The sequence below is a fragment of the Rhinatrema bivittatum genome, chromosome 6 (assembly GCF_901001135.1).
Source record: "Rhinatrema bivittatum chromosome 6, aRhiBiv1.1, whole genome shotgun sequence".
In the NCBI taxonomy this organism is placed as follows: domain Eukaryota; kingdom Metazoa; phylum Chordata; class Amphibia; order Gymnophiona; family Rhinatrematidae; genus Rhinatrema; species Rhinatrema bivittatum.
Window position 1 is genome coordinate 17769695 of NC_042620.1, and position 72089 is coordinate 17841783.

The window sequence follows — 72089 nt, forward strand, 5'->3', positions numbered from 1 at the left end:
CCGCACTCGAATGCGCATTTTCTGCCACTGCAGGAAGGAGTTTTATGTGCACGCGGGGGCTGATGCAATAAAGTTTGCATTAAAAAAAAAAAAAGTGTCTCCAAACCGGGCACCCGTTTTCCCAACAAGCGCACATCCCTCCTCTCCTGGGTGACCCGATGCAATGTGTAAATGAGCCTGCCGCTCTAAAACGGACGCGTCCCTGGCACGCCCATGGCATCGGCTGCCCAGGAGACATGGCTGTGAGTGGGTCAGGAAAATGGACGCTCAATTCACGAGTGGCCCGGAGCATGTATATGGGTATATACATGCTCCGGGTCACTGTGCGCCTCAAAATTTATTTATTTTTTTACGCTAAGACTTTTTTTTTTTTGCACAGCGCATGCAAGTTGAGCCCTTGACGTGTGGGAAGACTTTACAGCTGCTCCAGGGCAGGCGTAAAATTTTAGTGGTTAAAAAGTGCACCTCGGGTGCACAGGAAGTTTTTTGCCTTGTGGGGTAATAGCTAATAACCTCATCTACTTGGCATTTACATGTGATGAGTTCTATTAGTTAGGCCTTTGCTTGGACGCACTGATCCCCCTATTCATCAGGGGTTATGGACACGCGTCCAACCACTCATGAAGCTGTGTGCTAGGCTGGGAGCACTTTATTGCATTGGCCCCCAAAAGGTGCATGTCAAAAAACTGTGGGGCAGATTTTCAAAGGGGTACGTGCGTAACCCCCGAAAAGCTGCCCCTTCCACCCCGTGCGCGTGTCGAGCCTATGTTGCATAGGCTCGGCGGCGCGCGCCAAGCCCCGGGACGCGCGTAAGTCCCGAGGCTTTCCTGGGGGGGGGCGTGCCGGGGCCGGCACATCATCGGGGGCGTTCCTGGGGCGGGGCCACAGGCTGGTTCCGGCCCAGGGGCGTTCCGGGGGCGTGGACGTGGCCTCTGGACCAGCCCCCGGACCGGAACATAGTGCGCCGGCGCGCGCAAGTTGTAACTTTTGAAATAAAGGTGGGGTGGGGGAATTAGTTAGGGCCAGGGGGTAGGTTAGTTAGGGGAAGGAAAGGGAAGGTGGGGGGCACCGGAAAGAAAGTTCCCTCCAAGGCCGCTTCGATTTCGGAGCGGCTTCGGAGGGAACGGAGGCAGGCTGCGCGGCTCGGCGCGCGCAGGCTGCCGATTTTGCGCAGCCTTGTGTGTGCCGCCCCTGGATTTTAAAAGATACGCGCGGCTACGCGCGTATCTTTAAAAAATCCGGCGTACTTTTGTTTGCACCGGTTGCGCCAACAAAAGTATGCGCGCGCGTTCTTTTTAAAAATCTGTCCCTGTGAGTCCAGCTTAGCATCCTGGCATGGAAATCCCATGCAAATGAGGGCATTAAGCAGTTCCCTCCCCCCCTCCCCCGATGCAGAGAGGTGCGCTGGCCCTAACCTGTGTTTTCTTAGTGCCAGAAACTGGGAGATGGAGTTAAGTTTCCAGCACTGCTGTCACCTTGCAGAAGTTCAGTCCACGGCTGAAAGTAACCAAACTTCCGGAGATGCTTCAGAGGATTGTTTTTTGTTTTTTTTTAAGCCTGCAAAGTTTCTAGTGCTGCCGTCACCGACACAGGCCAGCTGTTTCCGTGCTGCTGGACAGAGTTGCATGCATGGACTCTCCAGAAAAGAGACAAAATGACCATCAGCATCCAGGAGCGCACGGCCACTGACACGCGTCCGGGCTGCTTCCCTCCCTCTCCCTGGCGGTCCTCCCGCAGCCGTCAGCCACAGCAACCTGCCGAGGTGGAGTGTGAGCCAGCTCTCCATCAGTCCTGGGAGAAGGAGGACATGGACAAAGTGTTCGGGGGGGGGGGGGGGGGGGGTGTACGGCTTCTCCGATTCAGCACTACAGCCCCCCTCCCTTCCCCCAGCAGCTGGAATCAGGGTGCACGATGCAGCAAGGCTGCGACAAGCAGCTCCGCACCCCCTGTCCCCTCGGAGTTGGAATGTGCATTTAGCCTGTGCTGATCGCACATTTTAATTCCAAATACTCACTTTTTTAACTCCCGTTGCATTAGCACAGCATTGGCTTACTGCAGCGGGAACGTACAAAATGATCAGGCCCATGCAATATCGTCGCATAAAAAAAAGATGTGCGTCCGAACTTGGCGCACGTCTTTTGAATGCGCTCACATCCACCTCTCTCGGACGCTTGATGCCAGAGGCAAATGAGCCGCCGCGTTAAAAGGGACGCGCGATGGGTAATTTGTGCGTCCCTAGCGCTCTGCATCGGGCGCCCAGGAGAAGTGGCTGTGCACCCACGAGGGCCTGGCCAGAGCTCCCTCCCGCCCCGCAGGGCTGTACCCTGTCGGTCCTGGACCCATCGGCAGTAAGTGAAGACACTTAATATTTATTTATTCACTCCTTCAGTCAGCCCAGAACTTGGCGATGCTGTGGCTCCACCTTTTAGTATTGCGACGATACTAATAGGAAGACTCACAGAAAGCAGGATTTCTTGGGTTGTTGTTTTTTTGAGCACTTGAACGCGGCATGCTTTAACGCCTGCTCTCGGGCAGGCATTAAATTTGCTGCATTAAAATGAGCGCCTCAGCAGCGTGGCAATTTTTTGGCCTTGTAGGGTAATAGCTAATGGCCTCATCTACGTGGAATTTGCATGTGACGAGAGCTATTGGCTCTCGCAGTCAATTGGACGCGCGTTTTGGACGTCATAATCCCAATATTGCATCAGGCGTAAGTCAAGTGAGTCTAGAACGCGCATCCAACCGCGACTTAAGCGGCGCGTTGACCTTAGCGACCGATATTGCATCGACCTGGATGTGGCTTGTGCGTTAAAAAAACGGGCGCTGAAATTCAGTTTGCAGTTCCCTAACGCTCAGCTTTCTGCATCGGCCTTGACCCTGTGGTGAATCGGGCCTGTTTCCTGACAGTGGAACAGCACTAGTCCCAAAAGCTAGCATGGCAAGCCCAATAAAGATATCAGCTGCTTTGTTAAGCTACATTAAACAGAGATTTTAATAGGCTGAACGTCAGGACAATATGCAAAGGCAATTTACTAGTTCACTTTAAGAGGATTCTGCTTTCTGTCTGTGTATACTCAATCTACCCAATACCCTAAGTGCTTGTTAAAAGCAAGCTAATGAAATTACAGCTAAAGTTAAGTCTTTGCAGGTTTAAAGTTTGGGGCTTTTTGCACATTTTTTTTAACAATTCACAGATGTGCTTTACAGGGACAACATGCTACGCAAGATGCCTACAAAGAGGAAATCAAATTGTTGGTATTAACGCGTACGGAAACAGGGGCGGGGAGTGAAAAAGCAGCTGCGGGCGTGCGGAAAGGCTCCTTGCCAGGGAAGACTAAACACGGAAAGTCATCCGCAAGTCAGAGCTCTGCTTTCCAACCTCAGGCCGCGCTGCGTAAGGAGAAGCAGTGCTGTAAGGCCTGGAAAGCTGACGGGAACAAGGGCCCTCCGCCGAATGGCATCGCCATGGGCAGGGAACCGAGCGGAATGTGAACGCTGGGGCCACCATCGGGCAGTTCAGAGGTTTAGGGCGCAGATAAGGGGGATTTCCCCACCCCCCCAAAGTGAGAACACAAGCAGGATCACTGCCATCGGCGCCCAGATATTCAAGACAAAGCAAAGTCACGGGTCGATTCGGTTCGCCTCTTTTCCAGTTGGCTCACCAGATTTCTTTTTTTTTTCTTTCTTCAGATTTCGTAGGAGTGACGGCAAAGCACAATTAGAAGTCCAGACCACATCCGCTGACAGGTGTTAGGGAGGGGGGGTATGGGGGGGTGGGGGGACCCCGTTGAACTGAATGCCCTTTTAGTAGGCCATACCAAGCACCATGAGACGCTAATCCAGTCTGCAACTGACACCTTAAAATGGCCTGGAGGCAGTTACCAAACATGGTCACGCATACTGCACTTAATGCCAGCGCAGATGTTAGTCTGGAATATGCCACAGCTGGACAGCAACTGTCACAGTCTGAAAACCGGTGCAAACGGCCTACCAAATTCCTATGGCCGCTTATGTAAGGAGCATGCATGCCTGGGCAGTGACGGGGTTAAACACGGAGGGAAGCCACTAGCATCTCCTCCTGCATTTTTATATGCATATATATATATTTTTGTTGTTTTGTTGTTTTACTTCCCAGTGATCCTGTGTGTCTTTGGAGAGTAACTTGGTTCACAAGACGCTCATAAATGGAATACATTAAAAACGGATACTGGGAAGACTCTTTCCTTGCCAAGGCAAACAAGTGCACGGCAGCTGTCGACCAAAGGGAATCGTTAATAGGGGAGCCTAAAAGCAACAGCAAGTCAGCCGTAAATCATGGCTTCACCCAAACCGCAGAGGGATGTTGTTCCTAATGCTGTTAGGCACAGTTTAGGGCTACTTAGTGGAGCCCGTCTTCTTCCTACCGTGAAGAGGGGCCCATCTGGCATGAAGGCTTGGCCTTCGGACAGCTTGGTAAACCAATCACGGCGCAGGCGAGTCCCACCACCTCATTTGAAGCAAACATATGATGGCAGGTAAATGTTACACGACATAAACATTTTCGATGCGTGTGTGCCGCTGTCCTCCAGGAAGGGCCCAGAGCGGCTCACGACACGGTAGAAATAATGTAAAGATGGCTGGGGGACCCCGTCCAGTCGGCCCCATGTTCTCCAGCTCCTGCAGTCCCAGAGATCCTTCTCTTCCTTCCCCAGTGGCTTAGGAACCCATGACGCCGGTACATGTGGCCATGCCCTCCCCCTCCCCCGTACAAATCCCGTGCATTGAGCAAAGAGGCCGATAATTAATCGCACGGCGCGAGGTTCACGAAGACGCCTGCTTTTCCCGGTTCGTGACCTGGCAGCACCAAAGATTTGGGAAGCCTCTTCGGAGCTCTGACCGATTCGGTGAAAGAGATATGTCATTCATCAAAAGCAAAGAAACCCGAGCCGGAGATCAGCAGAAGGAGTGATAAACTGGCACTTTTACTGCGTTAGCCACAAAACCAAGCAGGGTTATGTGACCCTCTTCCCCAAGGGTTAGCAGGCACTGGTGTTAGTCCTGTCTCAGTGGCCTTTAGGAAGGGCATGACGATTTTGGCCAGTGAGCGCACTGCTTTGGTAGAAGACGCACAAAACCGACAACTCTGTTTCCTTGAAGCAGCGGCCATGGTTTCTCTGCTGGAGGCAGGGAGGAATCAGAACAAGGCGCTTATTAAACTACTGTAAAATTCCAGTGCAAAACATGTATTTGTAATGACTTCTCTAAAGAATTAATTCACTAAGGGGCCTCTTTACTTGCTGTGCTAAAATGCTAAACAAATATGTGGGCACTTATCTGGCTGTATATATATATTTCTTAATTCTCTTTATTAAGTCATTAAAAGTAACTGTTATTATTTGTAAGGGTTTTGGGTGGATCCCTGTACCTGTGGCAGATGACCACGTCCACGGGCGGAAGTCCCGTGAGGGGCCACAGGTCAGGCTCAGCGTAGGAGACACAGACACACTAGTTTTTTTATTATACAGGATTGGTGAACCACCAAAGGTGGCAGTAGTGAGCTGGAAAATGGCCCGGTTTGGCTTATAGTCCCTCAGGCTCTGGAACAGCGATCCCACAATGACTGTGCTGTAATAGAGAGAACTGATATTGTGAGTAGTAGCAGGATATGCAGAGTTCAGGAATAGAGCCTCGTTGGTAATGTACTCACGCAGCGGTCTCTCAGTGTGGAGCACAGGAGCTGGAGTAAAGACAGGCCCTCGAGGAGCGAGTACCTGGTTCCAGGGAACAGCTCTGATAGATAGAGATGGTAACTCGCAGATGTTATAGGCAGTGGTGTCTTCCTGGCAGAAGTGGAATCCAAGAAGCGAGTCCAGGAACATGGGCCCTCAAGGAGCGAGTACCGGTTCCAGACTGCGACCTGAAAGATAAGAAAGAGAGAGAAGCCCTCGAGGAGCAGGTACCCCAAATAGAGTAGGTCCAAAGGAGGCAGAGTTGCAAGGTACGGAGAGCAAACCCCATCCGTAAGGAATTCCCTTGCTAACTCGATTAGCTAGCAAACCGAGTAGGCTTTTGTATCCGGGATGCGTGACGTCATCACAGGGGGACGCCAGAGGTTCGTGCCAAAGAAAGCATAAGAAGCAGGGCCGCGGGGCGCACGCGCCCTATGGTAGCTGAACAACATGGCGGGAGGCAGCGCCCAAGCCGGACCGGGGACGCCGGAGAGGACGGCAGGCAGACGCCGCGGCGGCCGGACGTCCATCAACCGAGGGAGGAGTCGCCAGAGAGGTAAGGAGGGGGGGAGCGGAGACGTCGGGCAGCGACAGTCGTAACAGTAACAACAGAATACGACTACAAAAACAGCAAAATCAGCCATTTTAGCTCCAGAATACTGCATTAATGACCATTTTCCATTACATCCATTCCAAATGTAACCCTCCACACACATAGACACCATCATTCACAACCACACTCTAAGTGATGTAGAATGATGTACAGCCCAGATTACTTCACAGCTCCAAGGAGAGCAAGGGAAGCTTATCCATGTTGTGTCAGAGGTGGACCCTTGGGCCGAGGTGGGGTTGACGCAACCCATAGGTAGGGACCTATGGATCCCCACCGTCAGCAGGTGGAGTGGGCTGAAGGTAGAGGCCGCTGGAGCTTCACCTATACCAGCCCTTGTTCCCCATGGGTTGAGCCTTTGGGTGCCGGGGCCGGCAGGACTTAAGTGGATCTCGAGATTGGTTTGAGAAGAAAGGTGGTTCAGCCCAGAGACAGCAGTCGATAGGTGGCATAATCCTACCCTGGACTGGGTTTGGTACAGGAACTCAGGTGCCAATGGAACGGAGAGTAACTGGAGGTGCTCAAAGAAAGGCAGAAGCCTTGTAAGTCCACGTCCAGGGAACAGGCTAGAGGAGGCATCACTGTCAGGCTTGGATCAGGGCTGGCGGCAAGCGGAGGTCATGGCAAGCAATGACGGAAAAGGTCATAATGCCTCTGTATTGCTCCATGGTTAGACCGCACCTTGAATACTGTGTACACATCTGATCGCCACATCTCAAAAAAGATATAGTTGCGATGGAGAAGGTACAGAGAAGGGCGACCAAAATGATAAGGGGAACGGAACAGCTCCCCTATGAGGAAAGACTAAAGAGGTTAGGGCTGTTCAGCTTGGAGAAGAGACGGCTGAGGGGGGATATGATAGAAGTCTTTAAGATCATGAGAGGTCTTGGACGAGTAGATGTGAATCAGTTATTTACACTTTCGAATAATAGAAGGACTAGGGGGCATTCTATGAAGTTAGCAAAAAGCACATTTAAGACTAATCGAAGAAAATTCTTTTTCCTTCAACGCACAATAAAGTTCTGGAATTTGTTGCCAGAGGATGTGGTTAGTGCAGTTAGTGTAGCTGGGTTCAAAAAAAGGTTTGGATAAGTTCTTGGAAGAGAAGTCCATTAACTGCTATTAATCAATTTTACTTAGGGAATAGCCACTGCTATTAATTGCATCAGTAGCATGGTATCTTCTTAGTGTTTGGGTAATTGCCAGGTTCTTGTGGCCTCGTTTTGGCCTCTGTTGGAAACAGGATGCTGGGCTTGATGGACCCTTGGTCTGACCCAGCATGGCAATTTCTTATGTTCTTAATGTAGAATTCTGGACACGGAGAAGTCTGTAGCGTAGTCAATCAAGGCAATGGTCAGGGCACGGAGAAGACAGGTGTAGGCAGGCATAGCAGAGGTCCAGGGTTGGGGATAGGCTGAATAGTCAGGCATAGCAGAGGTCCGGGGCTGGAGATAGTCTGAAGAGAAGTCAGGCGTAGCACGGTCGAAATCCAGAGAGTCAGTCCAACACATTGACAGGCAGGAACAAGGAAGACAGGAACCGGGAACCACGGGAGTCAGGAACACGAAGTAAAGAAGATTCTCTATCAGCAACAAGTACTCAGAGTACGAGGAAACCTGTTGCAAAGGCAACGCTGTGGAACGAGGCCTGAGCTTATATACATGGAGGAGTCTGACGTCAACATCCAGAGCTGCGGCCAGGTTCCCGCTGTGGGCCCTTTTAAAAGGATTAGCAATGCGTGCGCGCCTAGGGAGGGTCACAGCGCCGTCATTGGCGCCTTTCCGTGGCCCATGCAGCGAAGACCGACAAGCATGGGCATCTTGGCTGGCAACACTGGGGAACAAGGCCGAGCCAGAGGCACCGGAGGCAACCCGAGGTTGGAGCTGGCGGCCCACCACCGCCAGTGAAGAGGAACCAGGAGTTAGAGTCCGTGTAAGAAGGTGAGAGGGCCGCACCGCAGGTCTGCCACGGGCGGCACACATAACAAGCCGGCTATGTTTTAGCTGGCTATATTATGATCTGGATAACTTAGGGGTGTTCCAGGATCGTTTCGGGGAGAAGCTGGCTGACGTAATTTAGCTGGCTGACGTAATTTCGGCTAACTCAGATATTCAGAGTTAGCTGGATAACTTATCCAGCTGAGTCTGGTCAGGCCAAACAGCCGCCCTAAAGTTATACGGATAAAGTTTATCTGCCTGCACTATTGAATATACCTCCAAAATTAGCCGGAGGTAACTTTGGAGGTAAAACTGGTTTTACCTGTTCTTGTACACCTTAGCATACCATTGACTCTGTCCACCATCTTATCACACAGTCTTGCTACCTTGAGATCATCAGAGACAATTATCCCAAGGTCTGTCTCCTTGTTAGTGCACCTCAGGAATTTCACACACACACATACCACACATCATGTACTGCTTCCTCAGATTTTTGCATCCCAAATACATGATACTGCTTTTTTTGTCATTGAATCTTAAATTCCAATCACTTGAACACTGCACACAACACTCTTCCAAAATCTCCATTCCTGTCACCTGATTCTCTGCCTCTACAAGTTGCTCTCCCCTCTGTCTGCCCAGTGTAGTAGTCTCCATTTTTAATGTTTTTGGCTAGAGGAGGAAGAGCCTTGGTCCAGGGCCGCACCTAATACCCTAATTTCGGCTTCAAGGGCTGCTGTCTCTCCTTGCTGCCGCAACAAGTCCAGGTTGATATTTAATTCGGCCTTTCTGCGCACCTGGGTGGCAGTTGTAGCAGCAGCTTTTTGTTGTTCTTCTTCTATTCTGAGCTCTTCTTTTTTAAGGGCTGCTTCTTTTTCAAAGTACTGCATGCGTGTCATAGCTGCTTCAGACCTTGCTTTCTTTCGGAAGAGGATAGAGCTGAGTTGAGAGCGGCTCGAGTGCCTTGACCCGTATGACTTTGCGGACCTTGATGTACACTTGGAGGTGCGAGAGTGCTGAAAGCCGGTCTCGCTTGTTGGGTCACCTGGTTCTGCACTGTCAATGGCGTCGATTACCATTCTCTGGCGTATTTGGTCTAAACTCAGCTGGTGGCCTTTTTCTTCAAGGCTTTCTGCAGTGTTAGTTCGTGTTAAGAACTCGATATGCTCTTCTGTGATGAGATGATAGTTTAGGGAATGAAACTTCAGCTGCTTTATGTGGTGCTTACGATTGGTGGGGCTTTCTAATACTTTCTCTTTTTTCTGGTCGAGATTGTGCCATTCTTTCTCCACTTTATTTTTATAGTCCTGCTTTCTTGCCTCATACATCTCTGCAGCCAAGAAAGCAAATAGAAAGCTGGGGATTATTAGGAAAGGAATGGAGAATAAAACAGAGAATATCATAACGCCTCTGTATCGCTCCATGGAGGGACCTCATCTTGAGTATTGTGTGCAGTTCTGGAACCATGTGTCAAGAAAGATATAGCAGAATTAGAAAAGGTACAGAGAAGGGCAACCAAAATGATAACGGGGATGGAACGATTGCTCTATGAGTAAAGATTAAAGAGGTCTCTTCAGCTTGGAGAAGAGAAGGCTGAGGGGAGATGTGATAGAGGGATATAAAATAATGAGTGGAATGGAACGAGTAAATGTTAATCAGTTGTTTACTCTTTCAAAGAGTACAAAGACCAGGGGACACACAATGAAGTTACTGGGTAATACATTTAAAACTAATAAGAGAAAATGTTTTTTTACTCAACATATAAATTCTGAAATTCATTGCCAGAGGATGTGGCTGCATTTAAAAAAGGTTTGAGCAAGTTCCTGGAGGAATGTCTTGTACATTAACCATTATTAAGGTGGAGTTACAGAAATCCACTGCTTATTCCTGGGATAAGCAGCTTGGAATCTCTCTACCCCTTGGGATCCTCCCAGGTACTTGGGATCTGGCTTGGCCACCGTTGGAAACAGGATGCTGGGCTTGATGGACCCTTGGTCTGAGCTAATATGACAAGCCTTATGTTCTTATGGTATCCTGCAGCTGCTCAGACCTGCTACAATATGTGTGATATATATATATATATATATATATATATATATATATATATATATATATTAACAAGTTAGAAGTGAATTTTGTATGGTTAAAAGATGAGAAAGTGATTGACAGGGTTGGGCACACCTCTCGTGCAGGTGCTGAGGCATTTGATCGATGGCAGGGTAAGCTCTGCCCCACCTGGAGAAATCGATCCCCTGTAAGACTGAGAACGTGGCCTCCAAGTCCCCGGTATTCTCCGCTGCTCTGCCTGACTCCTCAGTATTCCCAGCCCCGGAGAACCCATCGCACCCGGGGGTCTTGCACAAAACCCATCCACCCTCCAGGCAGACGTCCTGAAACATTTCAGCAAATCAGGGGGTTCAGCTCCAAAAGAGAAGCTGTGGGGCTGACAGCAGCAGCCCTCAGGATAGGAGCAGAAGTAACAGGCCTGGGCTGGTGCGGTGGCAGTGCGGAGGGACCAGGCTTTCATTCCCAGTTCAAGACCTCTGCTCCCCAGATTGGTCAGGGCTCGGATGCCGAGGAGGCAGCATTCACAGTCCCGGGGGGAGGGAGGGAGTCCTTGGTCATTGCACAATGGCGACACCTAGTGGCAGGATTTAGGGCTCAGGATCGCAGGGTTCCAAAAGCAGCCCTGGCTCAGGACCATCACTGATGGCCAGACTAGGTGTTTTGAGGGGGTGTGGGGGAGGGGGTGTATAAAATATAGTGGGGGGGGGGGGAGGGAGGGAGGGGAAATCCCCAGGTAGTTGTGAATGAAGGCTTATAGTGCTAGGATTTGCAAGCCTACAGGAATCCAGAAGAAACTGGTGGATCAAAAATAAGCCTAAATTACAGGAGAGAAAATCTGGGTGAAAGACTAGGAAGGACGTGTTGTCTGGAAGGAGGATCAGGCAGTAAGAACATAAGAAATTGCCATGCTGGGTCAGGCCAAGGGTCCATCAAGCCCAGCATCCTGTTTCCAACAGAGGCCAATCCAGGCCACAAGAACCTGGCAAGTACCCAAACACTAAGAAGATCCCATGCTACTGATGCCAGTAATAGCAGTGGCTATTCCCTAAGTCACCTTGATTAATAGCAGTGTAACTCCCCTATACGCCAGGTGTCACCTTCCCAGCCTCGGGGGGGGGGGGGGGGGGGCAGGGTAATTACTATCTCGAGGTGGGGAAATAAATCCCCGGGGCCGTGAGCTGGGGAGGGGGCAGGATAACCTGCAGGGCCAGTACCAGGCTGAGAACAGTCCAGGTAAATAAACCACCCTCCAGGCTCGAGTGGTGCTCCAAATAATAGATAGTTTGCTGCAGGATCCTCTGAATGAAACATAGTGACAGCTCAGGTAGATGCAGAAATTTAAACAGAATTACGGTTCCAGAAAATCCTTCTTTCTTTTCCTTACAGCTCCTCTCCTTAGGTAACAGTTTCTTCTTACAGTAACACAGCAGCTCTGGTTAATTTCTTTCTCTTCTCTCCTCAGTCTTTGCACAACCTTGCCTGCTCCTCTCTTTAATAGTTACCCACAAGAATCAGGCTCCTCTGAGCCCCAAAACAAGCTCCCACTGGCCCAGCTTGGCTTCCTGATCCAGATAAGCTCCTGCTTTAGTTAAGCACAGGTTTTTATCTTTTAACTTCCAGGCTGTACTGCCTCCTCTGCTTCTTCTCCTCAGGCCTCTGGGGGTTTTTAGAGGACAATCCCTGCTCCACTCCCGCTGCTCCCTTCTGGGACACTGGGCGAGGGTCACAGCTCCGACCGGTCTCTTTCCCTTGCAACCCGGAGAGAGCCTCAAACTCAGTGGAGCCAATCACCAAGCCCCTTTGTGTGTCAAGAAAGGCAGATAACACCTTCTGAGACACAGATGACCCACAGCTCTGGATAAAATTCCTACGTTAGCTCCGAGATAACTTCTTGCCCTCTCAACATCCTGTGCACTTCCAGCAGATGCTACACACTGTTTAAGACCATTCAGGGCTAGAGATGTGAATCGGAACCGGAATCGGTTCGGATTCTGGTTCGGATTCACATCGTGTTTTTTTTTTTCCGTCCGGCCCGATCGCGGTTTTGTTTATCGGCTGCGCCCGAGCCGATAATCAAAAAACCCACCCCGACCCTTTAAAACAATCCCTTAGCTTCCCCCACCCTCCCGACCCCCCCAAAAACATTTTACAGGTACCTGGTGGTCCAGTGGGGGTCCCCGGAGCGATCTCCTGCACTCAGGCCATCGGCTGCACTAATAAAAATGGTGCCGATGGCCTTTGCCCTTACCATGTGACAGGGTATCCGTGCCATTGGCCGGCCCCTGTCACATGGAGGGAGCACTGGATGGCCGGCGCCATCTTTAAAAATGGCGCGGGCCATCCAGTGCTGGAGGGTGGGGGAATCTAAGGGATTAGTTTTAAAGGGTCGGGGTGGGTTTAGGGGTTATTTTTGTGTGCCGTTTTTCCCACCCTCCCCCAAAATGATAAGAGAACCCCCACGAATAATATCGTGGGGTTTTCCTATCGTTTTGGGGGAGCCCCCGATTTCTGACGATTTTGAAAATATCGACGATATTTTCAATCGTCCGAAGCCCGATTCACATCCCTATTCAGGGCTCCCATAAGGGGGACACCTCTATTTCATCATAAAACCTCTTAGCACTAATAACTCCTATGCACTCTTATGCCCCTTGACTGCTTATCTCACGGGGCATTCCTGGGTCCGGGACCGACCTGGTGGGAGCCCCTCACATTCTTGGCGCTTGGTGCCTCCATCTGGGGAAGGTGGTGTTAGTGGGTGGGATTTCCATCCCCTCACCCCAGGAAAACAAATGGGACTGTGAACAAGGCTGGCAGTATGTACAAATATATACAGGCTTCTTAGACTATACAAGCATATACATTTCTACATGACTATGTACATGGCTAATAGAACGTTAGGCAGCACATTTATCTACTCGTGGTTAGTAGTCTCAGTCTACACAACTATATACATTTCTACATGGCTATGTACATGGCTAATAGAACGTTAGGCAGCACATTTATCTACTCGTGGTTAGTAGTCTCAGTCTACACAAATATATACATTTCTACATGGCTATGTACATGGCTAATAGGATGACAAGCAGCACACTTATCTACTCGTGGTTAGTAGTCTCAGTCTACACAACTATATACATTTCTACATGACTATGTACATGACTAATAGGATGTCATACAGCACCCTTATCTACTCGTGGTTAGTAGTCTCAGTCTATACAACTATATACATTTCTACATGACTATGTACATTGCTAATAGGATGTCATACAGCTCACTTATCTACTCATGGTTAGTAGTCTCAGTCTACACAACTATATACATTTCTACATGACTATGTACATGGCTAATAGGATGTCATACAGCACCCTTATCTACTCGTGGTTAGTAGTCTCAGTCTACACAACTATATACATTTCTACATGACTATGTACATGACTAATAGGATGTCATACAGCACCCTTATCTACTCGTGGTTAGTAGTCTCAGTCTATACAACTATATACATTTCTACATGACTATGTACATTGCTAATAGGATGTCATACAGCACACTTATCTACTCATGGTTAGTAGTCTCAGTCTACACAACTATATACATTTCTACACGGTAGCAAAAATATTTAGTATGTGTCAATTTGGGGTTGTTGGTCCCTACAGTATATAACCCTATACAATAGAAGGGACCTCTTGCATTCCCGCTTACTCAAATATTATTTTTATCCTCCCTCTTTTATCCCATCTCACCCATGTGAACAGATGCAACTGGACTGGTGGATAGTGTTAGCCTGGGGGAGGTCTTCTGTATCTGAACCATTTCATTCCACTTTGCCAACGCTGGGGTCCACGCCCACCTGGGGAACCCAACTCCACCTCCCAGTCTGTCACTGGGATCTACTCCCTCCTGGGGGACACAGCTCCGCCTCCCAGTCTGCTGTTGGGGTCCACACCCTCCAGGGAAACCTGACTCTGCCTCCTGGTCTGTTGCTGTGGTCCACACCCTCCTGAGGGACTCGATTCTGTATCCCAGCCTGCCACCAGGGCCCCCTTGCTCAAGGGGGACTGCTTGATCTCCAGATCTGCCATTGGGGACCCCTCACTCAAAGGGGGAATTCACTCCACCTCCAGGCCTGATACTATTCTTCAGTTTTTCTTCCTCAGTAGAAAGGTTTTCCCTGGCTTGGGTTTACAGCTCTACCAGGTTCATGACTGTTTTAGCATTCAGTGGCTCTGGCCCTCCCCAGTCTCAGCTTTCAGTGAATTTTATTTCTACTAAGCCCATGGCCAGTCATGCACTGTTACCCAATCTGGATAAATCACCTTCTCTTAGCCTGGCTTTTACTTTATCTGTTGTTTGACTCTGTATGGGTCACTTTCTCTCAGTCAAAAGGCCAAGGCCAGACAGACAGTGAGTGAGTGAGTGAGTGAGTGAGTGAGTGAGTGAGTGAGTGAGTGAGTGAGTGAGTGAGTGAGTGAGTGAGTGAGTGAGTGAGTGAGTGAGTGAGTGTACATACTCTCCGACTTGTCTAGCCATCCTTCTGTTGTCTGGGAACTTGACACCCAAGTGTCTGAATACCCTTTGTTAGTCAGGGTGAGAATCTGTTTGCTTCCTAGGACTGTTCTCCAGTAAATTACGCTCATAAATCCCTTTTTCAGTCATAGTTCTGTAATTTTGGAGTTTGAATCCTTTTGATTTTTTAGTGATATTTCCTACAAAAATTACCATTAGAAGTCCAGGGGGCTGTGACATGCAAATCCCCTACCTGAATCTATAACTCATCTATTCAATGGTCAATTAAGCACCTTCACAGTAAGGGGTATTTTGGGTTTCCTGAGCTGGTGGCTCAAGTTACATAGCTGTACTGTTCTCTTTTTTTTTTTCTGCTGCAGTTCACTTAAATGGTAGCATGCTCAATCCTCCCTCTCTTGTGAGGGAGGGGTTTCTGCAGTTTATGGCCTTCTCCTCCAGGATTTTATAGAACTCTATCATATCCCCCATCCAATCTGAACAGCCCTAACCTCTTTAGCCTTTCCTCATAGGGGAGGCGTTCCATCCCCTTTATCATTTTGGTCGTCTTTCTCTGTATGAATGTCACTTTGTAAACTGCTGTGATCTATAAATGGATCAATAGATTATAAAATGTCTAAATAAATAAATACCTTCTCCAGTGCAACTATATATTTGTTTGAGATGCGGTGACCAGAATTGCACACGGTATTCAAGGTGCAGTCTCACCATGGAGTGATATAGAGGTATTATGTCATCCTTCATTTTATTCACCATTCTCTTCCTAATAATTCCTAACATTCTGTTTGCTTTTTTAAGCCAAAGATTTCAATGTATTATCCACTATGACACTTAGATCTCTTTCCTGGGTGATAAGATAGAACCTAACATTGTGTAACTACAGCAAGGGTTATTTTTCCCTATATGCATCACCTTGCATTTGTCCACAATACATTTCATCTTTCATTTGGACACCCAATCATCCATTCTCACAAAGTCCTCCTGCAATTTATCACACCCTACAGTCTTCAGGTACAATGGACAATTTTAATGATAAGTTACAAATTTGTACTAATAGTTCTGAAATTTCATTTTTGAATTCTTTCAGAACCCTGGGGTGTATATCATCCAGTCCAGGTGATTTGCTACTTTTCAGTTTGTCAGTCTGGCCTACTACATCTTCCAGGTTCACCGTGATTTGGTTCAGTTCATCCAAATCATCACCCTTAAAAGCCATCTCTGGAACAGGTATCTCCCCAACAACCTCATTAGTAAACATGGAAGCAAATAATTCATTTAGCCTTTCCATGATGGCCTTATCTTCCTTAAGAGCCCCTTTAACCCTTTGATCATTTAATGATCCAACTAACTCCCTCGCAGGTTTCCTGATTCAGATATATTTTAAAAAGTTTTTTTAATGAGTTTTTACCTCAATGGCCAACTTCATTTCAAATTCTCTCTTAGCCTGTCTTATCAATGTTTTACATTATTTATTTATTTATTTAAAAGTATTTATATACCGCTTTTTAAAATAAAATTTTATCAAAACGGTTTACAACAGGTTAAAATAAAGTAAAAATAAAAATAAAATATAACTAAAATAAACATAAAATACATAAATTTAGCTTGATAATGCTAATGCTTTTTCCTATGTATTTCAGATGGATCCTTCTTCCAATTTTTGAAGGCAGTTTTGTTTTGTTTTTGTAGCTAAAATAGTCTCTTTCACCTCGCCTTTTAACTATACTGGCAATTGTTTGGCCTGCCTTCCATCTTTCTTAATGCAAGGAATACATCTGGACTGTGCTTCTAAGATGGTATTTTTAAACAATGTCCATGCCTGATGTTAAATAGAGCAAGTTACGTAGAGTGGTGTTGGAACATCTGTCATTGGAAAGGTTTAAGGAGCAGGTTAGATGAAAATCTGCTTGGGATGGTTTGGCTAGAGAGGATACCACAAGGGGAAGGACTTCCTGACCATTTAGGTCCATTCCTGTTGTGCTTGCTAGAGATGTGAATCGTGTCCTCGATCGTCTTAACGATCGATTTCGGCTGGGAGGGGGAGGGAATCGTATTGTTGCCGTTTGGGTGTGTAAACTATCGTGAAAAATCGTTAAAATCGTGAGCCGGCACACTAAACCCCCCTAAAACCCACCCCGACCCTTTAAATTAAATCCCCCACCCTCCCCAACCCCCCCCCCAATGCTTTAAATTACCTGGGGATCCGGCGGTGGTCCAGAACGGCGGCGGTCCGGAATGGCCCCCTCAATAGAATCGTGTTGTCTTCAGCCGGCGCCATTTTTCAAAATGGCCGCCGCAAAATGGCGGCGGCCATAGACAAAAACGATTCGACGCAGGAGGTCGTTCCGGACCCCCGCTGGACTTTTGGCAAGTCTTGTGGGGGTCAGGAGGCCCCCCCAAGCTGGCCAAAATTTTCCTGGGAGTCCAGCGGGGTTCCGGGAGCGATTTCTTGCCGCGAATCGTTTTCGTACGGAAAATGGCGCCGGCAGGAGATCGACTGCAGGAGGTCGTTCAGTGGCGGTCCGGAACCCCCGCTGAACGACCTCCTGCAGTCGATCTCCTGCCGGCGCCATTTTCCGTACGAAAACGATTCGCGGCAAGAAATCGCTCCCGGAACCCCGCTGGACTCCCAGGAAAATTTTGGCCAGCTTGGGGGGGCCTCCTGACCCCCACAAGACTTGCCAAAAGTCCAGCGGGGGTCCGGAACGACCTCCTGCGTCGAATCGTAAAATGGCGCCGGCTGAAGACAACACGATTCTATTGAGGGGGCCGTTCCGGACCGCCGCCGTTCTGGACCACCGCCGGATCCCCAGGTAATTTAAAGCATTGGGGGGGGGGGGGGTTTGGGAGGGTGGGGGATTTAATTTAAAGGGTCGGGGGTGGGTTTTAGGGGGTTTTAGTGTGCCGGTTTTCCTGCCCTCCCCCTTCCCCCGATTTACGATTTTTTAACGATAAATCGGGGGAATTGGTATTGTATCGTGGCCCTAACGATTTTTTGACGATTTAAAATATATCGGACGATATTTTAAATCGTCAAAAAACGATTCACATCCCTAGTGCTTGCCAGCCATGGAACGCCAAGGCTGGACTCGCTCACCTCCCAATGTTGCATTCCCTCTTCGCAGCCCCGAGTCGCCACCGTTGCCACTGACCCTCAGAACCTGCGGCCAGACTCTCTTCCCACTGCCGACGCCGCACTTCTTCTTCATGGCCTGGAGCCACCGCCACCGACTTCCTGCACCTGCCAGCACCCCCTTAGGTATACACGCTCGCCTCTCTTCTTCATTTAAAGGGCCTATGGCGGGAAAACCTCTGCGGCCCTTGTCAATGACATCAGCACTCTGGGACTATTTAAAGCCAGCCCTTGCCCTTGCTCCTGGTCTCTGCAACAGGTTGAACTCCGTGTGAGTAGCTGGTTGCCTGACTCCGTGTTCCTGACTCTGTGTTCCTGTTTCTGTGTACCTGACTCCGTGCTTCTGCCCTTTGTCTCGTCTTCCCCTGGATTGATTCTTGGCCTTGACCTCGGGCTTCCTCTGGACTCTGCCTGATCGCCGCTGGTCTCGACTTTTGGTACATTTCCTGGACTTGCTTGATTGCCGCCTGCCTCAACCCTTGGCTTGTCTTATGGACTTCATTGCTAGCTGCCTGCTCTGACTATTGGAACGTCTCAACTCTTCTTTTGCCTGCAGTCCGTAGTGAGACTCTTTGTCACCTGAGACTTGTGCCTAAGTCCAGCTGGCCCCGGCACCCAAGGGCTCAACCTGCGAGGAATATGGGTTGGTATTGGTGAAGGTCATGTTGGGTCTCTGCACTGACCAATACCACCCGCCAATGATGAGGACCTGCAGGGCTCCTCCCTGCAGGTAGCATCAACCTCATCTCGGTCCAAGGGTCCACCTTCACAACAATTCCAACCTCACTTTTCCATGATTCTACCAATATTCTTGCTATTATTTAACATGTCAGCCTTCATCCTTGGGTTTCCAGCCCATTCGGAACCTGACGCCTGACCTCACCAGTAATGAAAGTGCCATGGAGCTCCATTTGAGTGAGATCATGGCCCCTTTCCAGTTCAATTCCATGCTGCCAGTCCAGCTTTATCGTCTACTCTGAATGAATCTACTGAGATCGTCATCCATCACCAGGTATTACAGATTTTTTGCTAGGCACATGATTTTCAATATATTTTGTTTCCCAGTTTCTCAATCTGCAGAGCAGCATGTGCAGGAAAAGCAGCTATTCCCCATGTCTAGTGGCAATGGTTTTGTGTTTGTTTTAATTTTACTGCACTTAGTTTCTCAGATTTCTAACAGAAGTTAATGGGGACAATGCTTTCACTTGATACTGATTTTAATTTCAGCAACAACCTTAGCTCCACTGAAGAGCCTCCCTCTCTGTTCTTCAACATCAGTTATTATTCCTCCATGGAAAAGGGGTGTCAGCTCTGCCAGCTGAAAAAAAGGTCGATGACTTTGAATAGTGCCCCAAGGGTGCATTCCCCTAAAGTAGAGCACTGTGAACTCTCCAAGGGAGAAACAACCGGGCGCATGCCAAGAGAAGAAAGGTTCCCTCCGCCTCAGTGCTCCAAGTGCCGTCTCTACACTACTGGTGAGCCAAATGCTCGGCAATGCTCCGCTCACTGGTTCCACGGAGGGGTGGCAATTATTTTCTCTCTTTGGGGGTGCATAGTGCTACATTTCAGTGCTGTGCCCGCTGGAGGACCTTTACAAATGTCACGGACCTTTTGAACCAGCATGGTTGAAAGTCCCTCTTTAAAGATGAACCATCACGGTAGCTCTGCAGGGCGTATGGGGTGAAATTTTCCAAAGATTAAACTGGCTAACTTCAGGCGTAAGCTGGCCAAACCTCTGCTTTTGAAAATGTTTCCTGCTCCAAGGGCAAGCTGATGTCTTCGAAGGCTAGTGCTGATTTTCCTCGCTAACCAGCTACGTCTAGGCGGGCAACCCTAGGCGCACAAACGGCTCACCTAAATCCAGCCCATCACATTTTGACCGGAACATTTTCAGCTGAAGATTTAGCCAGCTAGGTTCAGCTGAAAATTTGGTCAAAGATAACTGGCTGTCTTTGCCACCTAGTGGCTCATCGAAAATTTGACCCCCAAGGCGAATGGCTAATGACATCCCAGTTTCTTTTTCAGTATTGACTTTAAAAAGTAAACCAAATCATGACCTTAGAGATTACTTCTTTATTAGAGGACCAGAATTGCCATATGTCCTGCGTAAGGGCAGGGCGCTCCCTCATGCTGCACTGAAAGGGGGGGGGGGGAAGGGGGGGGAATGCATTGTTCAGTTAATTCCCCCCCCCCCCCCCCCCCCCCCCCGAAGAATTCCTCCGCTCCCGTGCACGCAACAGGACAGTAAAATGTCCGCTGCGTTTCTCTCGGAAATGTCCCGTGCCAGAACGTTGGAAAGGAAATACTTTTAAATATTTTCAAAACTGAAATGTTAATTTACAAAAGTGAGAGCGCAAGCGGATAACATTATCTTTTTCGAGCTAGGAATATGACACTCTGGTTATGAAATGGTGTTGCTTCTATTGTTTAAATCGACGTGACTGTATAGACACGGTACAAACACACAGACACTCTCACTGAAGAGTTAAAGGCAGCTGATCTCACTCTCTCTTTTTTTTTTTTTTTTACACAAAACAGCTCCACATTCAGAATTAGTTGGTCTCCGTCCCGTTCCCAAGAAAGCACGGCTGGGCTTTTCTCATTGCTTTTAGCAGCCCCACGTCTGCTCCATGTCTTAAACAGATGTTATCCCATCGACAGGCAGGTGCACCGAAGATACGTGATCCTTAGCTTGGCTGCCACCCTGACAGCTGGCATTTGAAAACAAAGCTAAAGAGGATTTTTTTTTTTTTCCTTTTTTTTCCCCCTCCCTTCGAAGGGCGATGCCAATCCGTGCGTTTCCAGAAGAAGGGCCATAGTATGAATGAGCACCGTGATGGGTCATGTGCGGAACATCTGCGTAGAGTATCATCAGGGCTGCGGCAGGTCTTATAAAAGAAATGTGCGCTTCAGGCAGGAGGTCGGGAAAGGCCCCGTACTACAGTGCACCCTGAAACACGTGTCACTCGCTATTTTTTTTTTTCCAGGAAACTTAAGGAATAGTCAAGGGGCTTGGAAGCTGTGTTCAGAATCTTGCATTTGGGGCATGAAACCCATTAACCACTTATCTTTTAAGAAGAGAAAACCTGACAACTTTCCAACAGGAGAGGGGCCTAGGAGAGGCCTATCCCGATTAAGCTGAGAGCTGTGAATCAATGTAGTAAAGCAGCGGGAAAGGCTGACAGTCCGTGTGTAGGGAGAGCTGGCACCGGTAGGATTGAGGATGTAGTGAGTAATTTTACAATTGGATTGGTCCCTGATGAGTTCCAGTGCGTCCAGTTCTGTAGGTCACACCTTCTGTCAGGACGCTGAGTGGATGGAAGCAGTTCAGAGAAAAGCCACCAGAATGGTGCATGGCCTCCACAAATTGCACAGAGACTTAAAGAGCTCAGCATGCAGGCTGCAAAAGAAAAAACGAGAAAGGGGATGATATAATAAAATAATATTCAACTATTTGGCATGCTTCCAAGAAAGGCCATTCTTGCAGGGGCTGAATTGCAAACAGAGGCACTGTTTCCTGGCCTTTGATTCAAGTGATGTGACTTTGTTTTTACAAAGGTGAGCCTGATTGCTTTTCAGTTGTTCTTTTTGAAAAAGGGATATTTTTCTTCCTTGCTTTTCTGTTTATTGGCTTAGTATTATTGCTTTCACAGAGCAGGGGGTCACTCTGGTCCTTGAGAGCCACAAACAGGCCAGAAAAATCTTCAGAGAAATAGCCATGATAGTCTGGTGTAGCAAAATTACAGGAGTCAAGTGGCACCTTATAGACTGACCAATTTATTAAAGCGTGAGCTTACAAGGACAGAAGTCCACTTCATCAGATGCAAGAACAAACAGGCCAGGTTTCAGGATATCCACGACGAATATGCATGGCATAAATGCACTGCCTCCATTATATGCAAATCTATCTCATGCATATTCACCGTGGAGATCCTCAAAATATGTCCCATTTTGTGGCTCTTGAGGGAAAGGGCTGCTTTGCTGTTAGGAGATATCCTCGCGGGGGAGGGGTGTTCTGCCTTTTAGATTGAGAAGTTCAAAAGGGAAGTTTGTTTGAAGTCTTGGCAGATTATAGGAGCTCAGTAGTTGTGGCAGAATCGTTAATTGTATTTCCTAGAAAAGAAGCCTTTGTGTAGTTTATAACTCAGCCAATCCGAGAGTGATCTGCCATTCTTGCAGGGACTGAATTACAAGCAGAGGTATTTTCCCCTGGCTATTGATTCAAAAGCTGTGACTTCATTTTGATAAAGAGACTTTTAAAAATTGCCTTTCAGTTGTTTTTGAAAAAAGGGGATGTTTTTTGCATTGCTCTTCTGTTTACTGATCCAGTATAGCATATCTTCTATTCTTACTGGATTAATATTACTGCTTATCAAGAAAAAGGGCTGCTTTGCTATTGGGAGATTTCCTTTGGGGTTTTTTTTTCTGCCTTATGGACCCTCCCATCCACCTCACCTTCTAGTTTTATTATGTAGTCTAACCCACTAATTAGGGGGATGGATTACACAGAATAACTTGGCATTGTTTGGCACAGAAACATACAATAAGTACATAGTTTACATTAGTTAGTCATTTGTGAAAATGACTAATCCAGCTAAGTGGCATGTTTTAAATATTTGGCCGCAGTCAGCGGTGATCACTTGGCTGGATAAGTATTTATCCAGCTAAGTGGCAAGAGAGGAATGGGAGTAATGAGGAGAGGTTGGGTTAACCAGCTAACTTCGATATTCAAAGTTGACCTGATAACTTTCCTGGCTAATTCTGATCACCCCTTAGACTTGTCCTAAAGTTAGCCAAAGAAAGTTTTTTGGCTAGCTTGAGGATAACTGGATATATTCAGCAATGTGGCCGCACCGCTGAATATATAGGCTGACTTGCAGAGCTACACAGCAACTGAATATGGACCTCATGGTACTTAACTTCAGGGAAGCTTAATTAGTAATTTCATAGTAGATCCTTCAGGAAGTTATTTTAGCTGGTATGATCTTTTGCACCCAAGACAACAGGATTCTTTATGGACTATGCAGCAGATAGATATAAAACCACATTTTATAAACTAAAATATATGATACATTACCCCATACCTCAAAATTACATGTGAACAAGCAAAGGGAATCAGTGTACAGGTGCCAGATTTCACAGAAAGAAAGTCAATTTACTATACTTGCAGGTCAGATAAAGATAAGGGATTTGTTAGGAGTCTCATTTTTTTTTCTACAGGTATCAAGGTCCTAAGAAGAGCAGAAGGATGGCTGAAAACATCAGGTCAATACAGCTGCTCCACAGTTACTACTTCTGCCTCCATCCAGACAGATGTCCTGATCCAAAACAAGAAAGCAGTTTGGTGTGAAAAATGCCCAGAGGTCGATGGAAGAGCTGAGAGAGGAGGTTACAAGACATAGAAACATTCATGACAATGAGGACTACTTCAATAAAATGGTTCTTGAGGCGTCTAAGATGAAAAACTCCAATGGAGAGGAAGGAGAAACTGGATCGCAACATGGCAGCTGGACACAGATTATGAAAACCAATGGAATCCTCACTCTGACCCCCTCTTCACTCAAGCTGAAGAACCGCTATGCATCCCAGAATGAGGAGGAACCTAAGCTCATGTGCCCCAAAGCTGCAAGATCAGCAACCACAGTGTCTAGGAAGTGCAGGATAGTGATCACTGGAGACTCTCTTCTGAGGGCCACACATCCATCTGCCAAGCAGACACGCTGCCCTGGGAGATGCGTTGTCTGCTGGGTGCCAAGATCCATGACATCACAGAGAGGTTACTGAGAATTATCAAGCCTACTGACTATTATCTGATGTGGCTCATCCACTCGCATTCTGGAGATGAATGAATGGCTGAGCAGAACGTCAATGAGAGCAGGTCTGCTTTCTGGATCAGGAGATGATATTTCAAGGACTGCAGAGCACCAATGAGAGTGGAGGAGTAGCTCAGTGGTTAGAGCATTAGGCTACAAACCACAGAAACCAGGGTTCAAATCCTACTGTTTGTGACCTTGGGCAAGTTCTTTTACTTTCTGCTGTCTCAGGTACAAACTTAGGACTGGATTCATCATTCCCGGGGCCAGGGGGAGCTAGTGTGCAGCTGGGTGCGTCACGGCGGCGCGGCCGAGCCGCACACTATCGCCCTCATAGCACCACGCTAAAAGGTGGTGCTATTTCCCGCACTGCTGCCGATAATAATGTCCCAAACATTATCGCCGGCAGCGGTGCCACCACCCTACTTCCCTAAACCCCTTCCTAACTCCACCCCTTCCCCCTAATTTTAATTTTACCGCCGCAAGAAGCCCATTATCGCGTGCGTTAGGGCATGAAAAGACGATGCCTCTCAGAGCCCTAAAAAAAGGATGAGCACAAGCTGTTCGTCTGCCACGAGCTTTCTTCCAATTTGAAAGTCTCTGCGGGAAATAAACTGTCCTAGGCATTCCTTGCAAGCCTAGGACCAATAGGAAGAGGAAAAAGGCACAGCGAGGGAGATAAGAGCAAATAGGAGCAGAGCCAACAGGAAGCTGAGAAACATTCACACAATGACCAATCAGGGGAGGGAACCTAAAACCCTGTAGAAAATCTAAGCTGTGCAATCTAATGGCAGCATAATAAAGAAACGTATGCATACACCGTGGAGGCAGAACACAGACTTCCTTGGCTGAAACCAAGTTCCCAAGTCAGGATCATTTGGAGAGGTACGGATGGAATATTACCTGGGAACAGTGCACAAATATCTTCCACAAATGCCTTCTGAAACGACAATGACAGTTATCATTTATTTATTTCTTAACCATTTTACTATTTAAAAAACACTCAAAGCAATGTACAATCATAAAACACACAATTCAATACAACATACCATAAAATTCTGCTCTTATTTCCATAGGAGGCTGTTCCATACACTTGGAATAGTAGCTGAAAATGATCTATTAGCCAACCTTAAGTGACAGAACATTTTAGGTGATGGCAGCTGTATCAGATCTTTTTCTACAGATCTCAAATTTCTTCCTGCCTCATACCATCTCAAGCTGTTTTTCAGAAGTGGCGTACCTTGCCCTTTCAATATTTTGAAGGTCAAAACCAAGCATTTGAATTTACAATACATCTCTGCTGGCAATGGCATTGCTGCTGACCTTCTGGAGCTGCCAGTGATGATCCGGACCGCTGTGTTTTGGATTAGCTGTAGTTTACGAATCGTTTTTATTTGGTAACCCTAAATATATAGCAATTCAGTAATGTTGCCATCTCGGTCGCGGCTGCCGCAACTGGGCTCTTACCTCCGCTGCTGGCCCCGATGTTCTGCCAGCCTCCCTGGCGCCATTTTCGGCCTGCACAGGCCTTTCCCCGCTGCAGCGTCTCCACGAGGGAGGCGCCGTCGAGCTCTCTGGCCTGGCCCCGCCTACCGAGTACGCGCGCGTGCGAAAAGGCAGCTTTTAAAGCTGCATGCGCGGGAAACCTCGGCCGGCCCCCGGAGTGACGTCAGACGCTGGCAGGGTATTTAAACCCAAGCCCTGCTCCAGAGGATCGCCTTGCAACGAGGTTCACTCCTGGAGTCGTCTAGTTGCAGTTCCTGTTCCAGCCTCCGATCCTGATCCAGCCTCCGCTCCTGTCTCAGCCTTGCCTTACCTTCAGACTGATTTCCTGGTTCTGGAGTCGTCTAGTTGCAGTTCCTGTTCCAGCCTCCGATCCTGATCCAGCCTCCGCTCCTGTCTCAGCCTTGCCGTACCTTCAGACTGATTTCCTGGTTCCTGATTCTGGTACGTCTGCTGTTATCCTTGTCTGCTGCCAGCCCCGATCTCGGACCATCTTCCGTTCTGCTGTTCTTCTGCTCCGGAGACCCCTCCTAAGTCCCAGTGGCCCGGGTCCTCACGGGCTCCTCCCAGGGGGGGCCTTGAGCTTCCAGTGGCGAAGCTCCTGTCTGGTCTCCCGGCTCCGTGCCGCCTCCCAGCCATCTCATCACTGCAAACTCATCTCACGTCCCTTCTCCATCCGCACAGCCGGCCCAAGGGTCCACGAACCCCAGCAATAACAGTAACAATAACAGTAATCTATGTGAGATAATACTAATGCATACATTACTGTTCGTATTGTTTGCAACTCCAGATATGGCCTTAGTTTGTTTTACCATTTCTAATTTCAAAAAATATTTCGAGCCACTTGCGCTATTTGTTTCACCATATTCAATGTTTATTCCCCAATGATCCAATTTCCTCTCTGGGTAAAGCTCAGATCTCCCCAATTTAGGCCAACTATCAATCTCCCCAAATCCTACTTTCAATAGTTCTGACTTTGAAAAGTTTAATACAAGTTTATTCGCAGCTAACCAATTCACTACTTGCAAACATTGATTTAAATGTACTATTGCCCTCCTCCCTATTTTGGCCTAATGAGGCCACAATCTGGATATCATCCGCATAGATGTAAACATTAAATCCAAATGTGCAAACAATCCTGCCTAATGGTGCCAAAAAAAAATATATTAAAAAGCAAAGGTGCTAGAGACAAACCCTGTGGAACTCCTAGTCTCACCTCTTTCCATAGTGAGTTCTTCCCTTGGAAAAAAACACACATTACCATCTTTCTGTCAAATAATCATTTAACCAATTTAAAATTGGTCCTTTCATCTCTGAGGTCTCATATCTCTGCAACAAGACTGAATGATCCACTAAATCGAAGGCGGTGAATAGATCAAGTAGAACCAACAAAATGGGCTCACCTCTATCAATCCCAGGGAGAATCTCATCTAACAATGATGTCATTAGGATCTCCTTCTGGAACCAGAAATTAATTTTTTTTCCAGATAATCTGAAAGTTGTTTCGTTGCAATTCATTCTAAAACCTTTGCTACATACGCCAAATTGGAAACCGTGGATCCAATATATATCACTCTTCAAACATAGGAAAACTACTGCTGTCTTTGCTCTACTTGGTAGCCTTCCCATTTCCAATGAATTATTAACAAAAGTCAATAGCTACTGCAAAACCCTTTCAGACATCCCTTGCAATAACCATTAAGGGCAATGGTCCAAAAAAAAAAAAGTGTTTCATGGCTTTACCTGTTCCATTACCAATTTCAGATTCCATAAGGAGACCCTCTCAAAGTTCTTCGTGATCTCATCCAAATTCCTGTAAAACACCACTTTTCTTTACTGCCTGCTTAATATGATTTTCTACTCCCAAATTCTTCTCTAAACCACCCAACAAAGCTCCCTTTTCTTGAAAATAAGTAGCTAAGTATCTCGCAGTCTGGTAAATCATCATATATCAAATATTTTCTCTCTCACTCTCCCAGCAAAGACTTAACTATTTTAAACAACACTTTCGTATTATGTTGGGAAATTTGCACTATTCCAGTATAGTAGTACTTTTTTTTACTAACACAATCTTCCTAAAATTTTCTGTTTACCTTTCTCCACATTATTTTATCATCATTACTCCAAATATCGGACTTAGCAGCATAACTTATGTGGCTAATTTTGCTCTGCCTCGAAATGCCTCCTGCTGCCCCCAGAATGCCCCTGACTTATGTGGCTATAATTTAGCATAATACAGCGATGAATATCACCGAGGAGCCATTTAGATGGATAACTTTTCAGTTATCCATCTAAATGGTTTTTGAATATCAACCTCCTTGTTTTTGGCTCTGGAGGCATTTTACTTGGGGGGCAGTGGAATGCCTCAGGGAGTGGGCAGTGGAGTGCTTCAGGGATCCGTATTGGGGCCCATACTTTTCAATATATTTATAAATGATCTGGAAAGAAATACGACGAGTGAGATAATCAAATTTACAGATGATACAAAATTATTCAGAGTAGTTAAATCACAAGCAGATTGTGATAAATTGCAGGAAGACCTTATGAGACTGGAAAATTGGGCATCCAAATGGCAGATGAAATTTAATGTGGATAAGTGCAAGGTGATGCATATAGGGAAAAATAATCCATGCTATAATTACACAATGTTGGGTTCCATATTAGGTGCTACAACCCAAGAAAGAGATCTAGGAGTCATAGTGGATAACACATTGAAATCATTGGTTCAGTGTGCTGCGGCAGTCAAAAAAGCAAACAGAATGTTGGGAATTATTAGAAAGGGAATGGTGAATAAAACGGAAAATGTCATAATGCCTCTGTAGCGCTCCATGGTGAGACTGCACCTTGAATACTGTGTACAATTCTGGTCGCCGCATCTCAAAAAAGATATAGTTGCAATGGAGAAGGTACAGAGAAGGGCAACCAAAATGATAAAGGGGATAGAACAGCTCCCCTATGAGGAAAGGCTGAAGAGGTTAGGGCTGTTCAGCTTGGAGAAGAAACGGCTGAGGGGGGATATGATAGAGGTCTTTAAAATCATGAGAAGTCTAGAACGGGTAGATGTGAATTGGTTATTTACTCTTTCAGATAATAGAAAGACTAGGGGGCACTCCATGAAGTTAGCAAGTAGCACATTTAAGACTAATCGGAGAAAGTTCTTTTTTTACTCAACGCACAATTAAACTCTGGAATTTGTTGCCAGAGGATGTGGTTAGTGCAGTTAGTATAGCTATGTTTAAAAAAGGACTGGATAAGTTCTTGGAGGAGAAGTCCATTACCTGCTATTAATTAAGTTGACTTAGAAAATAGCCACTGCTATTACTAGCAACAGTAACATGGGATAGACTTAGTTTCTGGGTACTTGCCAGGTTCTTATGGCCTGGATTGGCCACTGTTGGAGACAGGATGCTGGGCTTGATGGACCCTTGGTCTCACCAAGTATGGCATGTTCTTATGGGCAATTGAATTTAAATGGGATCAGGGATGCTATTTGGTCAGACCATTTTTTTGGTTGGAAGAAAATAGGATAGTAAAGAGGATGGGGGAGGAAAAGTAGGGGTGACATAGACCTTGAGTTATTTTACTCAGAGTGGAGTAATCAATTGATATTGGGAATGTTAGTATTGTTGAATTATTGAATTGGTGGAATACCTCTATTGCTTCCTCTTTGAATAAAGTAGCTTCTGAAAAGAGGCAAAATAAGAGGGATAAAGTTACTTCTCCTTGGTTCTCGCCAAAACTATGTGCCAAGCAAAGGGCAGTTAGAAAATTAGAGAAAAGATGGACTAATTTTTTCATGCCCGAGAAGAGTTAGGGCAATCCCTCTATTAAGACAACTACATGGGCTACCAGTCCAATTAAGAGCTCACTTTAAGATATGATAATGTTTAAAGTTGCGCATGATGAGGAAGTGAAGTCTTTCAAACATTTGGTCCACATTTATAGATGAAATAGAAGTCTTCAGTCAGCCCCAGAGTGTTTATTCCAAGTACCAATGGTTAAGGAAGTGAAGAAATTCTCCATTTGGAAAATAATTTTTTCAGCAATAAGTCCGGAATTTTGGAATTTAGCACCAAAAGAATTGAGATGGTAGGCAAATTTCCTGTCCTTTCATAAAAAGAAGTGTTGGCTTTTCCCATTCTAGCCATTGGAAAGAGATATTAGTTATAGGTTGGTGTGCCCCTTTGTTGGCTAGAAATATTTTATTTTATGTATTCTATTTTATTTTGGTAGTTATTTTTATTAGAAGATTATTGTAGTTTTGTTTTATACAGTTTGTATCTGGATTTATTTGTTATAAACCACACTGACCAGATATCTCTCTGAGTGAGCAGTATATAAAAGTGAATATATTAAGTCGTATAATCTTGCCTCTAATCTGCGCCCATTAGCAGATTGGCTACTTAACACTAATTATTATGTTCCCTTGACCTTGGAGCGCAGCTACTTGGGGACCCTTAACCCAGGAGTGGTGTTGCATTCGACTCGCCAAGCCTTGCCTGATTTTTTAAGAAAAAGCATTTTGGTCACTCCTCTTATGCATGCTTGGCGCCAATTATGTTCCTTTCTGCACCTTTGGCCTTCTATCTCTCAGTTTCTACCTCTTACTGGGAATCTACATTTTCTACCCGGCCATCACTGCCGAATATTTTCATTTTGGGCCTCTCTAGGTGTCCAACTGATTGCCCATTTCTTAGACGATATGGGGCAGGTGAAACTGTTCCCTGATCCTCAGGCAGAATTCTCTTTAGATACTAAACATTGCTTTCAATACTTGCAGGTAGATCACTTTATACACTCCTTGGGGGTGCCAGATTGGTCCCATACACATTGAGACTTTTTATCAGATTTATTCGATTTTGAAGACCCAACCCGACTCATCATTTCCTTTCTGTATCAACAGATTCAGGGATGTAAGCCTAGGATTACTTATGAATCATTGATACAGGGATGGGACAGTGAAATAGGGATCCAACTCCCTGATGACCACTACATACGATGTCTTTGCAAGCTTCATTCTATTACTAGCTGGATGGACTTGCGAGAGACACAATATAAGTTTTCGACCTGGTATTATTTTTCACAGAAATTTCATTTGACTAATAGGACCATATGTATTAAGTGTAATCAGGCTGAGGGCACCAAGGTCACTGTTTCTGGTCCTGCTCCTCTATCACTGTTTTCTGAGTCAATGTGGTGCACTACATATACAATGTGACAAAAGTTAAAATGTCTTTCTGTCCAAAAGTATTACTGTTTGATTTTTGTCTGGGGTGGCAGTGGGGAAACCCTATGTAAAATTATAGATTCGTAAAGTGTTTTTGTTGGGGAAAAAAGCTATTTTACAAAATTGGGTGAAGGAGGACTCTCCCACGCTTTCTCAATGGCGAAATTTAATTCATAACTTGTCTCTTTTTGAGAAATATGTTGAACAGGTGGATATCACAAGAAAGACCAAGACCTTTCTTTTGATTTGGGATCTTTACATTCAGTCACTTCCTCAGAAGTCACGAAGTTTGCTTCTGAATGACTTTCCTGGGACTCTCTCTTTGGAACCTGTTTGAGGACTCCTTTAGTAGACTTCCGGGGGGGGGGGGGGGGGGGGGGGGGAAGGGGAGTATACAGTGGGAATTTGGGGTTTTGTACTCATTGGAGCACTGGTCAGAGTCACCCAGTGTTTCCGAGTTGTTTTTCTTCTTATTGTCTGTCATTGAAAATTAATAAAACAGATTTAAACATAACAGTGAATAAATAAATAAATATTAAATTGATAGTCAAAGTAGAGGAGGCTGGGAACTACAGGCCATTTAGTCTGTGGTGAACAAATGAATGGAATCGCTGCTAAAACAGAGGATAGTGCAGTTTCTAGAATCCAACACATTACAAGGCCCAAGGAAGCATGGTTTTACCAGAGGAAGGCCTTGTTAGACACATTTGATCAATTTCTTTGACTGGGTGACTAGACAATTGAATCCTGGGAGAACATTACATATTGTGTACTTGGACTTCAGTAAGGTCTATGATGCGATTTCACACAGGAGATTTATAAATAAACTGAGTGCCCTTGGACTGGGCCCTAAAATAAATGGGTTAGAAACTGGGAGGTGGTAATTGGTAGTAGTAAATGGATCTCACTCCAAGGAAAGAAGCTTTCATATTGGTATGCTACAGGGATTGGTCCTTGGACTGGTTCTTTTCAACATTTTTTGGAAGTGTTATTGCAGAAGGATTGTTGGGAAAGGTTTGCCTCTTTATCTCAAAAGGATCAACCTATTTTCTATTGCACTCATTGAAAATATTGATCTGAAACCATTTTCTAATTGTTTCCTAGGACTTCCTGTGTAGTTGGTTCATCATCCCACCCCAGCTAGACGCAGAAAGAATTTAATGTATCAGCATCAGTTCAGTGTCCCCCTCCCTCCCAAAAATAATTTAGGATACAGAGGGGATGGAAGCGTGCTCTCTATACTCAAGTTATATTTAAAACGTTTAACCACTGGAATCACATGAAGAAGGGCAAGCGTGTAATGTTCCCTCTAAGGATCGGGCTGCTCATGAGCAAAAATGTTTGTTTCGTTACCCTGTGAGCAGTACTTCTTTATTGCAAAAGACTATTAACCTGATCCTTAAAGGGAACACTGGCTAAATCCATCCCTTAAAATAATTGCCTAATCTGCAAACAGCAGTTACAATAATAAAATAAGTGAATGAGAAAATATTTTCTGCAAGAGCATTTAAAACCGCTTTCTGCATGCAAGTGAAATTAATAAAGAACAAGCTTCTGTTTAAAATAGAAAGGAGAAAGGGATGACCATAATGCTGTAAAAGCCAGTGATAAGTACCATTATTTTCACAACAAGAATTAAAGTTCCACAAGAAACATAGAAACATAGAAATGACGGCAGAAGAAGACCAAATGGCCCATCCAGTCTGCCCAGCAAGCTTCACACATTTTTTTCTCTCATACTTATCTGTTTCTCTTAGCTCTTGGTTCTATTTCCCTTGCACCCCCACCATTAATGCAGAGAGCGGTGATGGAGCTGCATCCAAGTGAAATATCTAGCTTGATTAGTTAGGGGTAGTAGGGGCAGTAACCGCCGAAATAAGCAAGCTACACCCATGCCCATTTGTTTTTACCCAGATTATGTTATACAGCCCTTATTGGTTGTTTATCTTCTCCCCTGCCGTTGAAGCAGGGAGCTATGCTGGATATGCATCGAAAGTGAAGTATCAGGCACATTTGGTTTGGGGTAGTAACTGCCGTAACAAGCCAGCTACTCCCCGCTTTGTGAGTGTGAATCCTTTTTCCTTCTCCCCTGCCGTTGAAGTTATGCTGGATATGCGTGAAGTATCAGTTTTTCTTTTCCCCTGCCGTTGAAGCAGAGAGCTATGCTGGAAATTCGTGATGTATCAGTCTTTCTCCCATGCCGTTGAAGCAGAGAGCCATGCTGGATATGCGTCGAGAGTGAAGTATCAGGTACATTTGGTTTGGGGTAGTAACCGCCGTAACAAGCCAGCTACTCCCCGCTTTGTGAGTGCAAACCCTTTTTTCTTCTCCCCTGCCGTTGAAGCAGAGAGCTCTGCTGGATGTGTGAAGTAACAGTTTTTCTTCTCCCCTGCCGTTGAAGCAGAGAACTATGCTGGATATGCATTGAAAGTGAAGTATAAGAATGGAGTGATCAAGCTAGTTGAAATGCATCAGGAATAGAGGAAGGTGGAGGTAGTAATTTGGTTATTTGGTTTGGGGTAGTAACCGCCGTAACAAGCCAGCTACTCCCGTCTTTGTGAGTGCAAATCCTTTTTTCCCCATTTCCTCTTGCTGTTGAAGCTTAGAGTGATGTTGGAGTCACAGTAACCATGTGTATGTTTATTGAATAAGGGTATTGTCTCCAGGCAGTAGCCATCATTCTGGCGAGTCACCTACTCTTCATTGGCGGCCTCTTGACTTTATGGATCCACAGTGTTTATCCCACGCCCCTTTGAAGTCCTTCACAGTTCTGGTCTTCACCACTTCCTCCGGAAGGGCATTCCAGGCATCCACCACCCTCTCCGTGAAGAACTGCACCTTTAAAGAACAGACAAAGTACTGGAAACCACAAGCCCAACTGTGTTATGCAGTGCAAGAATGGAAAAAACAGAAACATTATTCCTTGAAAAACATCAAATATGAAACCCAATTCCTAAGGGAGATGGAGGGTAAAGAGCATGCTACCATTTAAGTGAACTGCAGCATATAAAAAACGAGGACAATGCAACTATGTAAATGAGCCACCAGCCTAGGAAATCCAGAATGAGATTGAAAAGGTTGCCAGACCTCTTACTGTGAAGGTGATTAAATGACCACTGAATAGATGAGTCAGAGACTCAGGTAGGGGATTTGTATGTCACAGCCCCCTGGACCACTGTTGGTAACTTACAGTGAAATATCACTTTAAATCAAAGGATAGCAAAATCTTAAATTACAGAACTATGACTGGATAAGTCCTACATTGGAGAATTCTGAATGAGAGAGGGATTTATGAGAGAAATGTACTTGAAAAACAATCTTAGGAAACAGATTCTCACCCTGACAAACAAGGGGAGTCAGACAACAGAAAGAAAGGCCAAGCAGGATGGAAGGGTGTGTATAAATTCTCTTTCCAGGGTCCTGCCTGGGTATTGGCCTTTTGGCTGAGAGATAGTAACCCATCCAGGCTGGGTAACAGCGAATGTCTGCCATGAGCTTAGCGGAGCTAAAATCACTGAAAGCTGAGACTGTGAAGGACCTGGATGCTAAGCAAGTCATGATCCTAGTGGTGCTGTAAACCCAAGCCAGGAAATACTAGTATGCTAGTTAAAATGAATGAATGGGATGAAGTGAAAGGATGGATATTTACAGAGGAGGGAAGGAAAAATGCAGAAATATGTCTGGAATAAGTGAGATGATGAAATAAGAGTTAGAACAACTGGAAGAGGAAATGGACGTGATTAGTTTTCTTAATGAGGGCAGGTCCTGATTCATCAAGTTTTGATAGGCACAGAATGGGAGAAGAGCTTGGCGAGTCAAGCCCACAATGTTAGCTCACTGGTTTTTAGACCTACAATGAGGAAGTACGGTCTAGGAAGAAAAGATTGGATAACAGATTCCTCTCACAGGTCTTCAGAATGCAACGTGTGGGGCTAAACATTTTGTTCTAGCATAATTTTAAAGCTCATAGTTTGTTCATGGAGGATTAACTGGCAGAAATCGCAAAACATTTGGCATATGTTGGTTGCTAATACTAAGTTTTTTTTTTATAGATAAGCCATGTTGTACAAGATAGTGGTGGTATCCTCCCAGATGAGTTCAGGTTGTTATTTTTGACTGCATATAAACATTTCTTGTGAATTCAATAAAAATATATGAACACACAGATACAGGTCATATTACACCCATTAAATTAAATCACCCATTCCTGGAACTGGATAGCTCAAGAGAATTAGCACAGGGTTAGTGAGCCTAAAACCACTAAGTCACCCCTGTAAACGGGCCAGAAATCATTGCTATCTGAAAGCCTTTGAGAAACGAGCTGATGATCTCAGTACAGTTCCCAGGGGACATCACAAACACCACCATCCCAGCGTTGCTGGCAGCATCGGCAGAGTAGCCCGTTCATGTCATGTGTTCCAACTGGTTCCAACCCAACCCAAACCCCATGTATAGCACTGCCAAGCCTCAGAACCAGACCAGCAAGCCAGCTTCAGAGCAGCACGTCAACGTAGCCAGCTGGGACACTGGCTATGCTAAAATACTATCCCAAAGATGGGCAGTATTTTACAGCATTATCAGGACCAGAAATAACTTTTTAAAACAATTACTTGCCTCAGCCTGTTAGGAGCAAAAGTGTCAAGTCCAGCCACTTGGAGGAATTGAACTGGCAGTTCCTCAGGAGTACAGACTGGGAGTTCTGGCCTCTGGGATAAACTCACAGCCCAGGGAAGGCTTATGTGCTGGAAGGAAGGAATGAGCCTGGCGCCAAGGCTAGTGACCATGCCCTCAAAGAACAATTTTAGCACTCAGGCCCTTGAAAAGGGGTGGGCTGAGAACAAGGAAGAATTCCCAGCAACCTGAAGGCTGCTTATTCCCTCGTTCTGGAGCGTGAGCCCTCCCCGTGTACTAACTGCAGAGGTAAACCTGCCTCTACCTGACTTGCCTGGTTACACTGACCTGGACCAGAACGGGCCCTGCTGCTACCGGACCTCTCTATCAGCACCTTGCTACTCCCCACAGTGGCGTCTCCACTGGCTCTGAAACAGAGACTGAGATTCCCACCACAGCCTTTCTCTCCGGAAAGGCGTGGGCTTTCACTCCCCTTGGTGCAGCCGGGGCCCAGGGTCAACTTGCTTTATCTTATTGTTATTTTTGTTAGATTCATTTCTTGCATGTCGCTTTGCTCCGATTTATTTGGAAAAGCAGGTTTACCTCCAAGGAAGAAATGCACAGGAGGCGAGCCTCTTTCCATGGAAAGGAGGCATCCTGGGGATGAGGGTGAAAGGGGGCAGACTCAGGAGTACTCTAAGGAAAGGGCGGTGGACGCACAGCGCCTCCCTGTGGAGGTGGTGGAGATGGGAACGCATGGGGCAGGCGCAGAAGATCTCTGAAGGAGAGGAAGGGAATATAAAGCCGAGCAGGAGCTGTGGATGGGCCACACGGCCTTTATGTGCCATCATGCTCTACGTTTCTAATAAAAATAACAAATAGCCTGCCGGGAGCTATGGTGTCCGGTCTCTTGGTGTTTCAGGCCCCTTCTGAGTCATATCCGAGAGCCTGTGCTTCCGTAACTGCTGTCTCCCATGCGGAGGTCACAGGGCAGCTGGCACAGAAACTCATCCCAAATAAAATCCCTTTAAACCCTTCTTTCCCAAATAAATATTGCAAGGGAAACATTTCAAATTTCAATTAGGATACACTGAGACGCTTCTTTGCCAAGAAAAAGTATACAAACCCTCACGGTTATGCACGTTACGATCTTCTGCTTTACTAATTCAGGCTGACTGGCTGGACAAATAATACAATAATATCCAATAACATCCATAAATCCTGACACAAAACAAAGTGAAATTATTACAAACCATGTTACAACAATAAAACTAATATTTTAAGACTTAGACACTTTGAGCTAAAAATGCAAAGAAATGGCAGGGCCGGATTTAAGAGTTTGGTACCCTTAGGCAGTGTTGGAGAATGGGAGGTGGGAGACTCTGGAGATCAGGGTGGACATCCCTCCCCCCCTCCCCGCCCGATCACCACCACCTACCCCCGAAGTGGAGCAGGCTACACTCTGGCATGCTTGCACTCCTCTTCGGCCCGAGCATTTTGGTGCCTTCAAAATCTGGCACCCTAGGCAATTGCCCTCTGCCTAAATCGGGGCCTGGCACTGGCTGGAGCCCAGTAGAACATGGACCACATTAGTGGAAAATAGCTTTGACAGCCTTGGAAGAGCAGTGCATGGGGCAAGGGGTTGGGGGTCACCATCTGCCAAGCTCTCTTCTCAAGCAGGTTCTCAGCCAGATCACCTCCGCCACATGGAAAATGCCAGCTCAGGGGGAGGAGGCAGCTGGTGGAGGAATTGCGATTATCCATTTGGTATGCGTTATTCCCACCGATGACCTTTCTAAGCTGTTACATAGAATGTAAAAAGATTTACGTTGCATAATAAAACCTGCTGAGAAGAAAAAAAAAAAGCTATTCAACACCCCCCCATCCACACACCTGTTTTTGTAGTTCATCATGAGATCAGTCTTACGAGTCCAGACCTCTAGGGCTCAAGGGACAGATGCTGGTACATTACACAGAATTTTAACTCAACACATGCTGGGACAAAATTCAACTGTCTCAGTTACGTTAAGGGCAAGCACAGGATGGCCGGCAGGGTAATTTGGGTATTGCAAAGGGGTCAGATGTTTTGCCCTTACGAGCGTCATCTGGTCTTGAAATTAATCGTTTGACTGGATACGAATAGCTGGATTTTCTCCTCCCTCGTAAACATTAACACCATTGTAAGTGTGCATTTTTTTAAAGAGCGAGAAAAATAGCAAAGCATTCTCTCTACAACATTCATCCCATTCGTTTCTCAGGACAGACACCGTAGGTTTCAATTTTACATAAGGCTGTCTGTAAGTCACGAACAGACAAGCTTATTTTACAATGAGAGTGCGTGCGTCCCTACAGGCACGTATTGGCGTGTGAGTGGAAATATGCTGGATTTTCAGATTATGCGTGCACTTGGTGCATATGATTTAAAATTTTCCTATCATGCATAAGTATGCTCCTAATTTTAAGAGGTTACATGAGCAAACCTACTTTGTGTATCTTCCACAGGACGTTGCCAGTTGTAACGCGCATATGTAGGTGGATTTTAAAACCTGCTCATGTGAAAGACAGTCTCAGTTTAATCGATTAGTCTACCAGTCAATCTCGAGGTCATCCAGACCCTCTGGTTCTTCATCCTGCTTGATCCGCAGTTGACCCAGACCCCTCCATCTATCACGTAAGCCCTAATACACAAGAACTGCAGACTTTGCTCCTCATCAGGAACAGGCAGTAAAGCTACGCAGATAACAAACCGCTTGCACGTTGTAGCCTCCGGTTTTAAAATGCGGAGTTACGCACAAAACAGTTGGCCCCCCACCTCAGAACACTCATGCCCCACCCATTTATTTTTTGCTCAAGCAGGTGCATATACGCACATAAATCACGGCTTTTAAAAAACGTGTTGCTCTTGCATAGCCCACATACGCGCGTATGTGAGCATTTTAGCACAAGCACCTCAGAATGTTTTGCAATAAAAATACTAAAAACTTTGAACCTAGATCCTGTCCTTAGAACATGTAGCAGCGAGGTAGCGCTACATAGAAAGGAAGGGTTAGATTCTTGCTGGAACTAGAAATCATCCCCGGGACTAGCCGTGGTCCACGCTGCTGGCGAGGAAAAGCACCCGGGCACGGGCTGGCTGAAACAGGAATACTCTTGGCTTGGAAACAGGAACGCACTTAGGGGTAGATTTTCAAAGGGTTACGCACGTAATATATGCACGTAACCCTTTAAAACCCCCCCTGCACGCGCCGAGCCTATTTTGTTTATTTATTTATTTATTTTATTTGAAGTTTTTTGTATGCCGACATTCGTTAAGAAAACATCACGTCGGTTTCCATCGAACAAAAATTAGCCAACAGGGCTTCACAATGAAACTAATAATGTAACAGGGGGTAGGGTGGGAGGGAGGAGTTGGAGAGACCGGGAGGTTTACAGTACAATCATTAGATGCAATGCATAGTTAAATAGGGGTAGGAGAAACTGGGTATATTTACAGTGCAATTATTAAATGCAATATATAGTTAAATACAAAAAGTTCAAAAAGTTTAGATTATATACATATGTGAGGGGGGGAGGGGCGAAGTATGAAAGGGGGGGAGAAGGGAGGTGGGGGAAGAGGAGGAAGAGGGGGGAGAAGGCGGAAGGGGCAAGGAAGGGGGGGTGACAATAGAAAAAGGGGGCTCATGTGTAGGCTCGGGTGAACAGCCATGTTTTGAGGTTTTGTCTGAATTTCTTGGTGCATGTCTCAAGGCGTAGCTGAGTGGGCATTGAGTTCCATAAGGAGGGTCCAGCATAGGGTCCATAAGGAGGGTCCAGCATTTTGCATAGGAGGGTCCAGCATTTTGCATAGGCTCGGTGGCACGCACAAGCCCCAGGACACGCGTATGTCTTGGGGCTTTGAAAAAGGGGCAGCAAGGGGCGGTCCAGAGTTCTCAAGCACAGAGGCAGGCGTAACTCCTTGAAATAAGGTGTGGGGGGGGATTTAGGTAGGGCTGGGGGGTGGGTTAGATAGGGGAAGGGAGGGGAAGGTGTGGGGGGGGAGCAGAAGAAACGGGGAAAGCCATCGGGGCTCCCCTAGGGTTTGGCGCGCTCAAGGTGCACGAGTGTGCACCCCCTTACACGCGCCGACCCCGGATTTTATAACATGAGTGCGCTACATATGTGTGCGCCGGGTAGTACCCCACGCGAGCTGTTTTAAAAATCTGCCCCTTAGTTTGGTATAGAAACGCTCAGATGTTCAATACCCACCAGGAACTAAGAACCAGAAATGCAATGCTGGTTTCTGGGGTAGTCCCCATGCCACTCGAAAGCCCTTTCGGACCTTTGCTTGGAAGCGGTTTGAGCGTGAGGACAGACGGAGGCTGAGAACACATGACAAGATGTGATGAAGGCTTGGGCATGACTCTGAAGACTTGGAACTAGATGAAGGCACAAGACTTGGAAATATGATGAAGCTCTGAGAGAGCCCTTTGCTGCAGCGCACCCTGCACAGCCCACGGGCTGGCCGTGGACCACACTAATGGCAGCGCAGACTCTGGACTTGGAACTTAACGAGGACGTGGCATCAGGGCTTGGAAACATACTGAAGACTTTGGGAGAGCCTTGCACAGCCCGTGGGCTGGCTGCAGACAATGCTAAAGGGGGCACAGATCCTGTACTTGGAACATGTTGAAGACTTATTTATTTATTTGTTTGCTTTTCTATACCGGTGTTCAACTAGTTTTATCACACCGGTAAGACTTGACATCAGGAACAAGGTAGAATATGGAACAAGAACTCTAAAGACCAGAAAAAGGACTCAGGAATTCAGACTCAAATTCAGGAACTCAGAACAAGTCTTTAAACACAGGGAACTTCCGGAGACTGAGATCAGCAATGAAGACTCTGTAGACTCCAGGAACAAGACATGGAATTCAGGAATGAAGACTTGGATTCAGGAATGAAGACGCTGAAGACAGGAACCAGGAACTGACAAGAAACCAAGGAATGAGGAAACAACCAAGACCTTGAAGGTGTTAGCAAACCATTGTGAAGGTCAGGAATAAAGACTGAAGAGCACTTTTATAGGGCTGGCAGGAAGGATGTCATCAGGGGGGCTGGGGGGGGTGCTTTTCCCACCAGGTCCCTTTAAATTGAGAACAGAGGTGTGCATGCGCACCTAGGGAGGTAGCACGATGCATTGGAGAATGCCAGCAACATTGCAGCAAAGCAAGAAGCAGAAGTGGCACCAGGCTTGCATTGGATGAAGCGGTGGTGTTCCTTCTCTCGCAGAATACCTGCATGGGTCCAGGAACATCAGGGATCAGTAGTGCTTTGGGCCGCGTGGAAGCAAGCAGCAAGACTGGCCAGGCGGCCTCAAGAGGTCGAGCGGCTGAACAATAAGCAGAGCCAGCAGTGGAAGCAACTTACCGCCTCATGGGAACGACAGCCTAGCTCAGCCACATTGGCTGGCACGGGAGGTGAGTGAAGCTGTTGCGAGCCTGTTTCACAAGCGAACACAAGAATATCCTCTCCTCAAAGCCCCCTTCTCAAGCATCTTCTCTTCTGCTTCAGAGGAAACAAAGGTATTCCTATACCAACAGGGTGCCTTTGTCAGAAGGTATAAGGGCAATACTCCTGAATTGATCCTCATTCTCATAACAATCAAGTGAGAACCTGACAAATTTGCAAGCCCATAGCCATGTCTTTGTCCAAGCACACAGTCATGTCTTCATCCAGTCTATAGCCATGTCTTTCTCCAGTATGTCCTGAATTATTCCTCGCTTCAATTCCCTGTGTCTGTACCCTCATGCACTGGTATCTGTACCTGTGAATCTGAGATAAGATTATAGGCTTTTCGGCCAGAACTGCACCCACCCCCAAAACTTAGCACAAGGTTCCAGGAAAGCTCAGGCACCATAATCAGCTTCCTCCTGCAGAACTGTAAATGACGCACTTCGTTCCTCTCTCCCAGGGCCTTCGTCGGTGGATAATTGGGCTCTCTCCCCTATCTGGCACCGGACCTCGCTGAGCGAAGCTGGAAATAACAGCCACGGTTCAGCAGGCCTGTAGCAGGCATTGCACAGCTAGCAGAAGGCAGTCGTGTTCAGATACGAGACGTTTTCCCACCCGTTCCCCATCTGCCTACCGACAGCCATCACAGAACGAACACTTGAGAAGAGGGCTCAGGTGTTCAAATGGCCACTGTGGCCATCAGAGAAAGAAAATAAAGAGTTTCTACGAAGAATCTTCTTTTACTGCGAAATCGTTTGATGTAGTTTCGCTGTGCTGTAAAAGCAGTACTCGTGCCAAGCAGTCAGGGCCGCCATCAGGAATTTTGAGGCCCCATACAGCAAGCAGACAGCGACGGCCCGCGCGCTTTGCCGGCGCATACTGTCTGACGCGGCGGTGACGTCACAGCCGCGTCAGACAGTGAACGCTGGCAGGACAGAGCGCGCGGACGAGTCTCTGTCTGCGGTGCTCTGTAAATCAATGCTATGCGTGTCTAAAAGACACGCATAGCATTGATTCTCTCCCTTCTCTGGGGCCCGCACCCAGGGCCGGCTCCAGGTTTCAGTAGGCCCCTGGGCGACAGACTGTCGGAGAGAGCCTCAGTGGGCCTCTTTGCCATGAACTAATACATCCCCCAAGCGCACCTGCCGTCTGGCGGCTGCGGCGGGCCCCCATATGTGGCAGTAGATCCTGGGGCCCCATACTGCAGGCCCAAGAATACTGCCCTGATGGCGGCCCTGCAAGCAGTGATGGGAAAGCCGACTCAGATTTACTTCAAGTCAGGTATGAAACTGGGGCTTCGTTATGATCCAGACCAGGCCTGGAATAGCCAATAGTCGGTACTAGGCCTGGGTCTAGGACAGCGGAAACCTGGAGGGGGCAGCAGGCCCAGCTGAAGATTTGCTGCCTAACTGTGCTTAGACTTCTAAACAGCTCCTCCCTGTGGCGGGAGCCAAGGCTGTTGTGGCCAAGGCTGGTGGGGTACTGGCTGTTACTGTGGTACTGGTGGGGTACTGGCTGTTACTGTGGTACTGGTGGGGTGCCGGCTGTTACCTGTGGTACTGGTGGGGTACTGGCTGTTACTGTGGTACTGGTGGGGGTGCCGGCTGTTACTGTGGTACTGGTGGGGTACTGGCTGTTACTGTGGTACTGGTGGGGTGCCGGCTGTTACTGTGGTACTGGTGGGGTACTGGCTGTTACTGTGGTACTGGTGGGGTGCCGGCTGTTACTGTGGTACTGGTGGGGTACTGGCTGTTACTGTGGTACTGGTGGGGTGCCGGCTGTTACTGTGGTACTGGTGGGGGTACTGGCTGTTACTGTGGTACTGGTGGGGTGCCGGCTGTTACTGTGGTACTGGTGGGGTACTGGCTGTTACTGTGGTACTGGTGGGGTGCCGGCTGTTACTGTGGTACTGGTGGGGTACTGGCTGTTACTGTGGTACTGGTGGGGTGCCGGCTGTTACTGTGGTACTGGTGGGGTACTGGCTGTTACTGTGGTACTGGTGGGGTGCCGGCTGTTACTGTGGTACTGGTGGGGTGCCGGCTGTTACTGTGGTACTGGTGGGGTACCGGCTGTTACTGTGTGGCAAGGTCTCTGGTTGGAACCTCACAGTGTGTATGGTTCGATGCCCTCTTTCCAACTGGGTCTCCTGTGTACAAATGGGGTCTAGAACCCACCCAGCAAAGTCTCCCGGGTTGGGGGGGAGGGGGTAGGGAGGGGAAACTGGGATAGATTTAGGATAAATGTCTTGAGAACCTCTGTAATAAATAACTCCTAAAAAGTGAAAGATTTAATGAATTGTATTTTTATAAAAAGAAAAAATTTAGGAGTTATCCTGCAATAACCAATATAATACATATTCAAGATTTTTTTATCATGAATTTCTCAGGGGAACAGCATTCCATAAGAAAATGCCATGCTGGGTGAGACCAAGGGTCCATCAAGGCCAGCATCCTGTTTCCAACAGTGGCCAATCCAGGCCATAAGAACCTGGCAAGTACCCAAAAACTAAGTCTATCCCATGTTACCATTGCTAATGGCAGTGGCTATTCTCTAAGGGGTAGATTTTATAAATTTGCGCGAACAAAAGTACGCTGGATTTTATAAGATACACGCGTAGCCGTGCGTATCTTATAAAATCCGGGGTCGGCGCGCGCAAGGGGGTGCACATTTGTGCAACCTGCGTGCGCCGAGCCCAGCGCGCGCTGCCTGTTCCCTCCGAGGCCGCTCCGATTTCGGAGCGGCCTCGGGGGGAACTTTCCTTCGCCCTCCCCCCACCTTCCCCTCCCTTCCCCTACCGTTGAGTGAAAAAGAATTTTCTCCAATTAGTTTTAAATGTGCTAAAGGAAATAATGCAATAAGAGGATAATGAGATCCCTCTGATCTCTAAGATCTTCTGTTTCCCTAGGAAAGATTCTGTTAAAGTAGAGGAACAAGGAGTGGATTTAGTTGAAACATCTAGTATTGGAGTTTCAACATTCCTAGAGAAATCCATTGACATTATTCAACATAGATCTACACTCTTTGTGTCATTGCAATCAGAAAATGATAAAGATAGATTATTTAAAGAATTTTTTTAAATACAAAGATATAAGTTTTTGTTGCCAGAGAGTTCAAATTTTTCAGGATGTCTCCTGGGCAACGCAAGCAAAGCGGAGACACTTCCTTTCCCTGAAAGGAAAACTACTAGCAATAGGAGCTAGTTTTTTCCTGAAATATCCTTGCCTTTGTTACATAACCTTTCAGGGCAAAAAATTCAGTTTCTCTGACCCCTTACAGCTAGCGACCTTTTTGCAAGATAAAGATAATATAGGAGTTAGCAAACGTGACCAGTAAAAGAGAATACTTTCCTTCTGTTTTATTACATTATGGGCCAGATTTTAAAAGGGGTATGCGCGTAACCCTTCTATAAAACGGCCCTGCGCGCGCTGAGCCTATATTGTATAGGCTTCCGGCGCGCGCAAAGCCCGGGACGCGCGTAAGTCCCAGGGCTTTCTTATTTATTTATTTAAGTTCTTTTAATATACCGACGCTCAAGACTAGGTCTTATCGTACCGGTTTACAATAAACAAGGGGGGAAACCAGTTAACACAGGAAGCGAAAAGTTACATTAAAACAGGGAAGTAGAACATGGCTGTTTGAAGAAAAGGATAGATTAACAATTTCTATTCTAAATGTATAGAAGAGAAGGTAAGCAAGGAGCGGTTGCTTATCTGGTAAACTTAAATACAAATTTACATAGTGGAGTTCAATTGAAATGTTAATATACGTGAGCGGTTCTAGAAAAGCAGATCCTTAGTGAGGCTGAAAGAGGACGCAACCGAGGGGTGGAGGTCCTTGCGGATACCATGGGTTTCTTCAGCGATAAGCTTGGGCGAAGAGCCATGTTTTCAATTTTTTTCTGAATGTGAGATGACAATGTTCCCAGCGTAGGTCTGGTGGGAGAGAGTTCCAGTGATGTGATCCAGTGGTTGATAGCGCTCGTTTTTCGATGGAGTTGTATATAGTGGAGTTGCTAGGGGGAACCTGAAGGGAGCCTCTGTATGCAGATCTGGTTGGCCTTGATGAAGAGTGTAATGTTAATTTTATAATAATATTATTTATTTGTTAAATACTATTGTTACTTTCACTGTTCCTTGTAATTATGTTCAATGGTTGATTGTTATTGTTCAATGTTCTATGTAAAAAACCCCAGTCTAACCTCCCAGACTAGGGCAACCTTTCGTTACTTGTAAACCGGATTGATTTGTATTGCATACAGGAATTCCGGTATATAAAAATTAAAAATAAATAAAATAAATAATTTGAGGGGCATGGTGAGTTGCAGCGAGGATTGCTGATATATGGATTTGTGAATGATGGTCAGAGTCTTGTAGAGTATTCTGAAGTGTATGGGTAGCCAATGTAGTATTTTTAGTATCGGTGTGATGTGGTCCATCCGGCGAGTGTTTGTAAGGATCCTGGCTGCTGCATTTTGCAGCATCTGAAGAGGTTTGGTGGAGGAGGCCGGGAGACCAAGCAGGAGAGCATTGCAATAATCAATTTTTGAGAATAGTATGGCTTGAAGGACAGATCTGTAGTCATGGAAGTGAAAGAGAGGTCTTAATTGTTTTAGGACCTGAAGTTTATAAAAGCCCTCTTTCGTGGTGTTGTTGAATTTTTTAAGGTTCATTCTGGAGTCTAGGGTCACTCCAAGGTCTCTCACTTGATTTACTGATGGTATGTTTGTGGTGCTGGGTAGTGAGTTATTATCGTTGGGAGAGATGACCAGAAGTTCGGTTTTGGAAGTATTGAGAACCAGGCTGAGGCTCGTGAGAAGGATATTAATAGCGTGGAGGCAGCTGTTCCAATAGTTTAAAGTGTCTGAGATGGGATCCTTGATGGGGATTATGATCTGCACGTCGTCCGCGTAAATAAGTAGGTGAGATTGAGGTTTTTGAGTAGTTGGCATAAGGGGAGAAGATAGATGTTGAAGAGGGTCGGGGAAAGCGAGGAACCCTGGGGTACTCCTTGCTTGGACGCTATAGGGGAAGATTCTTTGTTGATTATTTTTACTTTGAAATACCTGTCGCTTAGAAAAGATTTTAACCAGAGGAATGCAGAGCCTGAGATGCCTATTTCTATCAAGCGGTTGATGAGGATTGTGTGGTTAACTGTGTCAAACGCCGCGGAGATGTCTAGGAGAGCTAGCAGGTATGATTGACCTTTGTCGAGGCCCAACAGGATGTTGTCCGTTAATGAGAGAAGGAGAGATTCTGTGTTTCTGTGTTTCCTGAATCCGAATTGTGATGGGTGTAGAATGTCATGTGAGTCCAGGTAGTCTGTGAGACGAGAGTTGACCAGTTTTTCCATTATCTTGGCTATAAAAGGTAAGTTGGCGATTGGGCGGAAGTTTATAGGGTCGGATGGGTTCAAGTTGTGTTTTTTTTGTAGGGGTTTCAGGGGGGCGTGACGCGGTCGGCGCGTCATCGTGGGGCGTGTCGTGGACGTGACGCGGTCGGCGCATCATACGGGGGCGGTGCTGCGGGCGAGGTTTCGGCCCAGGGGCATGGCCGCAGCCTCCGAACCAGCCCCCGGACCAGAACATGGCGCGCGGCAGCTGGCCCGGCGCGCGCAAAGTTACGCCTGCTTCGAGCAGGCGTATCTGCGACAAAGGTAGGGGTTTTTTTAGATAGGGCCGGGGGGGAAGGGAGGGGAGGCGGAAGGAAAGTTCCCTCCGAGGCCGCTCCGATTTCGAAGCGGCCTTGGAGGGAACGGGCAGCGCGTGCAGGGCTCGGCGCGCGCAAGTTGCACAAATGTGCACCCCCTTGCGTGCGCCTACCCTGGATTTTATAAGATACGCGCGTATCTTATAAAATCCGGCGTACTTTTGTTCGCGCCTGGTGCGCAAACAGTACGTGCGCGCGCTCTTTTTTAAAATGTACCTCCCTATGTTGTATATTCACAATTGTGATTTAACGTAATCTCCCCCGCATTACGGGTTATGTAACCAGATGAGATATGTAATTTGGTGATAATACTTTCTTTTTTATATATTGGAAATCTGAGCTTACTTTCAATGTTTTGGTTTAAATTTAAATGAAACTTAATAAAGATTAAATTAAAAAAAAATTCCATCTAAAGCAAGAGATCTCGGTATAGTGCACTACCAGGAAAAACAAAGATACAATGTAAAGGTAATAAGAACTTTGCTGCTGTTGAGGGAAGTTTTACATAAGGGGTGAGAAGTGCCCACGAGGTGCTGCGTAAAGAGTTTCCAGAATCAAGAAGGAGAGAAGTGCCCCTTCTGATGCTGACTGAGGAATTAAAGGATATCCAAGGGATTTCTTGAAATATATTAAATCTGGGACTAAGTTCTGATTAAATATTGGGACTGAATGTGTGTTCTAACCACCTTCAGTGGGAAGATTTAAGAATTAAATTGGGATGTGAAGAAGAATCTACATAATCTGGAGAATTTGATTAAGCGGAAGAAGAGGAAATCTCATTGTAAATAAGGAGTGCTTCCAAAGTGATTAAGAGAATTTGCTAGAAGATGTGAAGCCACAAGTTTATTTTTTCTATCTGTTGTCTTATTGTTTATTGCTGTTAATCAATCGAATGAGAGAAGTGAAAATATGATCAGTAAAAAGTTGGAAACCACCATCCTTCTCCTGGGCGCAAAAGACAGTGTAAATTGGCAGTGCTGTAAACCAAAAGATGGAGAAGGGCTTGATTGCAAAGAAGCAGGGCATAAGCGCTACTGTGCATCCCCACAACTGGGAGCCTGGCCTCAGAGACTAAAGCTATGTGTGGAGAGGTATACAGAGACTTAAGAAGAAAGGGTATGCCTCTAATTCTTTCCATGTGCCCCTGGCTGCCAGGTAAAGGATCTGTCCTGCCCAGGGGTTACACCGATATGTTTTTATGCTGCTGGATTTGGCCGTTTTATTCTGATATCCTTGGAATCTCATGCTGCTATGACAGTAGAGACATTATTCCCTGGCTGTACCTCGCATCTTGGGCTTCTGTGAAAGAGAGCCATGCATGAATAAATAAATAAGGATACTTTGGATGGGCGGGGATGATTCCAGAACGAATCTGTGATCAGTTTGGCAGCAGCTCAGTTTAATTAACCGAGTAAATGCTACCTGGGAATGTGTATGTGGAAGGAGCCATCAAACTCCTCAAGAGGTTGATTTTGTCCTGAGTAATCTAACGGGAAGTGGAACAACATGCGAAATCCAAATAGGGGTTGATTTGATGCTGCCGCCAGCTAACATTCCAGGTAACTGCGTGGCTTTAAGCGCCATAGGGGAAATCCGAACCCTAAAATGTGATCCAGAAAGACCCCTAACTCCCTACCCGACCCCAGAGGCTGGCCATGCTCCCTGGAAGGCGCCACGCAGGCCTTGCTGTTTAATTTATATACAAACTAGAGCGCAATTTACCAGAAGCCGGGGGCTGTGTGTTCTCGCCTTTTGCCTGCGCATGCCGAGGAAGTCCATTGGTTTAAGAGCACAAAAATCAACCCCAGAAAAGAGAATTCCTCCCGCCTTCCAGAGTGCACGTTCCCAGAGAGAGCGAGGACTCAACGGTGTTAGCATCACACCGGGATGACGAGCCCTGCTCATGCTATTCCTATGTAATATGGGGCCTGACCGTACTATTAGCAGTTACAAATGGCAACGCGTTTATCCAACTAAGACCACAGGGAGAAATATAACAACAAAAAAACAACTTGAATTTATATTGCACCTTTCCCCTCACCGCAATCTCGACCTGCATTATCATTAGAGCTTCTGCTTTAAAGTGATAAACCCTGATAAACAGCTCTTCACCTCCACACACACACACACCCCTCTTCTTGACTTGAAAATTGAGTCTGTCGATTGAAACTGGTGCCCTTCCCCTCACCAGCTCACAGCTAAGGTGTCTCTCCTCCTCCTCATGGCTTCTCCATCCTTTCACCGCCTCGCAGCTGTGCTGTCTGCCCTCCTCATGTCCTCTGAGGGTTACCTCTCTAAGGCCTGGATTCACCATTCTATCACAGAATGGTGAATCCAGCGAAAACGGGGGGTGGGGGGCGGGCCTGCGAAAGCTGGAAGCTTTCGCACCACCGCAGTGTTATCGCTGCTGGATTTTGCACCCAATAGCTACTGGCGACGATAACTACTGGCGGAGTTGGGGTGGCGAGGAGGCGGAGTCCGTGGTGTCTTCGCTGGCGGTGGTGGTGCTAGTGAGTGCAAAAAAACCGGCAGCAATAACACCGCGGTGGTGCGAAGGCTGCCGGCTTTCGTAGGCCCGCCCCCCCTTTCACCTGCCCCCCGTTTTCGCTGGATTCACCATTCTGTGATAGAATGGTGAATCCAGGCCTAAGTGACTCACTTTTTTGTGCATCACCTGACAGGAGTGAACCGCACTGGTTAGCCAGGATCTCAAGCTCTCAGATTTAATGACAATGCCCTTCTTAATACTTGCATTGTGCCAAACAGCGCCTCCTTTTGGAGTTCATAGGGTGTAATAGGTGTGCCTGGAAGCCCTGCCTATACTACCTGAATGTCATCCGCTTTGATGTGCCGAAGAGCAGAATATTAAAATGTAAATAAATAAGTGCATGGATGCTGCAGTTGATGATCAGTAAACCCCCCCGGGCTCCCAGCTGTCTGCATCACACTGAATATGAGTTTGCACAGTTGGTATTCTCGAGAGAGCAGCGCTGCTGCACAGGAGCCGCAGGCAGCTCAGTTTAGCCTGAGTCATGCAGGCCGGCATCAGCTGTGTGAGGACCAACCAGGCAGCTGAGCGCAGTAAGATCTGAGCTCCTCGCTGAGGGAAAATCTAACGCATTTCTGTACTGGTGGCGGGGGGAATGGAGGCGCTAGGGCAGGAAACGCGCGTGCTGCATTGTGCAGGGGAAATTTACAGCAATTGTGCTATTTTTTTATTTTTTTTATTCTTGGGCTGTGCTACACTGCACAAGCAATCGAACCATTCCGAAAGTTGGAATTTCCAGCAAATTTTGAAAACTCCAGGTTTTTATTCAGTCGCTCCTCAAGAAATGAAAAAAAAACCCCAAAACACCAGCACGGTATTTGCACAGCACCGTTCACAATCTACACCCGGCAGCAGCCACTGAGCCGATCGAGGTTCCTGGGTGAGAAGGGAGAAGCCGGGCCTGAACTGGTTCTGCCTGGACCCCATGCGTGCTAATGCTGGGCGAGCAGCGTCCAGGCAGACGGTCCTGAGTGGGAGAAAGAAGCAGGCACCCCATCCGGTCCAGAGAATCGATGAAAAGGCGTAAAATGCTCTAGTACCAGCAGCTCAGCATTCGGGAAAACGTTCCAAGGACTGTTGTGTTATTGCAGTACAACTTGGTTATGGAAAGGCGTGTTTAGATTGATTTGGCTTCAACCGTGGGGTTGTTTTTTGGTTTTTTTTTAAATGAACACATAAAATAAAGCCTTCACAAAGCTTCAAAAGAAAAGGAAGTCAGTTTTTATTTTCTTTTAACAGAAAATGTCACTGACTACGGTGTTACCCGCTGAATATTTGATTCGACTGGGAAAGGTAACCAGCAGCGGCTCCCAAGTCGTGAAAACACTGATGACCATCGATTTTGTACCCCCCAATTAGCTGGAAAATAAACACCTAACCAAAAGGTGGCGCTTCAGACACATTCGAGCAGCCACCCCTGGGGGTGGATGGTGTGGAAGCACAGCGCCAGCATCTGGGCCGCACGAAGCCAGGCAGTAAAAAAAAAAAAAACCCCTTAAAAGCCACCGCACGTTTGGAGCTTAAAAAGCTTCTGGAACCATCTGTGAAACCCGATACACGAAAGCCCGGGCCTTGTCGTATACGGAATTGCTCATAAATTTGTTTTCGCATATTTTTCCCCCTTGTGTTTGTAAAAAAAAAAAAAGGAAAAACAGAAGTGAACCAACAGTCAGCCCCCGACAAGTGGTGATAAACTATCCCGCTGCGGCCCTTTCAGAGTCCTGGCCGTACTGTTCCTCTTCCTCATCTTGGCTACAAGCAGCCAAACTGTTTCTGGGTTCTTTCTTTTTTTGAGAGAGAGAGAGAGAGAGAGAACCTCCCCGCCGCCTCCAAGGTGCGTGCGGCGTGCTGGGCCTCAGCCGCGCCAGGAGGGGAAAAGGAGACCCCCCTCCGGCCATTCGCTTTGGAAACCGCGTAGAGGCCCCCCTGTGCCCGCTGGCTCTTCTTTGGCAGGCCTGGCAGGGAGGGGAGCGAGGTCAGCAGCTCGGGGATCCGGTGAAAGCCGGTGCCGCTCCCCCTGCTGCTCTGGAACGGGTCAAATCGCCAGGGAAAAGGGGGGCCCAGCACCCAGGAGAAGCGGCACTGGCATTTCCTACCCCAGGTATAATGTTATCATACACCGTACTCCCCCCCCCGCCCCATCTTCAGCGGCCTCCAGCCATGGCACCCCGGGTGCACGTCTTCCCGCTGCTCGGTCGGCGAAAAGCAAAAAAAAAGAGGATGGAGTTCCGTGAAGAGAACGCCAAAAAAAGAAATCCAGAGGTAAGACGCCAAGAACTGAATGAAAGAACATTATTCTTGTGCTGGCTCCTCACCATGTGATTCACTGACTCTCCTCTTTGATCTTCTTCTAACCTTTTTGCCTGTGTAATCTGACCCAACTATTACTGACTAAGTAATTCTCCAAAACTGGTCACACGCAGGCCCTTTTTCCTTCCACTCCCAGCCCCTTTCATTTTCCACCATGCGCCCCCCCCCCCTGTTACTGGCTCTCTCTCCCCTCTCCCCCGGTTTCCTCTCCAGAAGTGCTTACACCAAAGCTTTTAAGCTCACTTTTCTTACTGGAATCAGCAATTTAAAAAAAAAAAAAAGCATATCTAAACTAAAAAAAAACACAGTGGAAGAGACAAACAAAAACTGGTTCCCAGTAGATTTTTCCTAGAGATGCAAACGGGCTCATATTAAACAGGTCAGGCCACTTTCAGTTTCTCCCATGACGTAAAAAAGTCCCCTCGGTGATCCAATGTCATTTTAACCTTATGTTTTATTCCATCTGTAATATTCTTCCTTTGCACTAAATTGCTAAATGCCCAGATCATGTGCCAGATTGCCAGCACACGACTTCTCCATCACTGTACATCAGCTCATTACTTAGGGGAAACCATTTCTACAACGCCGCCTGACCTTTGCCCTTTCTGTAGAGATTCCCAATTGCAATGACCTGGGGTCCGCCTCTCCACCGTCAACTCTTTCCACAAAAGTACTCAGGCCGGCCTACTGATCTGACACAGACTTGAACCGTCAACCGAGACGTGCCAAACCTTTGCGCCTTCGTTTTCTACAGAAACGAACACGATTGTAGCCACTCTGGAACAAAGACAAAAGAATTTAACAAGGCACATTGGCCTTCTCATCCGCCAAAAGAAGTATCCCCCAACCCATGCCTTTTTCCTGAACTAGAAAGACATATGCAAGCAATCTAAGGCAGCAATTCCCAAACTGTGGGTCACAGCCCTAAATGGGGGTCACAGAATCTTCATTTGGGGGTTGCAAGCACATACAGTCAGCACTGTGCGGCCAACTGAGGCACACGCCAAGTGTAACATCAATGAAAAGAAAGCCTTTGCTTGTCATGCTAATTACTATTCTGATGTTTTAGCCCTTTCACCAGAATTGGTAATTTCACCAGGATGCCTTGCACACAGGGAAGCGTGTAATTTGTGCTGGCCCCTAAGCCCTTCCTCCATTTTGTGCAGACTGCTGATTCTTAGGAGGGGGGGCCGGATGACCAAGAAATTGTCATGCCCTGTGATTTGTTTCACGCCAGACGACCTGAATAAAATCCCTTTGGAAACGCAGAGGGGCCCAGCTGGATGCAGTCGTAGGGATCCGTGCGCCGTAGGGGGGCTGGATCTCTTTCAGGGGGGAGACTGCAAGGTGAAGCCGCCTATACCAGGCCACCCTTACCTTCCAGCCACGCGTGCCTGAGGTGAGCCTGCGGTTACCTTCACTGCTGTTCCCCCTTTTGTGTGCCCGCTGCTAGCAGAGATGGAAGAAAAAGGGAGCCGGTATCTGAAAAGCTCACTGCCTCTGCTTCCCTCCCCAGCAATTACCGGTCCCTGCTTTCCTTCCCCTCAGCGTCCATCACTGCTTTCTTTCTTCTGCTCCTCTCCCCAGCCAGTCAGTTCCCATGTGGGCTCATGAAAAATTTCCACTCCTAAAATGCAGTCACACAAGAGAAAAGTTCAGGAAACACTGACCTAATGCCTACCTGACTGTCCTGCGCTGCTTCCTGACGGACCGGATGGAGCATCACGCTCCGTGTCCCTGCGGCCATCTCTTGAACCTTCCTGACCTGGAAGTGACAGGCTGTGTGCCCATCTCCTGAGCCCTCCTGCCCCTGAAATGATAGGTGCTCCACCTCTGCACTTCTCCCCAGACCCCACCCTAAGTAATGGAGGTCAAGGGCTGTGCATAAATCTGCCTTAAGACTCACTAGATTCACTTTCATCTCCTTTGCCACTTTCCCGGGGTTATGATAGAGTGGTGCACGCTGAACCTATCTTTAGATAAATCTTAGGCTAGTTCTATAAAAGATGTCACAGCCAGCAGAGGATTTGCAGCTTCAATGGGAGTTTACAGTATCAAACAATGCACAGAGTCAGATCACGGGCATGAATGAAAGCGGCAGACAGGGTTGAATCAACTCAGACTCGACGGGCAGGTTTTGAGATGTGGGTTCTGTGGGATTGCCTGCCACGGAGGTCACTTGAGAATCAAGCTCCTGTGTTGCTGAGGCCATCGGGTACCACGCCGGCATCCGGTCATGAACCCCGTCCAGCCGGTGCGGTGCCTATCCAACTGTCTATCGGGTCAGTGCAAGGTCATTGCGATAGGAGAACCAAAGAAGCGTGTACAAGGAAGCCATGTGCACCGTCCTTCAAAGGAATAGTGAAAAGCGCTGAGTCACTGGACTCTAAAAATAACACCATACGGGCTTGATTTACATAAGGCCTTTTTTTTCCCCAATCTGTGTTGATAGAGGGGGGGAAAAAAAACGTCATGAATCAGGTTGTAAGAGTCAGGATTCCTTCTTTGTGTGTTTGCTAGATTCAAAAACACCTCCAGGAGTACGTGCTTAGATTTTCTTTATTTCGTGCCTTTTGTAGGCCACTTCCCTTATCCGAAAGCATTCACCTTACAATAAGAAAAACATTACTGCACTCAAGTCTTCAGATGTCAGCGTCCTTGGACAACAGCAATTCTCTCACCATCACAGCTGGTAACCCCTAAAAACTTTCCTCCACTCCGCTCTGCCTTGTCCAACCACGTAGCCTTCTCTCAGCCGCAAAGCAAGAAACCCCAAAATCCATAAAACCCATTTTTCTACCTCTACTCCCATATTCTTCAAGATCCCTAATGCACCCGTTCAGAAATAAAATTAAAATAGAAAGCCCTCTTGTTGCCATCAGTGATGACCCAAAACGGCGAACATAGGGGAGAGGGCATCCGAACTGACGTGCACGCTGATGTTCGACTGTAAATATCACGCACATGGGATGCTGTAGTTACCCTGCACTGAGGAGTTCCACTAAGAAGAGGAGCATATGGCAGGGCCAGGAAGGAGAAGACGGCAGGCAGCCCTGGGACACGAACAGATCAGAGGGATTAAAATTAAAGGAAATTAAAAAAAAAAAGAGGGAGAGCCCTGGGAGAAGGAGGGAGCGAAACTCCATCACCTGCCATCCTCCAAGACAAAGGGGCAGCAGGATAAAGGGGGTGCTGCACCCAAAGGACAGAAATTGGAGTCAGAGAAGGGTACTAGAGAAGCACTGCTTGACAGATTAGGAATTATCCCTGAAGCCTGCCCAAGGACTTCCCAATGGGAACCATAGGCCATTGTGCAAGCCCTCCATGACTCCTGCGGCTGGTAGCTGCACACAGACAATTGCTCCGCCCCTTAAGTGGCACAGACGATCATGCTAGAACGATTCCTAAAGCTGATCCCATTCTGAGCCCAAGAGTCGGGAAGACGACAGACCAGGATGCACTTTAAGCAAGTCGTTAGACTTATGGAACGGTTCATGGATGCAGAACTGGCGCTGCCCTATTCAGGCTCAGTGCAAGCCACTAAGACTCCGTGGTGGATGGGTAAAGACTCAGGTGCAGGTAGGAAGGGTTCACCCGAGGAGATTTCTCTGAGCCATGCCTACCGGGGGAAGGGGAAATCAGTAGCCTCAATCTCTGTCAGCCCAGTAGTCTGAGCAGAGAGATCCTCCAAGAAATAGACGTGAGGAATCTTGGCCTGTGCTTTGTCTGTGGAAAGCAGGGCCACTGAAATTAGGAGTGTGCCTCTTTGGGACTGTTCATGAAGGGAACCCAGTCCAATTGACTCTGAGTCGGGGAACCCTGGATGTATTGCGGTCTCCCTACTAGGCGGTGAGCCTCAATGGCATGAAAGTGATAGCTTTGGTAGATTCGGAGAGTGGGCTAACCCTAGTGTGGCTGGCACTGGTCTATCCTTTGGAATGAGATGGTCAACATTTATTTATTTATTTAATAACTTTTCTATACCAATGCTCATGGAAAGTACATATCACATCGGTTTACAGAGAACCAAAGTTAGCATTACATTGAACATTTGAACAGGGTTCTATCAAGAAACAGTAAAAATGAAAAAAATTAGACAGGAACAAGTTAGGGGGGGGGGTGTAAAACTGGCATATGAACAGAGAACGATTGGATAACTGGGGGAGAACCTTCATGGCTGTGGTAGTGGAAGTGTGAATGCAACATGTAGTAAATGTTGCACTCACAGGGATATGAAGAAGCTCCCTCAGGCGCAAGTACGGGTTAGGTTTGCTAGATATCAGCACACAATGATGGTTCAGGTAGCCCCAGGATTAACCCACACTGGGATCCTAAGGTGGGACTGACTGGGTTGAAAGTAACGCTAGTAGCTATATGAGCACGGAAAGAAAAGGACCACCAGATGACCGATCTTGTCCTGAGGGATATCTTTCCTTTTGACAATTCCAATTTAATCAATTTACAACCACGACCCCACAAGATGAGATAGGAGAAATGAAAAGGAAAGGAGCCCTAAAGGTCTGTTCCATGATCAGGAACCCGCTGTAGGCCACAAGGTCAGAGGGGGGTCGGGGGAAGTCACCTTCCAATACTCCCGGAGATGCACCCTCCTGACATGAGGGGAGCTCGACAGGATGATCCAGTCCTGCCCATCTATTTAGCAGGGCATGGGTTGGAGATGGAGAGTCTAATAACGATGTTTCTTACCTCTCCTTGGCCATTTTGTCGGGGTTTCTGGAGTCTGGAAGTCCACCTGAGGAGCGGCACAGGAGTGCAAGGCAGGACTCTGGGCTGAACAAGGGCCAGTCTTCCACCTAGCCAGACCCCTCCTCTGCAGGCAGAGCCCTTGGGTTCTCGGGGCCAGTAGGTCTTTGCAGTGGCAGTATATGGTAGCGAATCCATACAGGCTGGCATCAGACTAGAGAAGGCAAGGCTGGGCAGGTAAGGCTGAACAGGCAAGGCTTGGACAAGGTGGCAGGCTGGACGATGCAGGCAGGGCTAGGCAGACCGGATGAGGCAGGCGGGGGTTTGGCAGGCTGAACAAGGCAGGCAGGGCTGAGCAGGCTGGACAAGGCAGGCAGAGCTAAGCAGCCAGGCAAGGCTGGGCCAGAAAGGCAGAGTAGCCTTGGACATTTGAGGCAAGGCTTGGTACACAGAGGAAAGGCAAGACTGAGTACTGGGCAGGACCTGGAACTAGACAAGACCAGGCTGAGGCAAGACAAGGACAGGACTGGATACAGGCAAGACTGGACATGATACTAGAATAAACAGGATTGGCAGGGCACAACAAAATCAACCAAGACCAAACAAGGCAGAAAAAGATAACACTGAACAGAGAACACATAAGTCCGAAGGCAACAAGGCAGGAGGCCCGTAGGCCATTAGGCAATAGGAAGGCCTGGATAGGCCATTGGGCAGAGTAGATCTGAAGGTCTCAAGGCAAGATACAAGAAAGAGTAGGCCCGAAGGCCTCAAGACAAGGTAAAGCATAGAGCAAGAAGGCCCAAAGGCCACAAGGCAAGACAAGGAACAAGGGTCAGGTCATGGAGCCAAGCGTGACACCATGAGAAGACAAAGGTACACTAGCAAGGCTGGGTTACATAGGGCTGAGACTTAGGCATGGCCAGGGCCGGTGCAAGGGTATTGGGCGCCCTAGGCGACCCTTGTGCTGCCAGCCCCCCCCAGCCACGCCCTCCCACCTGTTTCGGCGCAGACTGTGTGCTTCTCAGGGTGCCGAGCCATAGGGGGTGCCGAAGAGCAGCCACATGGTGCCGCAAGCGGGGCCTATCCCGCTCGCGGCAAAGAGAAATAGAGACTGTGTGCTTCTCAGCGCACTGCTCGCGGCCCTAAGAAGCACGCAGTCTCTATTTCTCTTTGCCGCAAGTGGGATAGGCCCTGCTTGTGGCACCACATGGCTGCTCTTCAGCGCCCCCTACAGCTCGGCACCCTAGGCGACTGCCGAAGTTCGCCTAATGGATGCACCGGCCCTGGGCATGGCAAGAGTAGAGAGGAGGAGCTTAGCAAGGCCAGGGATGAAGCTTACTGAAGGCCTCTGCTGCTGGGGCGGCGTCATTGCAGGAGTCAAGAAGGTAGGATAAGACTGCGTAGCAGGCAAAGTCCTAACACATTTGTGATGGCTTGTTACACCAGGTAGAAAAGATAAGGCAAACAGATGAGGTGATATACCAGCTCCTGGTTCCTCATAAGTATCATGGAGACCTGTTAGAGATGGCCCATGCCAGTCCAGCAAGGGTGGGATAACACTCTAATCCAGATATTGTTGAGGTTCTTTTGACCAGGATTCTATTGGCAGGTCAGGGACGGTAGCATCATTTGCCCAGTATGCCAACAGTCAACCCCCTGAGGAAAGCCCATAGCACCTTTGATGCCCCTACGAGTTAAAAATGCCCCTTCATTCAGCTGGAAGTTAATCTGGTGGGGCCGCAGGATAAGTTGGCAATGGGGCTTTCCTATATAATATAGTGACGGCAGAAAAGGACCAAATAGTCCCTCCAGTCTGCCCAGCAAGCTTCCCATGGCAGCATCAGCCGGGCAGGTTACCCCCCATGTTTCTCTTAAGGGTAACAACTGTCACTCCGTGCAGGTAACCCCAAGCCTTATGATAACCCGTAAAAATTTACAGCTAGCAACATTTTTACTGGGTGAGGAGCCTTCTTGAAAATTCAGACAGTGCTGCTTGACGTGTTTTGCTTATGGACTTGGCCATAGAAGCAGTCCTGTGCTTTTTTTCCCCTTATGTCCGCGCATCAGTTCCCCAGACCATAAAAGTCAGGGCCCCCTCGGTTGCTGTCTGAATCCAATTCCTCTTCCACCACCCTCCCCCTCCCCCCAACCTCCATCAAAGCAGAGAGTGATGTTGTAGTTGCATCAAAACGTATAGGCTAAGGGTAGCAATTCCTTGCCTTCTGTTAAGGGCAGTAATTGCTGTTCTGTGCAAGTTACCCCCATGCTTATCAGATCCCCAGACCATAAAATACAGGGCTCTCGTTGGTTGATATCTGAATCCAACTCCCCTTTTCCCCTGCTACTGAAGCAGAGAGCAATGTTGCAATTGCATGAAAAGTATCAAGGCTTATTGGTTAAGGGCAGTAACCACCACACCTGGGAACTTTTGATTTCCAGTCACTCTGAGATTATCGTGAATGTGTGTGTGTGTGTATAGAGTGGGTGAGGGACCAGATGTGCATGAACATACTCTCTTACACACACATATTAACACACTCACATGTTCACGATCAGCTTCACACACATACATGCTCATTCTTACATGCTCTCATTCCTCATTCTCTGACACATTCTCACATGCTTACTTACAGCTTTACTCTCATTTTTCCACATACACACACCCTCAAACACATGCTCACTCACTTCTCTCCCTCTTCCACACACATGCCCACTCACCCTCACACCCATGCTCATTCACACTTTCACTTCTCTTCCTCCTACACAAACACAGACACTCACTCTTATAGACATGCTCTTTCCCCTCCCCCCACACCCATTCACATATACCCACACACACGCCCCCTCACATATATATACACACACACATGCCCCTTCACATATACTCACACATGCATACACACCTTCCTCACTCACTACCTCTCCCCACCCCAAACTCACCAGTAGCAACAACCTCCTGGGGTTGATAGGAGGATTCCTTCTTCCAGCCAATAGCACCATCAGCATCTTTTGCTACTGCTGCTTCTGCCGTTGGCCTCCTTCCTTCTTCCTGTCCCCACAGGCCAATCCTCTCCCTTCTTCCTGCCAGCACAGGGAGGAAAGAGAGAGGAGGCATACCATTGGTCCGCAGAGAGAGAGAGGAGGCATACCATTGGTCCGCAGATGCAGGAAGAAGAAAGGAGGCTTCCGATTGGTTACAGGACAGGGAAAAGGGAAAAGGTAGTCAATTGGCCCTTGTAGGCCAATCAGATGCTTTCTAGTTTGGCTGCTTTACTAGCGCAACAGCAGCAGGGTATCCGGAGATTATAAGCGGTGGCCCGGAGATCCAGAAATTCCATTAGAACATAAGAACATAAGAAATTGCCATGCTGGGTCAGACCAAGGGTCCATCAAGCCCAGCATCCTGTTTCCAACAGTGGCCAATCCAGGTCATAGGAACCTGGCAAGGTCCTCCAAGAACTTATCCAATCCTTTTTTAAACACAGCTATACTAACTGCACTGACCACATCCTCTGGTAACAAATTCCAGAGTTTAATTGTGCGTTGAGTAAAAAAGAACTTTCTCCGATTAGTTTTAAATGTGCCCCATGCTAACTTCATGGAGTGCCCCCTAGTCTTTTTACTATCCGAAAGAGTAAATAACCGGAGTCTCCGGGTCGAACCGGAGTGTTCCCAGGTATGGTAACCACCGCACCAAAAGGTTACCCCCATACACATTTTTCTTCATTTCCATCCTCTAACGTTTAGGGATCCACAGTGTTTAATCCATACCACTTTGAATTCCTTCACTGTTTTTGTCTTCACCACCTCCTCTGGAAGGGCATTCCAGGCATCCACCACCCTCTCCATGAAGAAATATTTTCTGGTGTTTGTTCTGAATCATCTCCCCTGGAGTTTCATTTTGTGACCCCTAGTTCTACTGATTTCTTTCCATCAGAAAAGGTTTGAAGTTTGCATCATTAAATCCTTTCAGGTTCCTGAAGGTCTGTATCAGATCTCCCCTGCGCCTCCTCTCTTCCAGGGTGTACATGTTCAGATCCTTCAGCCTCTCCTCATAGGTCTTCTCATACAGACCCCTCACCAGTTTGGTCGCACTTCTTTGGACCTCCTCTATCCTGTCTTTTTTTGAGTTACGGACACCGGTACTGAACGCAGTATTCCAGGTGAGGCCTCATGAAGGACCTGTACAAGTGCATTTTCACCTCCTTTTTCTTACTGGTTATTCCTCCTGTCAGTGCAGCCCAGCATTCTTCTGGCTTTAGCTATCACCTTGCCATGTTGCTTCACCACTGTTGCAGAGTTTAGTATCATTTGCAATATTTATTTATTTAGATTCTTTTAATATACCGATGCTCAAGACAAAGTCTTATCGAACCGGTTTACAGTATAACCAGGGGAAACCAATAACCAGAAGAGAGAAAGTTACAATGAACAGGGATTACAAAACAGGACAATTGAAAGAGGAACAATTAGTTTAAACAGAGCTCTCCTAAGAGTAAAACGAAATAGTACACCATTGATTAGCATGGACGGTTAACTAAGTGGTTCAAGCATAACAGTTCTTTTCTATAATAGTAGGGGGAAGAATAGAAAAACTTTACCTTCTATCCCTTCTGCAATTTCGCTCATACCAGTCCTAATACCAATCCCTGTATCACTCCACTTAACACTATTTTCTCTTCAGAGTAGGTTCCATTTATCATTACCCACTGTCTCCTGTCAGTTAACTCATTTGTAATCCACTCCACCACCTTGGCGCTGACTTCCAAGCTTCTCATTTTATTCACAAGCCTCTTATGCAGGACAGTATCAAAAGCTTTGCTGAAATCTAAGTAAATCACTTTGAGTGCTCTTCCTCAATCCAATTCTTTAGTCACCCAATCAAAAAAATCAGATTTGTCTGCAGGCCTTTCCCCCTGATGAATTCATGCTGCCTTGAATCCAGCAACTTACTGGATAGGGGATAGTTCACTATTCTTTCTTTTAGCAGAGTCTCTGTTAATTTTCCCACCACCAACGTGAAGCTAACTGGCCTGTGGTTTCCATCCTCCTCTCTGCAGGACCACAACCGCTCTTCTCCAATCCCATGGCACCACTCCCATTTCCAGGGATCTGCTGAACAGGTCACACAGGGGGACCCACCAGGACATGTCTGAATTCCCGTAGTATCCTGAGATGTACCTCGTCTGGCCCCATGGCCTTGTCCACTTTCAGTTTTCCTAGATCTTCCCATACATTCTCTTCTGTAAAGACGATGGTGAGGTCATAGGTCGCTGCCTAGGCCCTGCATTTTTCTGGAACACACTTCTCAGAGCCAGCCACTTGTAGTAAAACAACTTTATTCCAGACATCAATGTTCTCTTCACACTGGTAACTTTCAGTTCCTTTCCTAGACACCAAGATTTCCCCGATAAGATACTTTGCTCAACAGCTATAGGCCAGCCCAATCTCCTAGGGCCACGTACAACCTACTTCCAGCTACCTACCTTTTTGTAGATTCAAAATCCCTAGCTGCAGGTTCTGGGCATCTCTGCATCTGGGTCTAGGAGAATCCATTCCCTGGTTCCCCACCTGGCTTTTCTTCTCTCCCTGTCTGAAAGGCAGTGTTCTCTCTGATGTAAGAGACATGCTGATTTGCTGCAGTAGCTTGGTAATTATTCTCCCAATTAGTAACATACCTTTCCTTAGCTACTTCCCTTGATCTAAATTCATTCTCTGCCTAAACTGAATTTCCCAGCAGACCCGTGCTTCCTGTTCCTTGTGGCTTTACAAGCCCCTAGCCAACTCTTGTTTATTTTTTTTTCTTTCTGCTTTAAAGCAGTGTTCTCCCAGACTTCCTTTCAGAGACCCCTCTGTCTTCTGGAGTCTCTCTCTCTCCAGGCTGCTTCTGTCTGTGTGAAGGCCCTGCTTCATGAGACTGAACTATATATATCACTAGATATCCATGGGTTGTACCACCGAGTTCAATACCAGCAAAACTCATAATCTTGGAGTTACTGTCCATCTTCACCCAGGTGGGACTTCCATGGGAAATCTTTATAGATCAAAGAATGCCCTTCATGTTATGACTGATTGGGAACTGTGTCAGCTTTTGGAGATTAAGCCCATACATACCTCAGTGTACCACTCACAAATGATCTCGTTGAACAACACCTTACATAAGTCAAGAAAGTTCATGACAAATGGCACTAAACATTGGGACAAGTTTATACCACTGATTTTGTTGGCAGTCTGGGAGATCCTCCAAGCACTGACAGGCTTTTTCCTGGGGTATGGTCATAAACCACAGAGTATCTTGTTCATGATAAAGAATCAATGAATAGAGGTCGATCATGTCAGACCATACTCTGAGGAGGAGACATCGACACCGGGTAGGCATCCATGTCAGGAAGAATATGCAGAAGGTGTAGGAGCAGCAGGCTCAATACTATGATAAAAGAAGTCTGCCAGCAGGAAAACCAACTGGGAGATCAAGAGAGGTCCTGTTCACCAGCTGAGAACTAAATGACCAGGACCCTGTGAAGTAGTCCTGCAGACCAGCCCAGTGATTTCTGAAACCTGCCAGCTGGGGTGTAGATACAGCAAACAGATTTATCATGTGAATCTCCTCAAACCCTGGAGGACATGAAAGTATCAGTTACTCTGCTAGGGGACCGAGAGGACCTGGGACCTTCTGCTATGGGGATGAAAGAGAAAAGCACCCTAAGACTGAGAGAGAGGTTATCTCCAAGCAAGCAGTAGCAGCTGGAGAGGTTGGCAAGATGGTGCTACTTTGAGTCTGCGTGCCTCTGATTATTCTCCCCCGTCATGTTAGACATGACAAGGCCAAAATGAGGGCAAGCCCGGGGTCAGACAAAGAGTGAAGAAACTGAAGAAGCAGTAGAGAGAAAGATGTCCTCGTGAAGATGCGAAACAGATGTTGCAGCAACCACTGGAATTCCATAATATTTGGATGTTTACTGAAGATTTGCTCCTAGAGGGCACGGTGCCCATTTCTGAATGTGTCTGGCTCTCACCCTTTGGAAACAAAGCGATCGGCTTCACTCCCGCTGTTGCCTTTCCTGTAAGTCTGCCCTGGTTTACAGTTTCATGCTCCACGAGATGCGCCACAGAGCACGTGCTTGCAGAGTTTCCCATATCCTCATCCTACCCCACAGAGCAATTCATGTTCTGCCTCCAAACTTGATGACTCAGGCCTAATTTCAGCTCCCTTCGCATCCTCCTGGCTTTACCCTGACATTAACCAGTGACCTTCCAGAAGCAGGTCAGATGCTCACAGAGAAGATAGCTTTTCTCAGAAGTAGTTCAGCTTTCAGGTTTGCCTTGGTTCAGAAGTAAATCCAGAGTAACAGGATATCTTTGCAATACTCAGTCTCTGCTTATAAAATAAAACTGCAGATCTCGAAGGGAAGCTTCACTCAATACATTTTTTTTTCAGATAGGAAATACATTAACCCTTAGGTTACCAGCAAGATGTGATCTAGGAGCACAGTTCGCTAGGTCAGTCTCCCCCCCCCCCCCCCTTATTTTAAGAAATTAAATACAAATCAGAATTTCCAAGTCTCCGTTGATCGTTATAATTTTCCTTACCTCTAAAGCACCATTTTTGTGTAACCTGAGCGCTTGTGACAGCGGGCTGTGATTCACCGGCAGCCCTGTGGGTCCTTTCACTCTGTTACAGAAATGTGCTTGCTCTGGGAAATCTCGGGAATTCTCTACGCCTCACTGCTGTGCTTTGCAATCCAAAAAAGATATTTATACACTCTGGCGGTTCAAATTTCCTCTTTATTAGTGCATCAAATTATAATGAAAGTCCATAGTCAGCAAAAGCGTGAATGAGTTCATGTTATGAATACCGGCCGCGGCTTGCCACGACCGGGACCTACCGCTGTCCCCAGGGGCCGAACGGAGCGTCGACGCTGACGAGGCTCGTCAGCAGCAGCTTCCCCAACATGGCCGCGGCGTCTTCTCCGCGCGGCTTGGCTCCGCCCCCTGACCTGCTGCTAGGGCCGCGCGGGCGGCTCTGGCTCTGCCTTTAAGGAATACTCACAGGATGTGAGTCAGCGTCTTCCTGCGGCTTCCTGATTGGCTGGGACTATTTAAGCAAGGTCTGTGCCCTCAGACCTTGCCTTGACTTCTTGGCTCCTGAGTTGCTTGGTCCTGATTCCTGTTCGTCTGTCTGCGCTGATTCCTGGTCCGGCTAACGTTACTTCTGGTTCCTCGATCCCTGGCTTGGCAACGTACCTTCTCTGGCTCTTGACCCCTGGACTGGCTGTTAACCCTTCTGGCTTTCGACCCTTGGACTGGCTGCGGATACCTCTGGCTCTTGACACCTGGACTGGCTGTGAACCCTTCTGGCTTTCGACCCTTGGACTGGCTGCGGATACCTCTGGCTCTTGACACCTGGACTGGCTGTGAACCCTTCTGGCTTTCGACCCTTGGCCTGGCTGTGGACACCTCTGGCTCTCGAATATTGGACTGAACTTCCTTAAGTGTTCCTCGGGGTTTGCTCCTCGATCTGCTGGAGGCGCCAGCATCTGGATTACACGACCTGCAGGGGGCGCCTGCATCCAGATCTTCATTGTTTCTACCTGCTACTCCGAGGACCGGCCTCGCCTACCGACGGTGGCCTAATCAGTCATCGTTGGACTAAGGGTCCACTTCACCGATCATAACAGTAAGTCAAGGCCATGGACCCGGCAGAGGCCTCAGCCTTACGAGCCATTCCCGGCCTGGCTCAGAAAATTATGGAGCAACAGAGTATGCTCGAATCCATGGCTGCCTCCATGGAGCGGCTCAACGCCCGGCTCGATGCGGTGGTGGCCAGCCAGCCTGGTGTATCCGCCACAGCCTCACGGGTCACACCTGCTTCTCTTCCAGTACCGAGCAACCTCCGTCCAGTCCTTCCACTTCCTGCACCTCCAAGATACGCCGGAGATCCTCGTCTTTGTCTGGGGTTTTTAGACCAATGCACGATGCATTTCCGACTGCAGTCACCATTCTTTCCGGATGACATCACCAAGACCACTTACATTCTGTCCCTGTTGGAAGGCAAGGCCCTCACCTGGGCTTCTCCTTTATGGCAACGATCAGATCCAGTGTTGCAGAATTACCCTCAATTCATGGAGCTATTTCGGACTACCTTCGAGGAACCTGGGAAACAAGCTGCTGCCGCCACTGATCTACTCCATCTACGTCAAGGAGGGAAGTCTCTCACGGATTACAATATTGATTTCCGCACGTTAGCCAATGAACTCCATTGGGATGAGAGTGTTCTTCGGACAATTTATTTAGAAGGACTGTCTGCTAAGATCAAAGACGAGTTGGCCGCCCGAGAACTTCCGGCTTCTTTGAATAGCACCATTGAATTGGCCACGAGGATCGACCGTAGACTTCAAGAAAGAGCACGTGAGGGTGGTAACTGGAGAAGACGGCCTACATTTTCCCAGGCCCTGCCACCCAACACTTCAACTCCTCGAGAGACTCCTACCTGTGAGGTTCCCAGGGACGAACCCATGCAGCTCGGAAGGGGCCCGTTGACTCCGGAGGAACGTCTGAGACGACGTAGATCCGGGCTCTGCCTGTACTGTGGTGGTTCCGGACATCGCCTAGCTACCTGCCCTATTCGTCCGGGAAACTTCAAGGCCTAGGGACTTTGGGGGGCGTTTCCCTGGGCATTTCCTCTCCAAAACCCCCACTCACTCTACCAGTAACGCTTCATATAAACGGACGTGGATTTACCACCTTGGCTCTGGTGGATTCTGGAGCCGGAGGAGATTTCATCCTGCAAAACCTGGTGGATGAACTCCGGATTCCAGTCCGACCTTGTCAAACGCCTCTAGTCCTTTCCTCCATTCACGGGGAACCTTTACCCGGCAGGATTACGCATCAAACAGAGCCTATGGATTGTTTCATTGCACCGGACCATTCTGAACAAATCACGTTCTATGTCTTGGAGAGAGCTATCCATCCTGTGGTATTAGGCATACCTTGGTTACAACGCCACAATCCCCAATTTGATTGGACTTCCTTACGACTAACACAATGGGGCCCTGAATGTCCCGGGACTTGTTTGAAGGACCCTAGTTCCGCTTCCAACTATATCTGTACCTCGACTCTGGGGGAACTGCCCCCTCCATATAAACAATTTGCAGATGTATTCTCTAAAAAAGCAGCCGATACCTTGCCTCCTCACCGGACGTTCGACTGCACAATCAAGTTGGTGCCTGGTTCCGCACCACCGCGTGGGCGCGTCTATCCTCTGTCTGTTGCCGAAACTCGAGCCATGACTGAATATATTCAGGACAATCTGCAAAAAGGATTTATTCGACGATCCACCTCGCCTGCGGGGGCTGGTTTTTTCTTTGTGGAAAAAAAAGACGGGACTTTACGCCCTTGCATCGATTATAGGGGTCTCAATGCTATTACTATTAAAGATCGGTATCCCTTGCCTCTCATTGCGGAATTATTTGACCGTCTGCAAGGAGCTCAAGTTTTTTCCAAACTGGATCTCCGTGGTGCGTACAATTTGGTTCGAATACTAGAAGGGGATGAATGGAAAACCGCGTTCAACACCAGAGACAGACATTATGAATATTTGGTAATGCCGTTTGGGTTAACTAATGCTCCTGCAGTTTTTCAAAATTTTATTAATGAAATTTTCAGAGACCTGTTACATACTTGCTTGGTGGTATATCTTGATGACATTTTGATTTTCTCCAAGGACTTACCTACTCATCGTCAACACGTGCTGCAAGTATTACAAAGACTCCGGGACCATCAGTTGTATGCTAAACTGGAAAAATGTATATTTGAAACTAAGTCTTTGCCGTTCCTGGGTTACATTATTTCTAACCGAGGTTTCCAAATGGACCCTACAAAAATAAAAAGCATACAGGACTGGGCTCAACCGAAGGGGCTTAAAGCCTTGCAGAGATTTCTTGGTTTTGCCAATTACTACCGTCATTTTATTAAGAACTTTTCACAATTATCTGCACCACTCACTGCACTCACACGTAAAGGAGCTAATATCACTAACTGGCCCACTGCCGCAGTAGACGCTTTTCAGGCTCTTAAGGATTCCTTCTTACGGCAACCCTGTCTTCGCCATCCTGACCCAAGTCGCTCATTTACAGTTGAAGTCGATGCCTCCACCGAGGGAGTCGGAGCAGTTTTAAGCCAGACAGATGCCAAAGGTACGTCTCATCCCTGCTCGTATTTTTCTAGAAAATTCTCTTCTGCGGAGCGCAACTATGCTATTGGCGACAAAGAATTACTGGCCATTAAACTTGCTTTGGAAGAATGGCGACAATGGCTGGAGGGGGCCCAGCACAGAACCACTATCTTTACGGACCATAAGAATCTGACTTACCTACAACAAGCCCAACGTCTTAACCCGCGACAAGCTCGCTGGGCACTTTTTTTTCTCGCTTTGATTTTGAACTCCGGTATCGACCTGCAAGCAAGAATATCAAGGCGGACGCGCTATCCCGGTCTTTCATCTGTGAGGATGGTGAGGACGTCCTACAGCATATCATCGACCCGGCCCGTATTGTTCTTGCAGCTACCTTTTCGGTTCCAATGGGGAAAACCGTGGTTCCCAGCAGACTCCGCAACCGGGTACTGAAATGGGGTCATGATTCCCAATTTGCTGGACATCCGGGCCGAAAGAGAACACAGGACCTCCTTCGACGCTTTTACTGGTGGCCGGGGATGTGCAAAGACATTCGAGCATATGTAGATTCCTGTCCCGTTTGTGCCCAGCATAAAAGTCCTGTGGGGAAGCCGTGGGGACAACTACAACCGCTACCAGTACCAACCAAACCTTGGACTCATCTCTCCACCGACTTTGTGGTTGACCTGCCTGCTTCTGATGGACACATGGTTATCTGGGTGGTGATTGATAGGTTCTCTAAGATGGCTCATTTCACACCCCTGCCCGCCCTCCCCTCTGCTCCTCGTTTGGCTCAGCTGTTTATGTCTCTTATCTTCCGCCTTCATGGCCTACCTCTGCACATTGTCTCCGATCGCGGTCCCCAATTCACCGCTCGTTATTGGCGGAGTCTGTGTGCCAAATTTCGTATCGCGCTGGATTTCACCACCGCCTTCCATCCTCAAGCCAATGGCCAGGTTGAGCGTACCAATCGCTCTCTCAAGCAGTTTCTACGGTCGTATGTCAATGCCCGCCAGGATGACTGGGCCGCCTTGTTGCCGTGGGCGGAGTTTTCCCATAACTTTCATTCCTGCTCCTCCACTGGATCCTCTCCTTTTCAAGTTGTTTTTGGCTATCAACCCACGCCGCCGGTGCCTCTGCCCTTGGCGGTACCCTCCCCGGCGGCTCAGCTCACCGCCTCCCAGTTCCGACGCCTATGGGTCCGCACTCGCCACATGCTCTGCTCTGCTGCACGGAAGGCTAAGGACTTTGCGGATCGGCATCGGAGACCGGCTCCTCACTTTGGTCCTGGCGATAAGGTGTGGCTTAGCACCAGACATATTCGTTTGAAGGTTCCTTCTATGCGTTTGGCACCTCGGTATATCAGTCCTTTTCCTGTGACTCAGCAAGTTGGGCCCGTCACTTACCAGCTCCGCTTGCCTCCTTCTCTTCGCATCCACAACAGATTTCATGTCTCCCTGTTGAAACCGCTGCTCCTCAGCTGGCCGTCTCGGAAGGTTCCTGTGTCCTCCCGCGTCCAGCTGGAGCCCGACGCGACGTATCAAGTCCGGGAAGTCCTCAATGTTCGGAGACGTGGCCGCCGATGGGAGTACCTTCTGGCATGGGACGGATTTGGGCCGGAGGAGAACTCCTGGGAACCTGCTGCTAATATTCTGGACAAGGATCTTCTTCGTGCTTTTCACGCCGACCACCCGGAGATGCCCAGTCCTTCTAGGGGGAGGCCTAAAGGAGGGGGTACTGTTATGAATACCGGCCGCGGCTTGCCACGACCGGGACCTACCGCTGTCCCCAGGGGCCGAACGGAGCGTCGACGCTGACGAGGCTCGTCAGCAGCAGCTTCCCCAACATGGCCGCGGCGTCTTCTCCGCGCGGCTTGGCTCCGCCCCCTGACCTGCTGCTAGGGCCGCGCGGGCGGCTCTGGCTCTGCCTTTAAGGAATACTCACAGGATGTGAGTCAGCGTCTTCCTGCGGCTTCCTGATTGGCTGGGACTATTTAAGCAAGGTCTGTGCCCTCAGACCTTGCCTTGACTTCTTGGCTCCTGAGTTGCTTGGTTCCTGATTCCTGTTCGTCTGTCTGCGCTGATTCCTGGTCCGGCTAACGTTACTTCTGGTTCCTCGATCCCTGGCTTGGCAACGTACCTTCTCTGGCTCTTGACCCCTGGACTGGCTGTTAACCCTTCTGGCTTTCGACCCTTGGACTGGCTGCGGATACCTCTGGCTCTTGACACCTGGACTGGCTGTGAACCCTTCTGGCTTTCGACCCTTGGACTGGCTGCGGATACCTCTGGCTCTTGACACCTGGACTGGCTGTGAACCCTTCTGGCTTTCGACCCTTGGCCTGGCTGTGGACACCTCTGGCTCTCGAATATTGGACTGAACTTCCTTAAGTGTTCCTCGGGGTTTGCTCCTCGACCTGCTGGAGGCGCCAGCATCTGGATTACACGACCTGCAGGGGGCGCCTGCATCCAGATCTTCATTGTTTCTACCTGCTACTCCGAGGACCGGCCTCGCCTACCGACGGTGGCCTAATCAGTCATCGTTGGACTAAGGGTCCACTTCACCGATCATAACAGTTCATACTTAATTCCTGCCAACACGTAACAAGAATCTACGCAATCGTGCTTAACCTCTTTGGCACTTAACCACTACTTACAGTAACTCCAGTTGTCTCTTCATGCCTACACTACATCTCAAGGTGCAAAGCAGAGAACTCCTGCACCGGGATGGATAACGCAGCCCTCCAGCACGATTCATTGCTCCATGAACCTCCTTCGAAGCTCTGCAGTGCTCAGCTAAGGATTCATTTATTTGCTCAATTGAATCTCCTCTTTCCAAAGGGCGCACAAGGCAGCTAACGTGGGGGATGCGAGACTTGCGCGTCTTTTACTTTTCCCTTCTCCCCCACAAAAGACATCAACCCTGCCGCATCCCAGCAAGGGTAAGTCCACAGCCTGAGCAGCAACCCCCACTGTTCACCAGCCGTCTCGTGTAGTAGCCCCCCCCCCCCCCCACCCAACTACACAAGTCCCTGCCCTCCAATTGCCCCCTTTAACCTCACGATTATTAAAAATTGACAATTTTGGGCTCGGATTTCCGCCAAAAACAAAGACAACATTGGTTATCCTTGTTCCCCCACACTACGGCCCAACTACCTCTCACCAATTTCTCAAAAGCCTCCTGCATGGTATTATTAAACAAGTCCAGCCCTACCTCCAAGAAATGAACACCATCTGCCCCATAAAAGCCCTCACAAACATCCCATGCCCACTCATGTCTTTTCCAGAAAACACCTTGACCTATAACCCATCTCCCAATTTGCTATTCGCTTTTTTAACACTGCTCTTCCATAAAGGCTCGTTCTTCAGTTTACCCGGGTGGGAATGCCCACCCTAGTATTGGGCATTCCCTTCATAATGTACGCAGAATCCTTCCTTACCATTGTCACACACTCTTTGCAGGAATAGGCCCCTAAATCATTGCCCACAAGATGAGCCAAAATAATTTCTAGAAACCCCCCCCCCCCCCACTTCAAAACCAGCCCTTGCACAAATGACAATAATTGTCCCCACTTCATTCCCCGATTAGCAAACCTCATTTCTCCCCTTCCAAAGTCAGATGTTCCCTGTAAGGTCTCTGCAACGCCTTCTGCTTAGCCCAATGAACAAAGTAATGGCCCACAATCCAGGCACCCCCCCCAATCAATGGGCACCCCCCCACCACCACCCCACAGTTCTGAAAGAAACACATGCAAAATTAAATAACTCCCCAGTGCCATCACCAAAATCAAACCCCACCAATTACCTTTGTACTTATGAAGCAAAGGCCCCGCATCGCCACCTCCCTATAGACCAAATCAGATTCTTAGAAAACCCCATCTCTGTAGTCTTAGTGGCAGCCCCTATACTGAAGGAATGCGTACTATAAACATCTGCATTCCACCCTAAGCTCAAAACTACCAATCACAACATTCTTACAGATTGGAACCTGGTTAAGGGAGACCCATCAATGTGCACCAAGAATGAGCCACGGACCGACAGTCTCACCCTCACAAAAGCCTGTGTACAACGAACCGGGCAAGATAACGCATCTGTTGAAGGAACCAATATGACTATATGCCTCCATCCCCTCTGATCCACTTTCGACTTATGAATACAAAAATGCACACAATTGCTAAATATCTAGACATTGATTAACTGTAACCCTGCCCCGCTCTCATTATCCCTCGAATCCGCAACTAACTCCCCTATTCTCATAGCGCCAAAGAAGATGAATACAAACACCACCCAGAATAGTAAAACTTCATACTCAGACCAGCACTCTGCACCTAGCTGCCCTGAAATAATTACCAGCTCCAACTTTATCGGTCACCATTTGTCATAAACACAACCATGACCCCTGGCCCATCCTCCTAACATGCATTTCACCACGAAACTTGCGGCTGGGTTGCCTCAACCTTTAAGCTTTTGAAAGAAAGAGAAACCTGCAACGTGGAATCTGACAGTTGACATGGAATAACCACTCTGTCTAGCCCACAAAATTTATTGAATAATACCAGCTTCACTCACAGCCCCCCCCCCCATTCCATCCCACAAGCTGTAAAAAGTGTGAAACAGAAGTTCTACCAATGACATTGATAAAACAGACTAAGAGACATTGATAAGACAGGTTAAGAGAGAATTTGAAAAGAAGTTGGACGTAGAGGCAAAAACTCACAGTAAAAACTTTTAAAAATATATCTGAAGCATAAAGTCAGCGAGGGAGTCAGTTGGACCGTTAGATGACTGAGGGGTTAAAGGGGCACTTAGAGAAGAAAAGGCCATTGTGGAAAGATTAAATGATTTCTTTGCTTCGGTGTTTACTGAAGAGGATGTTGGGGAGGTACCCGTTCTGGAGAAGGTTTTCATGGGCAATGATTCAGATGGACTGAATCAAATCACGGTGAACCTAGAAGATGTGGTAGGCCTGATTGACAAACTGAAGAGTAGTAAATCACCTGGACCGGATGGTATACACCCCAGGGTTC

The 72089-nt window shown here is 47.5% G+C and overlaps 1 long non-coding RNA gene across 1 annotated transcript; it reads right to left on the bottom strand.

Moving 5' to 3' along the window:
• Positions 1-20266: 20266 nt before the first annotated feature.
• Positions 20267-26818, bottom strand: LOC115093179. Its single transcript, XR_003857197.1, has 3 exons — positions 26702-26818; positions 24699-24735; positions 20267-21382 (listed from the first exon to the last, which is right to left on the bottom strand). It is a non-coding gene; the product is annotated as an uncharacterized LOC115093179 (long non-coding RNA).
• Positions 26819-72089: the final 45271 nt, after the last annotated feature.